Source organism: Cucumis melo, chromosome 1 (assembly GCF_025177605.1).
Source record: "Cucumis melo cultivar AY chromosome 1, USDA_Cmelo_AY_1.0, whole genome shotgun sequence".
Taxonomy (NCBI): domain Eukaryota; kingdom Viridiplantae; phylum Streptophyta; class Magnoliopsida; order Cucurbitales; family Cucurbitaceae; genus Cucumis; species Cucumis melo.
In genome coordinates, this window is record NC_066857.1 from 24,961,468 (window position 1) to 25,033,556 (window position 72,089).

A 72,089-nucleotide genomic window follows, 5' to 3' on the forward strand; every position below is an offset into this window, starting at 1 on the left:
TATCTTCTTCAGTATATCAGTTTTGTTGTGATGTATTGAGTTTTCTAAAACATGGTAGTTGTTTTTTGTTTAAGTTTGTTTTAAAGGATTTTTTTTTCTTTTAAAAACAAAATTGTAACGCATAGAAGATAACAGATTTTATTCATGAGATATTATATGTATCGTTCTATGATAATTCTTATTTTAATAGTGTGATAATGAAATGTTTATGAGACCAAATGGTTTTAAAACATACATTTATATTGTTATCAATAGCTCTACAAAAACCACTATTAAAAGTTAATGACTTTTTGCTACGACAACATTCATAAAATGCTACAAAAAATTGTTTATAGCATTTTTTCAATGTTATTAAAATATCTATTGAAACGTTTTGATAACGCTTTTCAAATGCAAAAAAAAAAAAAAAAAGCTATAAAATATCTTTTATAGTGTTTTCCCAATGTTATTGACAACACAATTGAAACATTTTATAGCGATTTTCTAATGCAATAAAAACGCTATCAAAATGTTTCGATAGCGTTTTTCCGCATGTTATAAAAAGCATTTAGAGCATCATATTTGTGCTATCCCTGGGGACATATTACAGCGTTTTGCCTAGCGGTGAAAAAATACTATTAAAAATTATGGACTTTCAATAACATCGAAAATGCTATCGAAAATCGACGAAAGTGTTTTTTTTATGCTACTGTAATTAATATTTCTTGTAGTGTTCACCAGAAGACCTATAAAGAGATGAATTTCTGATCATTTTTGGGTTGTTTTCACCCTAAGCTTCCTTAAAAGAAAAGTTAGAAGATTTTTTAGATGCTCACGGATCCAAAACACGACGACATGTGCCTAAGATTGCAAGAAAATACAAGGAAACTCCTGGATAAAGTACTAGGTGGATGAGATAGCTGATCGTGATTGCAAGTGGTTCCTCTTACCAAATGTTTCTGAAATATAAAAAGGGTTTCTAAAATGTGTTTAAATACTTTATATATATGTGTTTCTTTGAAGCCATAAACCATACGATTTTTTTATGACTTCCAACTCTTAAAACGCCATGACTATTATGAAAATAGAAGAAGTGTTTTTAGTAGAAGGAATATTTTGAAAGAATTTTCAGAGTCTCGTGTTGCATGTTGGGAACGTCATTATTAGAGTTATCATTAGAAATAATTATTTCTAAAGAATGTGTGAAATTACTACAGTAGAAATAAGATGATCCTTGTACCCTACGTAACATTACACCTTATCCTTGTTGTGTGGCCTTGGTTAAGATGCTTTATTCTTACTGTGTGATCTTGAATGAGATGCCTTATACTTGCTCTGTGATCTGGTATAGGATGTTGTTTGCTTGTTGTGTGATCTGACAATGGAAGATGCACTATGCATGTTGGAATTGATGGCACTTGCTGAATGCGTTGAGACTACTCCTCATAGCTGAAACTCAGCGAAAGATTGTGGTAAACATTTGAACTGAGCAAGGGTACAAAACTATATAGAATGATTTTGCGGGATGACGATACGATGATTTGATAAAACGTCTTCTATGAAAATATGAACTTCATGCATGATTCATGACTAATTTCTATGCAATTTATAAATGTAGATGAGATTTGGATTGTGTTTAGTTCCCTAACACATCGAAATGATTGGTTTTAGACTTACCGATTTACTATTAAAACTTATATGATTTGTATCGCATGATCTGACGAAATAACTTATAATACTAGGCAGAATTTGATATATATATTAAAGTGTTGATAAAAGATCTCACTTACTAGACGTTTTTCGTCTAACCTTTTAATTTTTTTTGTCTTATTCCTCGTCCCCCCGATAGAAAAGGACATCTAATGTTGACCAAAATGTGGCAACCTTTTAACTTCAGCACAACCATTGTGGCAAATGACCAAAATGTTCTCAACCTTAGGCATATACCAAAGTTCTAAAAATTTAAGAAATAAATGCATACATATGGCTAATTAAAGATTATAAAGATTAAATCAAACTGTAAGAAAAATGGAAACTTACTTAGGCCCTGATTGCATACCACCATGCAATGAAGGCCCTACGGTAAGGATAATGCGCGTAAAGACTTCTGTTGATAAGACACGTTCTGAAAAAGGAGTGTACGATGAAAAGTCTCTCCGCAAAAAAAGTTACGCGGCGAATAACAAAATAGTTTGAACTACATCACAAAGAAACAGTGGTGTGACCTTGATGTCAGTAGGTCGGCGATTGATTGGACCTTGTCGCCCAATCAAAGTCGTTTAGGATAAGGGTTGATTAGAGACACATGGCATTTTGAAGTTGGGTCACTTCTCGCTGCCGATAAGGTCAATTTGAAGTTGCTTGTGCCCTGAGTTCGTTTAAGAAAGGATTGGGGAAGTCTCCGAGATTCTAAAGATGCAGAATGAGCTTATTTCCAACAAGGATTTCAAGGGGTGCAACGAGACTCTTGGCCAAGGAAGCTAGGAGGAAGAGCAAGTCAATTGTGGCAGTAAGTGGTTCTTCTTATAAAATGTTTCCAAAATGAAAAAAAAATTCTAAAATGTGTTTAAATCCTTAAATCCATTCCTATCTAGTCCCTGATCTGTATGATTTTCCTTATGCTTTCGAGTGCATATATAACTTATAAATGAAGTGGACTTGTTGTTGAAATGATGTATTCAAAAGAGTATATGAAGTTTGATAAAGTTTAAAATGAAATGATCTTTTGTACCCTTATGCGATGAGAATGCCTCATACTTTCTGTGTGATTTGGTATGGGATGCCTTATCCTTGCTATGTGATCTGTGATAAGATGTTCCATTCATCCTATGTAATCTTGAATAGAATGCTTTATTCATGTTGTGTGATCTTGAATAGGATGCCTCATACTTGCTGTTTGATCTAGTATGAGATGCCCTTTTGCTTGCTATGTGATCTAGCACTGGAAGACGCGTTACGCGTAGCGGAATTGATGGAGCTCGCTAAATGCATTGAGATTACTCCACATAGCTACATCTTAGAAAAAGAGTGTGGTAAACACTTGAGCAGAGGAAAGGGGTACAAAGATGTAATTAACTATATTCTACGTTATGACAAAATGATGAGTTGATAAATTGTGTTCAATGTGATATGAACTTTTGTGCATGATTTTTAAGGACATGATTTACAAGAAAATGATTTTCATGCGATTTACGAATATTTGATGGTGTGATTTGACTTGTGTTAAATTGCCTAAAGCATTAAAATGATTGATTTTAAACTCAATATTTTACCATTGATACTTTTAGTATTTGTATTGCATGATTTGGTGAAATGAGCGAGTTAATGCGGAATTTCATATATTAAAGGCGATGACCAAAGACCTAACTCACTAGACGTTTTGTATAACCTTTCAAATATTTTGTTTTACCCTCCCCCCCCTCTAAATGTAGCAAAGGACATGAAACATTGAAATTGCAGCCTTGATCGTCTATCATGTCTTCTGATCGTATCATTTTGGTAGTGACCACTATTTAGCGTGCATAGCATGTAGAAGCTAGGTCAGACAAGTCTAAATATTGTTAAGTTGTGTTTTGTTCTCTCTAGAGAAACGTTGTATTAAGTACAAACTGTACTCACTTACTTTAAAAAATCAATGAAGTCATCTCTCATTCAATTCATGTTTGCTTCCCGCGTTCAAAATTATTGATTGCATTTATTTTCGCTTACTAGACGTTCAATGTTTTATCTTATGGAAGTAAATGCATTGAATATCTAGACGGCACGCTTCCATTTGGTAGCATAAAGCGATATTTGGGGTGGGGTGTGACACTTAGAATGTTGACTACAAATTCAAAGGTTGCATTAGTTTTTGTCATCCACTTTGTACAAGAAGAAAATTGCAAATACTTGAAATCAATTCTTTGCTTGCCTAAAGACCGACAAAAAAAACTATTCAACTCTAACTTAAATAATGCAAAGATATAATTTGAACAATATTTCGTACCTCTCATGCAACACTACGAACCATGAAAGCTTCTTCAGATTGAACCATTTGAAATTCAAATTCCAACACTTCTCTAACATTGTAGTGCTTAAGTTCCTCAGAAAAATCAGTTGCCTTCTTAAATTTTTAAGTATCGTTACTTACCTAGAATTGAAACAAATGTATGACCCACCCCTAATACCAACTTTCCACATGAATAATAAATGGGTATTGATATTTATTCAATGAAGAAATTCTGATGTTCAATAGTTCGTAAAAAACAAGGAAAAAAGAAACAAATATTAATCAATTACATTCAAATAGCTTTGGCCCATCACAACAACAATTGTCTAGACTTGCATCAAGAGCCAAATAGTTTGGTACATAATGTAGCTCAATGTATACAAATATCACTTACCAATCAGTTCAAATTGGGAAGAAAACTAACCTAGCTTTGTTTTCTTAGTAGTTGAAGGATCTCATGCATTTTGAGTTGGCCTAGAGAAAAACAACTAATAGTTTGATAGAGAAGAAACACAAATAAATAGGAAAAATCCAGTGAGGATAATTCAATTGATTGAAATAAAAAGCCATGAATCCCCATTCTATAGATTAGGTTATATGTTCACTACGTTAATCTACAAGAAATTTAATTCATCTATTTATCTCATAAACATGTCTGAATATGACATCCAAAATCACTTGAGAAAATAGAGCATAACATTTGAAGGTTACTATGAAAAAAGAAAGAAAAACCATGATCACTGAAACAAGAAAATGTATCATTGATGTATGTCTATCCTACTTGCTTTAGTTTCTACCAAACTTTACATACTTAATAGGCTAAAGTTCTCAGGAAAATCCATTATTGTAAACCTTTTCAGCCCAGAGAACATAGTATACCCTAATTTATCTTGAGTATGCACAAAAATTTGGAATGGTCGATCTTAATTTTGAGATAAATAGAAATCCTCAATATGATCTTGAGATAAAATTGGATTTATGGCTCCAAACTAAATTTGAGATAAAAATGGAGGTAATATATGCAAGTTAATTTGACTTGGATTTTGAACTTTTGATGAAATTTGGAATAAAATTTGTGGTACGACCAAACTTTAATTTAAAATTGGGGATAAAATCTAAACTTTGAACAGGCTTAGTGATTTTAATTATCTCAAATTTGAAATTTGACATTCATCCTCAAATAAAATCTTTTAAAATAACATAAGATAATTGGATTTTCTTTTCTATTTGATTATTAAAAAAGATTTGATATTATTTCAAATCTTATTAGGATTTGGATTTGTTGGCCCTATAAATAGACCCACACTTTGATCATTCTTTTCTTGTCAAACAGAAGAAAGGTATGAAAAAAATTCTCTTCTCTCGTTTTTTTTTCTAACTATTTTTTCTATCTATTTCTCTCTTTTTCTCTCTCTCTCTCTCTACTTTCTTTTATCCATTTTTATCTTTTTTTTGCTTCCGGACTTACTTTTAAAAGGTGGGCCTTTTTTTTGTTTGCTATCGCTTGCAGAGGTAACTTCAGCTGTGAATTATCTTCTCTTTCTACAAGAGAAATTTATGCATGCATAGCTTTTGAGATATTATCATTCTTCAAATAAAACTTTGCATCTACAAAGTGAGACTCCGCCTCTAAGAACGGGTTAGAGTCGGCTTCAACCTTCTTTACGCCATCTTGATAAAATTTGAAGCATTAATGTAGTCTCAAAGTTACTAGTCCATTTCCATGAATCCAAGGACGACCTAGTAACAACTTGTAAGTGGTCCTTTGGGTCTATGACATGAAACAATGCATTGGTCTTTAGGTAACCTATATTGAGTGTTCTAAGTGTATCATGCCTATTGCTCTTTGGCTACCCTAGTTGAAACCTTGGATTACCAACTTGCTATTTAAAAGTTCATCCATCAAGATGCTAATTGCCACATAGTTGACTTCGGCATTATGTTGACAGTTGATCCATTATCGATGAGAATCCGATCAACTCTCTATTCTCGGACGTATCCAGAAATGTACAAGGGCCTATTATAAAGTTTGGTTCCCAATAGCAAATCCTCATCTGAGAAGCCTATAGACATACAATAAGGAGCACTCTTATGTGTCACAGATGTTGGAGCACTCGAAGTTGATGCTTCTAAATTTAACAATGCATCAATAAGGATGGTTTTGGTTTCTTGAGGAAGTGATAACAAATCATCCACATTGAACCTCGATAGGTCTTTTGACGCTCCCTCCTCTTTAATGATTTTTTAAGGATGCTTTTGTTGGGTTTTATGTCCTAAAACTTGTAGATAGTAAATATAATCCATTGACTGTTATTAATAAAGTGTTTTATTATTATAATTTCAATAGGTGTTATTGATTGTATTATTAATTTTGTATTATTAACCTAAATCCAATAAACTAATATCCTAAGTTGTTTGATGAGTCTTGAACAGTATGTAGAGACATATAGGAATCAATGTTCAAGATCAGCTTAAAGGGTCTATAGTATAGGGTTAAGGTTGGGTACCTTTTCCTGGTAACACTATATGGATACGACTCACTTTGTATTTGATACAAACACATTGATCCAATGCACTCATGCATGCGACATGCGAGTGAGGGTATCCTATGTAATGAGTTTGTATAAGACCGGACCACGAAATAGTAATCACTAGATATAACTCCGTTGACTAGTTGGGTTTCTATTTTATTAGGATGACCTAGGTAACTTAGTCTTAATCCTGAGTGTATTATGAACTCCTTTGATTTGTACGGGTGAGAGTGGTCAGATTGCCAACTCAATATGCTTATCATTTTGGGCACAAGATCGAGTGGGGAGCAGGAAACATAATCACACAAGATCGAATTCACTCCTTCCTCACTTTAGGGTAAGTAGATAAGTGTTTCCTTAAATGGTGTCTTTGGGACTTGAACAAAAGGTCCTACCCTCTCTATGGCACGAGAGGGGTTTCTGTTTAGTGGTTGGACCATAAACAGGTTGTTCATTAGAGGAGTGCTGGTATTTAAGGACTAGAAGTAACCTAGGGGTAAGACGGTAATTTAACCTAGCTGATGTTACGAACACTTGTGAAGGACTAACTTATTGGTAATTGGTCTATATCTGTGGACACAGAAATATATCTACAGTGAGAAGAGTTCAGCTGTGAGTCTTTAGTGGAGTGTACACATAGTTAAGAATATTGATTAATGTAGTTAATGAGTTTAGCCAATTAATCTTATGTCGTTGTAGCTTCTGATCTGTAGGTTCATTATGTCCCCTTCTTAGCTCGTAAAGGATAATGAGATTTATTTACATTGGTTGTAATTTGAAATGTTCAAATTTACTTTTGAAATTAATATAATGTATGGTGATACATTATAATATAAAGTTTATATTTTAATTAAACTTTAATATATAAATTTAAGGTTGGATATGATTCAAAATTAATTTATGAGAGAATAAAATATTTGAATAAGTTCAAATATTAATTTAATGTAAATTAGATTCATACTAAAACTATAGGTTAAAATTTAATGTGTATATTATACATATTAAAACTATAAGTTACGAGAGAAAATCATATTTGAATATGATTTAAATTTGAATTAAATTAGATATAAGATATTTAGCTTAGAAATTAATTAAATTAAAACCATAGGTTATGTAAGAGATATTCATTTAAATATGATTTAAATGAAATATTAATTAAATATGATTTAATTAATTAATTAAATTATTTATTTATTTTAATATTAATATTAATTTAATATTTATTTATTAATTAATAGAGAACGTGGGTGGTTTTTCCACGTTCCCACTTTTCTCTCAACTTCCCTCTTCTTTACTGGTACAATACACAGAAGAGTTCTGTGAATTTTTTTACGTACGTCACATTCTCTCTAAAATATTTTTTTTCTCTAGAAAAATTCCCTCCTTCCAATTTGGTTCGCACAAACCATCTCAATCTAGAGAATAAGAAATTTTCCAAGTGGTGGTGCCCCAAATTGGAGTTTGGTAGATTCAGAGTCGTCAACGTGCGTAAGTTCTTCTTCTCTATAATTTTTCTTGAAAGCATGCTTAGCCAGAGAAATTAGTTTTGTAATTTCTTTGCCAATGTATTAGTATTTTTTAGGGTTTCAATTAACTTGAGTTATGGTCTCTTTTAATTCTTCCACTATGTAAAGGGCTTTCATCCCTTCGGCTTTATTCCTTCATTATATCAATATCATGACACACAACGACTTCTAGGACTTCATCTTGATGATAAAAAAAGAAGTTTTTTGGAAGGAAGTTTTTTAAGGTTACTGAGAGTTGAGGTCGAGAGAAATCCTTGTTTTTCTTCTGCACGAGCTTAGGCTTTTGAGTCTTCTTCTTCTTATTATTCTTTTGGATCCTATTCCTTTTTCTACAATTTTGGTGGGAACGAGATACTTTTTAGGTCGGAGTTAACTGCCTTTTCTTTCGGCAGGTCACAGCTATCCACCCTTCATCTTCTTCTTTGATCGATGTTTCTTTTTCTTGAGGATCCTTTGGTACGACTTCCTAGTGGAATTGGAAACCTATAGGCTCAAAAGTCCTGAATTAGATCAAGTTGTCTCTTTGCTAAAAAATTTGATGTTGATGAAGGAGCATCCAACATTATCGTCACTGCTACATGATTTGTTTGAGCTACTTTCCCAAGTCTATCTTGATCTTTTTCTCACATGCAAACCTTAGAACTAGCTCCTTTAGAAAAAAAACATTTCTCTATTGGGTGATTGATGACTCGATGATACTTGTAGTTGTGATCATCTACCTTTCCTAGTTGCTCAGATCGCTTACATTCCGACAGTTAGATCAACTGCTTGTCCAGTAGTTGCTCTAGCATGCTAAGATATCTGAGTTAGAAAATGGATAAACTTTTTCTTGTCTTTCCTTTAAAGTTAGACGATGTCTCTTGCTTCCATCATCCTTCTCTTCAACTCTTACTTTCTTCCTTTTGGAGAACTTCAGTGGGATCATGTTTACGACCATAAACTCCTTCACGATGCTTTTCACTATCTTTTTATCACCCTTCGTCTCTTTTTTGTTTTTCTTTACTTTAAGAACAGGAAAATCCTTAGTTCCCCTGCTGGCGATGCTCAACTCCATATCATGAGCATGAGTTGCCAACTCTTCAAATGCGCGAGGCTCTATTCCCTACAGAATGTAGAGAAGTCCCCAGTGCATGCCTTGGGTACACATTGCTATAACCGATAGTTCGGTAAGTCGATCCTTGCAGTCAAGACTCAAAGCCCTCCATCGGTTGATGTCGTAGTTGATGACTGGCTCTCCCTTTCATTGTTTTGTGTTTGTAAGCTCCATCATGCTTATAATGCGTCTGATGCTGTAGAAGCAGTTTAGAAACTCTTTTTCTAGTTGTTCCTAGCTATTAATGACTTTTTGCTTCAGATCTGTATAGCACTCAAAAGCATTTCTTTTCGAGCTTCAAACGAACTGACTGATTAGTTAGTCTCCCTTGATCCTACATTCTTGAATGTTTCTACAAAATGGTCAATGTGCTACTTCGGATTGTCCTTTCTATCGAATTGTTGTAATGTTAGAGGCTGGTACCCAAGTGACATTCTCAAGTTGGCGATTCTTTTGGTGTATGTGGCTTAAAGTACATGAAGGATGTATGGGACGATCCTCCATATTGAGCTATGATGAAGTTTGCTATCATATCTTGTAGTTGCTAAATTGAGAACGAAGCCACAGAAGTTGATTGTTGTTTTGGTTGGTTTTTTTACACCACATTCTTTCCTTTGTCACCAGCTTTGACAACCGAAGTTTATCTCAACTCAGCAGTTTCACGAGTCTGCATATGCTCTCTTAAAACTGTGATTTCATGGTCTCATCCTCAACAGCCTGCATCAAGAGATTAATTATCTATCTCTGTCATGGCAGTCTCAGCCATTACATCAACCATAATGACAGATATCACGTCAAGGTGGGCTTCCCTCTTTGACTCGCTAACACTACTAGAAAAATGGGTTTTAATGACACTAATAAACAAGACATTGTGTCGTTAAAAATAAAAAAAGAGGTGGGGTAAGGTAAATTGTGTCATTGAAAATAAATATACAAGTTTTTTCTTCAATTTCACGCTAGCAAGCTCCAGATCACGGTTTCGAACCTCTCTGACAGTTATTTTGATTTCTTTTCTGTAAATACGTATCTTTTCCCTAATTTCTCATCAATTCATCAATTCAACTCCAATTTCACCAAAATTCTCTCTAAATTTCATTTTGACACAACTCTTCTCCATTTTTCTTCCAAAAACTCTAGCAATATTTTTTAATCTTCCCTCTCCATTCTGCCATTTTTCTCCCAAAACCTCCAACAATTTTTTTTTATCCAATGGAAGGTAATCTTCAGGTAAGAGGGCAATGAGTATACAATTTGTTTGAGAGTTTTTTCTCTTTATTTCTACTTTTTGTTTGTGAATTAAATTTGCATCTAAAAAACAACTCGTTTTGATTCTTGATACAAATTCTCTTGATATTCCCTACATATTCTCTTATGTTTTCTTTTTTGTACTAACCACTTTCCTTTCAAAATTCAGTAGAAGAAATTTGGCCTTTAATGTCGGTTTAAAACCGACATCTTTGCTAGTGTTATCAAAGGCCTTTGATGTCGGGGGCTTTAATATCGGTTTGAAAGTGACATTAAAGGCTTCTTTAATGTCAGTTTTCAATCGACATCTTTGATAGTGTTATTGAAGCCTCTTAATGTCGATTGGCCTTTGATGTCGGTTTAACACCGATATTAAAGAGGCCAACAATTTCGATTTATAACCGGCATTATAGATCCCCAATAATGTCAGTTTAAAAGCGACATTTTTAAAGCCTTGTTTTTGGATCCATTTTGACAAATTTATTTTTATTCAATTGTTGCATTATTGTCCGTGTAAATAAATGTTTTTTCTCACACCAACAAATCAATAAAATTAATATTATTTTAGAAACTTTAATATTTGTGTTTTACATTTACATACACAAAATGAAATCTTAATATTGTGTTTATATATACATTCTACAATAGTACATAAAAAAAGATCCCGATACAAGACTTAAATAAGAAATCCTAAACGTCTTCTCAGTCTTCAACCTTCAATGGTCGCCTGGCTATCTACACAGTCGCTTAGCTTTCAACCCGATATGACTTCAATCATTCTACAAATAACATCAAAGTAAACCATTTAATCTTTAGAATTCTAACAAAAACTACAAGAAATATATTAACTTTAGAAAATACCATTACCTCCGTCTCTCTTCATTAGCAGATTCCCTAAACTCAATGTCAAGCTGCCTCTACTAAAGCAAAAAATATATACAAATATACAATTGCAATTCCTCGCAACCAAAACCTATATAATTCAGTACACATATCACAAACAAAACAAAAATGTAAAAAACAGAATCCAGCTTATTTGAAAAAAAAAAGTTCAAAGCAAACCACATATCACAAAAATTTTTTTAAAAAATCTTAAAAAGAAAAAAACACCACACCAGATTCCGCAGTATTTTCTCCTATTGCTACCATAACCTGACTGAAAAATGTGGCAACAGACTACGAAAAACAAATGTCGCTAAGGTTATAAAAATTGTAGTTATAGTTGTTTGTTTTTTGACTGGTATAGTTGATTAATAAATGTGTATGTGTCTTGTCGTATTTGTATCTATGCTTCTAATATCATTATCATATAATGCAAGCAACATACCTCCTTAGGCCTTTTGAAACTTATCATAAGTTGAAAATGCATGGCTTTCAACACATTTAGGAAAATGATCTACACTAATCAAATATCAATACACAACATCATTAAAAGTTAAATGCAAAAAACTTGAAGATGTTAAAGACAAAGTAGAAAGGTGTTAAAAAGTAACTAGCAACTGAGTGTATTACATCAAAACTTATGTGCCAAACTTACATGTCATTCTTGGGCTAATCATGTACATAAATACTGTCAAGAAGTAATAAGCAACAATGATATGCTACTGAGAAAATAATCGAACCACCGATCATTACCCCCAATTCCTGCACTCGAATTAGAAATAGAGACATTTTGTCTACTAACTAAATGTCTAGATGAATGGACAAGCTTAAACAGTTCATAGAGATGGTTTGGAAGGATAATATATGATAGAAAACTCAATGAGACTAAAAGAAGAAAAAGATCACATTTGACAAAGTAAACATTGTTGCATCAACTATGAGTTCAGATAGTATGTCCAATCGCAAAAATGAACCTTCTCGATTTCATCTTGAAGAGCGGGATTATCTTTTAAGTACTGCAGAGCTTTGTTTCTTCCCTATCCCAACTTGTAGCTAACAAGGAAATAATAATAATGTTTAAAACAAGAGCATAACAAATAATCTTCACTCTCTACCAAGCCCTAGTTGCTATGAATCATCTTCCCGAGCAAGAAATCTTAAATTGGGAAGGGGATAAAAAGTCCTGACCAGTTTCATTATTTTATATTTGCAAATGAATATGATAGAACCTGCTATCTCTACAAAGTGAACGAGAAATCATAAGAAAGAAAAAGGTTCATATAAATTGACAGTTTTACCTTGCTCTTTTGGACTCTAACACGAACTCGAATCCCAATTTCTTCATCTCCTTTAGCCTTAAGAAAGAAGAAATTAAAGCACAAGAAATAAGGTTCTAAGTCAATTGGATGTTATGACATTAATGCAAGTTTAATTGCTTCTGTACTTGGTTCAATCTATCTTTAAAAGAAAGGGAATAACTATTAATTGGTCCAAGTAAACAAAAGAACAGAGAGCATTCTTACGGACTTTAGCTTCCTAATAGGATATATTTTAAGTCACTTCAAGATACTACATAGATTTAACAATAAACAATAAAAAAATGTTTTAATTAAGCATATAGCACTAGAAGGGAGATTATGTCCATTCATTTGTTCTAATTGTCAAATTTTCCATATAGCAAGCTATTATAGAGTCAATCACAATAAAGGAGAAATCTAAAAGAATAGAGTTACTAGATACAATCCTTCCATTGGAGCATGAACTGCACCTTTGAGTAATTTGACCAACAAGCAGAATGCATCCTCTTCACTCATATAAAGAAGCAACAAATCAGCTAAAAATCTCATCCTCTGCACGCTTCAAAGTATTACATACCATTCACCACCAAATACAATTGTTAACAAATATATGATTGATGAAAAAATAAGATTCAGACCTGAACATATCCAACATTCCTCTCAAAAATTGAATATGCCTTGAAGACATTGTAGAGTGATATTTGACCAAGTCCAAAAGAAAACCGTAAAATTAATCACATATTGACTTTGTTGAATAAGATATGTGTATAGGTTTCTATACTCTACTGATGACTAACGAAATGAAAGGTTACCATTGTATGCATTCTCATACAGAATCACAGAAACACACTCAATAGCAGCTACGTAGCTGGGCAACATAATCGTTAAACACACTCACTCTCACCCTGAAATATGGTTATCCAAAAATTTTATTCATACCATGCTCTAAAGATTTAAACCAATCAAATAAACTTACATTTGGAACAGTTGACTTCAATGAACGGAAACTTCTCATAAATTTCCTCTTCATAAACTTGTCTTGCGGCCATAAAATAATGGAAATCAACAAGCCATCAGATGCAAAAGGTGTGTACTAGAAATGAAAGATGCTTAACATATTTAACCTATTCAAAAATAAAAATAAAATATTATTTTGCTAAAACTTTAACCTAGATGTCCCCTGCCGTGAACCCTGTACCACTATACTAGTCGTCAAAGCTCTTCTTTGCCAGGGAGCTCGTTGGCGACAACGTCATCTGTATTTCTCTCTATTCATCCGAGCGTAGCAGACCTCTGATCTATCACTCTTGTCTTCGTCCCGATCCCATCTAGATCTATCTCTCTATTCGTTTGTGAGTTGTAAACCACAAATCATGTTTAGATCCGTCTGTTCGTCTACCCGTTCGTACGTCTACTCCGATCATTCATCTCTCAATTCGTTTAGCACAACCTCACGTCGTAAACCACTAATCCCATTTGTTTGTTTGCTCTGACCACACATCTTTCTGTTCGCCTCTTCGTTCATTTAGCTTTACCCATGTTCTGGAGAAGACAAGTCAATGGTTACAACCATGTTCAAATGGGGACATCAAGATGCATAACTGGGGAAATAGATAAAACAACTAGGAAATGAACATAATTGGGAAAATAGAGAAAAACAAAGAAGGAGAGGAAAGGAGAGAAAATGACCTAATGTCATGAAAAAATTAAGAGGATGAGAAGGAGTGGGTTTTTGCAAAGCTTTAAAGTGATGCCCAAAAAGAGGGGAGAAAATGACCCTAAAATTTTGGCACTCAATTGAATTTTTTTTTCTTAATTATCCTACTCTTTTATATTTTATAGCCTACTTTCTAAAATGTCATATTGGATAGCTATAAAAGAGCCTATTTGTTGTCATGAAACATATGAGGGGTGTGGATTTAGTAGAAGAAAAAGCTAAGCGTGCTTTATGTTTTGCAACCGTAACTTAACTATTTTGCAACCGTAACTTAACTATTTTGTTTTAAGAATCATGTTGACATGTACTTAGGAATGTTGCTTTGATTATCCTATAGTGGTAGCCATTGAAAAGCTATTTTGTGCAATCCACTTAAACATATGTTTTAGGAATCGTGTTGACATGTACTTAGGAACTTGATACTTTGTTACGTTGACTATCCTGCAGTTATGGTAGTCATTGAAAAGTTATTTTGTTCGATCCGCTAAGACATATGTTATAGGAATCATGTTGTTTGTAATGGCTTTGAGGGAGGGAGGCCTAAGGGTAAATTTATACTAAGTTTCAACTTGATGCAAACTAGAACATTGCTTGGAATCTAAAGATTGAATTGAAACTTACATTTGAAACATTTATGTACTATGCTTATGTAGTCGGTGTTTTTTTTCTTATATTTTCCGTTCTTATGGGTCTTTTATTAAAAACCTTGGTTGTATGAACTTTGGGCGCTTATTTTGAAAAGTTTATTAGTCTGCTTATTACGAAGGTGATTTCTGTTTAGCATGTACTTAATGTTTATGCTTATGCTTATGCATTTTTTCCGTAATGAATGTTGGCTAAGGTTCATATTTTCTTCAAATTTACAGGTAGTTGAAGAATCCATGGACTATGTGGTATCAATCAAGTTCATTTATGCGTCAATTTGATTAGATTAGGTCACACGTACATGTAACATTACAGTTAATTTATCTTTTAGATTATTGTAAAAACTTTACCGATAATGTAATTTATATTTTTTGTTATCACTATAAATATCTTTCCAAACATATATAGGTAATGTTGAAATATAGTATTAAATTTTTTTGAAAGAAAAAATATATGACAGAAAAATATGTGTTGTGAAAATGAAGAATAAGGACACCAAACCTGTGTTGACATATAAGTCTTCATTAAATAGAAACAGTATCGTTAAAACATATTTCTTGACAACAATCGTGTAACGAAACATTTACAATGACAGTATATTAGTGTCGAGTTATATTGAAAGGTGACATACTTAAAGCATCGTTATAAGAGTATTAATAACAATATATTTGTGTCGAGTGATAGATAACGGCGACACATTTAAATTGTCAATGTAACAATATTAATGACAATATATTTGTGTCGTGTGATAGATTGCGGTGACAAATTTAAAGTGTAAATGTAAGGGTATTAATGAAAATTTATTTGTGTCAAGGTATTAATAACGATTACACATTTAAAGCGTTAATATAAGGTTTTTAATGGCAATAAATTCGTGTCGAGTAATAGATAACAGTGACACATTTAAAGCGTCAATCTAAGAGTATTAATGACAATATATTAGTTTCAAGGTATAGATAACAGTGACATATGATTTGCGTCAATATAAGGGTATTGATGACAATATATTGGTGTCGAGTTATAGATAACAGTGACATATTTATTGCGACAAGGTAAAGGTATTAATGACACAATTTTGGTGTCATTTAAGCATATTTAATGACATGTTTTCCAAAGTGTCGTTAAATAGCCTTTCTTGGCAATGGCTTCAATGACGCAAAAGTTGTGTCGTTGAAAGTCTTAATGATACAAAACTTGCGTCATTAAAACCCAAATTTGTAGTAATGTAGAGGTAGAATCAAAGTTATCATAGAAGCGATTTTCCTTGATGACAATCCCAGCTTTAGAAAACTTTCATCAATTGTTTAAGGTTGCTCTACGCGATGACAGAATCTTGATCCTGCTCTTGGATGATCCCCTTTGAACGATTGTGGGTGACAGGTCTCGTGCAAGGATCGCTTGCAATAGAAGATTTGGATGCAGCTTTATTTGGCAACATTGGTTTGCTTGTAGATTCAGATGACGAGAGAGATGAGACGTAAAGATGTCCTACTAGGCGTGCCAATTTATTCACACGAGATTTACACAGAAATTTAATTCGTGGAGTTAAACTTGTATTGATGATATGTTTATGTTGATTTGATGCGATGTGGTTCAATCTCTATTATTTGATCATCTGACTCTCTCTCGATTGAATGCCTACGCTTGATTTGAAGAAGCTGAGCACGCACTACAAGAAATCGAGGTTCTCCTAATGCCGAGAAAGACGCCGACAGAAAAATCATTGGGCATAGCTCGCTCTTCCGATGCCAAGCATATGACGTTGGGAGAAAAACTTTTCCCAACACATTATGCTTGGCATCAGGACAAGCATCAGAAATAAGGAGCATTCGTGACCCTATTATGGTGCGTCGATAAAGCCCTATCGTAAATTAGGGTGAATTAATTATGACGGACATGTATCCCCAACGCTATGCTTTATACGTTTGGAATAAGGACCATTCCCGATGCTATTATATGCATCGGGAAAGGGTGTGAATTCCCAACGCTATAAGTGAAATCTCTCGATATTTTCGTGATGCGTCGGAAGATCTCCTATAAATTTATTTTAGTTATGTGAATTAAGAACCGAAACGAAAGAGTAAGCAAGGGAGAAAAACGAAAGACGAACCGCTTCGCCGCCGTGCCCCGTTGTCGTGCCCCATCACCGTTGCCCTGGTCGGCGTCCGTCCTTGCCGTCGTTTATCGCCATACATTAAGGTAAGTTTAAAATCCTTAATTTTTAGGTGTAGGGTTGATAGTTTAGCGTTTTTTTGTAAAAAAAATTAGTTTAGGTATTTTTTTATTTTTGTATTTTTGTATTGAATGTGTGTTGAATTAAAAGTTTCAATTAATGTTGTTGAATTAAAATTTGAATGGGGGGTTTATGGTTGAATTGAAATTTGAAGGAGGGGTTATGGTTGAATTGAAATTTGAAGGGGAGGTTTAGTTTAAATTTTGAAAGGGGACTTTATGGTTGAATTGAAAATTTGAAGGGGGGTGAATTTAAATTTTGAAGGGAGGGTTTAGGGTTGGAATTTAAATTTTAAAGTGTGGGGAGGGGGGGTTTAGTTGAAATTTTGAATGGCTTGAGGGATGAATTGAACATTTTAAGTGAGGGAGGGTTGTATAGAAATTTTGAAGGGGGTGGGGGGTTTGAATTGAAAATATAATATGTGTTAAGATTTGTTTTGGCTATCCTATAGTTATGGTAGCCTGTTTGTGTTGAATAACTTTGTTGTTGATTTGGGATGGCTATCATGTAGTTATGGTAGCCTTTTTTGTTTTGAATTTGTTTCTGTTTGAGATTGTTTCAAGGAGTGGTAGTAAGATACCTTGTAAGGTAGCATTGTTGGAAGGGGTGGGTAGGATACGAAGATACAATATTTTGTTATTAATAATTAGGTTGTGTTTACTATTTTTCAGTTATGGTAGCCTCTATAGTTTGAAGTTAATTTTAGTGAAAATTTTGAAAGATTGTATATTACTGAAAAATAGTAAAAGTTCAGGGGAGTAAGTTATGAATGTGAGAAAGGGAGAGAAATATATTTCTAATCAAACCTTTTTATGTTTTACGGACTTAAACGATGGACAAGAGTTGGATGAAAATTAGAAATAAGTTCTCCCTTGAGTATAGACAGGGAGTGACCTAATTTTTAGAATTTGCCAAGTTTCACGTTGATGCCTAAGGACGATTAAGGTGTCCATGCAAGAGATGTTTGAATTTAAATTGGAGCTCATTAGAGGGTGTGGAACGACATCTACTGATTGTTGGAATATCCCTCTACTACACAGAATGAGTGTATATGGGGAGTCATTAAGCTTTAGAGGTACAGAAAACTTTGAGGAAGGAACTAGTAGTAATCCTTTTGATGAAGGAACTAGTAGTTGGCAATTTAATGAAGAAGATGATATGTTTGGTATGGTAAATGATTTACAAGCCCCAATTGAACAGGAAGAGGAAACAGAGGAACGTCGTTTGGAAGATGAAATGCCGATGAATGTTGGTGTAGATATAGATAAAGATAGAACCAACATATTTCATGACTTATTGAATGAAGCACGTAATGAGTTGTACCCCGGTTATTCTGAATTTTCGTCGTTGAATTTTTTGGTTAAGTTGATGCATGTGAAGGTTCTAAATGGTTGGAGTAACAAGTCGTTCGACATGTTGTTAGAACTCTTAAGAGCATCGTTTCCAATGTGTAGTACTACTGTCCCTAGTTTACTTTATGAAGCAAAACGAAAATTTCGTGACATGGGCTTGGGATACGAGACTATTCACGCGTGCAAGTATGACTGTGTATTATATTGGAAAGAGTTTACTGATTTGCAACATTGTCCTACATGTGGCGAGGATAGGTACAAGGTTAATCATAATAGAGGAAAAAAAATCTGCATAAGGTATTGTGCCCCTTTCCTTTTGTATTGAGATTACAGCGCTTGTTTGTATCGCAGGAAGGGTCTACTGACATGAGATGACATAGGGATAAACGTGTTGAAACGGATGATGTATTGAGATATCTAGCTGATGCAGAGGGGTGGAAGCACTTTGATTCTGAATATCCTGATTTTGCTTCTGATCCACGGAACGTGCATTTGGGTTTGATTGAGTTTAACCCATTTGGTCAAATGAGTTTAATCCATTGGGCTTGCAGACTCGTGCAAGTATGTGGCCTGTTGTGTTACTTTCTTACAATTTGCCACCATGGAAATGCATGAAAGAGACAAATTTCTTCATGTCATTGCTCATACCCGGTCCTAGATCTCATAGTACGAAAATTGATGTGTATCTCCAACCATTAATTGAGGAATCGAAAGAGTTATGGACTTTTGGAGTGTGTGCGTATGACGCTCTTACATATCAATTCTTTCAACCTATGGTGACCTATCATGGTGGAGTACAAAGGGGTATCAGGCATGTCCTATATGCATGGGTGATAGATCGTCCTTCGAAATACGAGATAGAATATCTTTCATGAGACACAGGCGCTATCTTTCAGAGAACCACGTGTGACATAGAAGTAGGCTACAAGATGGAAAGGTAGAGCGTAGGGCTCCTCTAGTGGTGATGAATTGGCATGAAATATTAGAACAATTAGATCAGTTGGAGTTTCCAGTTATGAGTAAACATCCTTCAATACAGAATAAGAAAATAAAGAAAGCTCTTAATTAGACGAATAGAAGTATTTTTTTCAAACTTCCTTACTGGTCGAGACTATTGTTACGTCACAAACTTGACGTAATGCACATTGAGAAGAATGTTTGTGACAATTTGGTTGGTAAGTTGTTGAACATGGAAGGGAAAACCAAGGATACCACGAATGCTCGGTTTGACCTACAAGATCTAAAGATAAAAAAGAATTTACACCTTGTAGAAGTTGGTAACTGATTGGTGAAGCCACACATGAGCTACACGTTGACTAGCAGTGAACGAGTTGAGTTTTGCAAGTTATTGAAATCAGTTAAGTTTCCCGATGGATTTGTTTCCAATATGTTGAGATGTGTGCATGAAAGAGGGGAAAATATCAGGACTCAAAACACATGATTGTCATGTTTTATTACATCGACTGCTACTCATTGGTATTCGAGCATTCTTACCGAAAAACGTGTACACTACTATTACCGAATTATGTAATTTCTTTCATGACTTGTGCACTAGAACGATAAGAGTAAATGATTTGGATAGATTGGAAGAAAATATCATAATCATACTTTGGATTTGGATAGATTGGAAGCAAATATCATAATCATACTCTGAAAGTAGGAAAGAATATTTCCACCGCCTTCTTTAGCATTAGGGTACACCTAGCTGTTCACTTACCATATGAAACGAAGCTTATTGGTCCGGTTTCTTACAGTTGGATGTATTTGATTGAAAGAAGTATACGCACATTAATACAGTATGTTAAAAACAAAGCACGTTCTGAGGGGTTAATTGCAAAAGCATATGTCATGAATGAATCAAGCACCTTTTGTTAGCGTTACCTAACTGGTATAGAAACTCGATTCACAAGAGATGAGCGAAATGATGATACCATTGTAGAGGACGAGGTAATTGGTGACTTTGAAATTTTCAAGCAGAAAGTACGACCCTTAGGTGCGTCAAATGTTCGTGCTATATCACAGAAAGAGAAACGGCTCTTCCATTGGTACATACTGAATAATGTAGACGAAATATCAGAGTATCGCAAGTAAGCATTCCTCATCTTTGTAATTCTTAAATATTTGTTATACATTTTTCTTACAGAAATTAAACTCATCCTCATCCCCGTTAGGAAACATTTAAGGCTAATATGTTGACATGCTCAAAATGCTATATATTTGTATAAAATACATGAACGGGCATTCCCTGAATGGTTTCGAGCATAGGTATAAAGCAAGTTTTAGTGTGACATATAAGCACTAACGTATTTAAGCTTGTGAGATGTCTATAATCGTTGTGACATTAATTTCAGTTGTTATAACTGCATGAGTCTGCAAATCTATCTGACGATTTCTTCTCACTTGCGATGGGACCAGCATTTGACATTCGTTGTTACAATGGATGCATTGTGAGTGGTCTGAGATTTCACACGTCTGAACTTGATTCTCGACGTACTACTCAAAACAGTAGAGTAATGGTCATCGGTGAAAGCGTTGCAAGTGGAAATGACGACAATAATTTCTACGGTGTTCTGAACAAAGTGTTGCACGTACAATATCCTTTGAAAAAAAATGTATGGCTATTTAAGTGTCGGTTGTATGACACCGACCTAAAAAAAGTCAAAGAACACATGTTGAACTAGGGTACAAATCTCTCAACACGTTCTGTTGTTTGTATGTGGAGGAACCTGTAATGTTTGCAACTCAAGCATATCAAGTTTTTTACATAGATGACCCAAAAAATGGTATCAATTGGAAAGTTGTGCACATCGTCCAAAATAAGCGTATATGGGATGTGCAAGAAGTGGATGATGGTAAGAACGACCACATTAATGTACTAGAAATCGTTGTAAGCCACCGAGTGGATGACCACATTGAGGATGACACTTTGTGCAGGACTGACGTTTATCTCACAATCGTTGAAAGACCAGTTGTGCGTCATGTCATTGACAACTTCATCGACGATGTGGATGAACACTTGTCACATACAAGTGACGACGACGAATTATAGTGACAAACCACATACTCATATATTTATGTATTTTATATATTTGATTCTAGCTATGTGTTTGTATTTGCTTGTTGAATGTTTGTTTCTATGTCCCCAGGCATTATGTCATACCAACGTAATAATTTTCTGGAGACGGACGCTATGTTCCTCGAGTTTGAGGACTATTTAGATAACCGTATGGGAGGGTCGTCGTCCGTGAGCGACAATGTGGGTGAGTCTAAGAATTTTCTTCATTATAACTTACGATTATTTCATGTTTTTTCCTCTAACATTATATGTTATTATAATTTATTGAGCAAGGTCGTCTTCTCAACCACTTACGACTCCGACTCCTAGGAGACGTACGCAATCTCGACTTTTAGAGTTGGAGCGCCACGTTGCAATTAATGGGCGCATTCCAATGACGATCACCCTTGGAACGAAGAAGCCTATTTCCTTACACGTCATTCGCTTCACTCAGGCGATAGGCGTCTGCGTGCGAAAGACATTTTCTGTTCGCTGCCTTAAGTGGGCGAACGTTGGTAGAGAATATATTAAGGTCGTCAAGGGCGACTTCCAGGTAATTAAGTCCAGTACACATTTATGATTTCATTTGAAACATATATAAGTTAACCAATCTAATGTGTTATTTTTAAAATGTGTAGCAGTTTTTTGTGCTTGATTTCAATGATCAAGTAATGAATAGGTTTGTTGAGCATTAGATGTTCATCACCTTTAAAAAAATTTGGGTCGATTGTCACAGACACTTCAAATTTGTTGCAGAATTTTTGGATTACTTAACTTAGTTTTTAAATTTGTTGCAGAATCAAATGCTGGAACTCCAGTCCCAGCCTACCCTAGAGGGTAGTCAGCCACTCTCTGGGGATATGAGATATGCGATCGGGTGTTGGGTAGACGACCAGGTTACTTAAAAGGCCTTGGTTGGGGACCCAAGCGGAAGGCTCGCAAGATGACGAGTGCGAGCAGTTCCACAACATCATGTTCTCAATTGGCCACAGAAAGAGAGATTTAAATACAAGCTAAACTTGATAAAGTTTTGGAACAGATTGAATTGCAAGATAGAAATTACCAAGCATTAGCTTCAGAAATGGAACAAATGTGAAAGCTGATACAGGACATGACTCAGGCATAGCAAGGACCACCATATGATCCTTACCTTTGCGGTACGTATATATGTTTCCATTATTCTTAAGTTTTTGCAATGATAGTATATAGTGATACTATGGATATATGTACTAAACTTAGCTACTTTTGGATGTAAACGACGGAACATAACGTCGGGAATAGGATGTAAACGACACGTCGGAAATAGTTCTTCTGACACATGTCCGACGTTGGCTAAGGAAACGTTGGGACATGTAATTCCTGACGCAATGGCATGCGTCAGCATAAGAGACATCATGAGAGGTATTCCCGATGCCTTGTTGGTCATGCGTTGGGAATTCTTCTCCCGACGTGTGTCCTAACGTAGTAAACGACGTCGGAATATCGTTTTCCAACGTTTTTTTGCTTCTTTCGACATCGTTGTGCATCGAAAGTCCCCCGTCTCTTGTAGTGATGTGACATTCTTGAAGTTGGAGTATTGGAAGAAAGCTTGTATCTTCAAACGAACTTTAATCTTTGAGGGCGGTCATCTTCAAGAGTCTGTGAGTCTTCTAACTCTTAGGAGAATTCTCTCTAGATCTTCTGGAGTAAAAATATTTTGTGCCCCACCAATGAAGAGAATTTCTTTATTTATAGAGTTCTATGGTGGATTTTATAGACTTGGGCTTGGTTGGTTCATAGACCAAACTCATGGGTTCAATCACATGTATTTGAGTCATATTTAACATTTGAGTTAAATTAAGTTGAACTTTAGCTCAAGTTAATAATATTTAATTCGATCAAAATAATTAAATTGATCCAACAGTCATAATGAAAAAATGTGACATCATCATAATTGACCAATTTATATCTTCAATTTTAATTTGGGACATATGACAACTTTTAATTAGTCCCAAATTCAATTGTTTGTATTTTTTATGGTAAGTAATGTGTGCAATTTGTAATTGATCTAAAATTTCTTATTCAACAAATATATTATATTTTTAATTATGATAGTGGATTTTTTATTTAAAAATTATGGATATGGATATTAATAATCTCTAATTATGAATCTTAATATGAATATGAATACAAAAAGTAAGGGAAGATTAAAAGAAATAAAGTTAATCATTTAGGTAAATCAAATAGTGGGTTGTATTTCAAATGATCCTTCATATACATTGTTAGCTATAGGAAAAGTTATTGAAATTCACTTTCCTTTGTTGCAAAGATATTGCTTTATGTTCTCTTTTCTTTTTCTTTTTTTTTTTTTCTTTTAGTTCTTTTTTTTTTCACTTTTAGTATGAAATGAGAAGTAAAGTCTACTAATGAGGAACTCCAAAAATATTATCATTGCTGCTTTGGATGATTCATGAAGCAAAATCTATATTGCCCTTTCAATAATTAATTCAATTTTGTACAATATATATTGTTTAATTAATTTGTCTTAAAAAATATAGAGTATTAGTTACTTTACCTAAACTTTAGTCACACACCATGATTTAAAACAGAATAGGGTTTTGTTTTATATTTTAAATATTTAACAATCATACTTAAACTTTAAAATTAGAATTGAAGTAAAAAGATGAGAAATTACATCATTTTCAAACAACATTTGTTATTGTTATTTTTTGTATTAGCATTTTTACGAAAACATATTTATATATCATATTTTCTTACAATAAAATTATTATTATAATTTAGTCATTTTTTTATAAAATTTAATTTTAAGAAACGATAATCTGTATTAATAATAATTCTACTTTTTTTGCAGCTCATGTACTGAAATTGAAAAATTGAACCTCTAACGTATTTTGTATGATGTATTATATGTGGTTAATATTCTATTAAGCTTTCTATTAGTAGGTTGTTAATGGGTTATTATAGATACTCTTTTCTAATGTAATCTTCATTGATTAATGAAAATATCCTTTTATAATTTATCTGTTAAGTATTTCAGTTTTGGAGCAGTTTTAACCTTCGTTTGCTGAATATTTTTTCCATCGATGGCTTTCGCTGAATGTTCATCGGAAAATTTTCATTCTTTGATCTTCCTTCTCACCAATATTTGTAGTCTCATATATATCAATCTGACTGGATTCTACAAACTATGTACTTTGGAAGTTTCAATTTATGCATCTATCTTGAAGGCACACAAATTATATATGGAGGATTCATTTTGATAGCTCAACATCAACACCTTCAAAATTGATTGATCCATCTTCATGTTTGGACTACTTTGGAGAAACACTATTATATTCTTCAAATTCTCAGTCAAATATTATGAATCTAAATACTAATCTTCAATCGATGCAAAGATAAGACTAATTAATGAATCTATCAATTCATATATAAGAAGCGAATGAAAGAAGATATAGTTAATATACATTGTGCTAATCTTTTCTATTAATTGATTGTAAATGAGTTTAAATTTACGGACTATTATATGAATATACCTTTCTTATTACGTAATCTCAACTGGTTCATAAGAGTATCATTTATAATTTATATGGAACGTTATTATTAAAATTTGAGAATGGATGATACAAAATTTATAGTTAAATTGAGCGATACTTATTTTGATATTTTGTATATCACTAGTAATATTTCAATTCTTTGAGAGAGGCAAAACCATATCGAATTCAACTAATATAATATGGGAGAGTGATGGCTTAGCTTATTCATTTATTAATTTAATTAGTTTAGCTTATTCATTTATTAATTTAATTAGTTTAGCTTATTCATTTATTAATTTAATTAGTTTAAGGAGTGGTGGGGGATTTGATGAATATATAAAACTTTTACAATAAGGGACAATAATTGACTTTACAATTAGTTAAGTAGTTAAGGAAGAGAACATTCAAAAAGTAACCTACTACCCCATTCCATATTTTGAAAAGGTAATTAAATATCTTAATTGTGTTGTTAGAAATTATATAATTAAGCTCATCGACACTTACTAATTTTATTTTGCTATCTATTTCTTCTGCGTGTTTGTAAAATTCATACCAAGCTTTATTCAAAATGTTTGGCAGATAGGAGAATCGTGAAAAATAGTACATTTGATAAAATATTTATAACATATAATAAAATTTTAAATTTTATAAATATTGGTAGACACTAATATGCTTTTGTTAGTAGTATTGATAGACAATAATAAAATACTATCAATTTTTATCATTGGTAGAATCAAAAATTTTAGCATAGTACCTAAATATTTTAATTTATTTTATCGTATTTAAAAATTTTGATTTTGAAAGACTTGAAAACGGAATAACAATATCAAAATATTACTCATCAGCCATCTGCCTACAAAAAACCCACATGAATATATATAATTGATATGCAATCATAGTTGTAGTAAAATATAAAAACATAAATGGAAATTATCTTCTAACTTTGCTTTTGGGTTTGGTTTCCTCTTTTGAGCTTTGCTTGTCAACAACTTATCCACCATTCGTTGGTTGTTATTAATTATAACACTAACAACATTATTATTCCACACTTTAATCATCATGCCTCATCATTTCCATTTCTTAACTTTTTTCTTTTTGTCACTCTCCTTTATATTTTTTCATTACCTATTATTTTATTTGCTTCTTCATCACTTCAACTACCTTACACTGCTAAAAGAGAAATCAACTTTTTCTTTTTCTTCTTTTTTTTTTTTAATCTAATCAAACTTTTTCTTTTTCTTTTCTTCACTCCTGTTATTTGCTTATAACAACTCATCTTTCATTCTCCTGTTTTTCTTAGAGAGAGAGAAATTAAAAGAAGAAAAAAATTTTAGTATAGTGGGGAAGCTTGGGACTTCAGTACTCTTGCATACTCCAAAATTGTTAACGTGTCATTGATGGGATTTCATCTCTTGTGGGTTGGCTTCTTCCTTTGCTGTGAGTTTTGGGTTCTTTCCTTGAGTGATGATCAAGATGGTATGATTTTATGCTTCATTTTAGATTTTTTGTTCCTGTTGTTTCTTGAGAAAATGGTTTCTATTAACACTCTAGTTAGTAATAAGGTTTGAAAAGTTGTTATAAAGTTCTAAGGATTTAGCTTTGTTTATGTTGTAAGTTTGGAGAAATTGTTTAAATTTATTCTTAACATTTCAAACAAAAATAACCCTTTTAACAAGTATGAAAGTAGTGGTTTCTTCCTAAAAGAAAAGGAGTGGTTTTGATTTCTCTTAGGGTGGCAATTAGTGTCTTGATCAAGTAAACGAACATTAATCAATTCATCATTTCATTTCTAACGAGACTTGGCTATCCATGGGCCATATCAATAGTTAAGAATGAAATGATCTTAATTTATCTTAACAACATATATTGAATTTCTTCAGATTTAAACTTGTGACTTTATGGTTGAAATTTGGGTCTAAATTAATTATTTTTTTTTAAAAAAAAGGATACGATAGGTCAGTTGGGTGCATCCGGGCATCTCCACTGGGTAGACACCCCTTAGCACCCTCATCACTCCCGCTTCATTAATAAATATAAACATTCAGTACAAGAAGCAAGGAGAATGGCTAGAGTTAAGCCCTTTTAAACAAAAGCAGAGATATTTTATTAGTTATGCCCACATCCCCAACTAGATGGAGTCTTTTTATATGTTTCTATGGAATAAAATCGTTGTTAATTAAATTTATATTTGTTAAGGGTTTTAATAGTTAAAAAAATATATATATTTTCAACTATAGCATATGGCAAAACTATTTTTCTATATTTGTGCATAAGTTAACTTATTTTATTACATTTGAAAGCAATCCTTGTTTTAATGTATATTAGTAAAATGAATACTTGCATCTTTTAAGTTGTAATTTTCTTTTTATAGCCTCGCCAAAATACTCAATCATAAGTTTTCTTTGTAATTGAAAGAGATGCATGAAGATGGAGTAGTACTCATAAAAAAATAATATAAAATCAATCAATTAAAAGAGTGTCCCATCATATTTTTGGTTAGTATAAAAGTTCAAACCTAGGGCTTTCTTATTATTATTTCACTTTTAAGGCCTGACTTAAAATAATTTGCAGAACCTCGCAAATGATAAAAAGAAAAAAAAAAAAAAAAAAAAAAAAGTATTTATTAACCATCTATAAACAAGAATATAACACATAAAAGACAGAGAAATCAACACTGTTTTCTTTAACAAATTCAATTAATTCTCATTTAAACAAATATATATATATATATATATATATATATATATATATATATATATATATATACTGAATCAGGATTCCTAAGCTTATCCTGTGGAGCAACTACCACCTTCACTGACTCCTCCAACATTTTATGGATTCCGGACGTCGATTACATCAGCTCTGGTAACACCTCAATCATCGAAAATGGCAAAGGCGGATCCTTTTCCAGTGACCATGTTCGGTTCTTCCCCGACCCCCAAGCTCGAAATTGTTACAAGCTACCACTTAAGAATAGCTCCTCATCAGTTCTCATTAGAGCTAAGTTTGTGTACAAAAACTATGACAAGGTTGAGAAGCCCCCTGCATTCTTTGTTTCTCTTGGGACAGCCATAACTAGCATTGTGAACCTTACTTTTCATGACCCTTGGACCGAGGAGTTTGTTTGGCCAGTTAACAAGGAAACTGCCTCCTTTTGTTTACACTCCATTCCTCAGGGTGGTAGCCCTTTGATATCTTCCATTGAACTTCGGCCCCTACCGCAAGGAGCTTACGAAGATGATGGCTTACTTCAGAGTCAGGCTCTAAGAAAGTCGTATCGAATCAATTGCGGTTACACCAGTGGATCTCTCAGGTATGCATTCTTAAGTAATTTGTTCTGTTATGCCAAAAATGAACCTCTAGCTAGTTTGATCAGGTTAATAATACAATAGCACTTTGCTAATTAAGCTAGACTTATTTTGTTTTTGTGAAATTTGTTCCAGTACATTACTTAAATATATAAGTCGCCAATAAATGAACAAAAGTTTATAATCTGTAAATGAACACAACAGTGAAAATTTTTTCCTACTGTGATGTTTAATTTTGATATTTGTACTTTTGGTTCGGTTCTGTTTTATCTCTTCTTAAAAACTCAATTATATAAATTTAGTTTGTTTAGTCCCAGTTATCCATATCTAGTTCAATATACTTTCACAACAACACAATAACTTTCCATGCACAAAGGTCAGAAAGTTTAAGGGTAGAGAAAAAAGTGTCATAATAGCCTAAAGATATATTTTTGTAATTTTCATAAATTATGACAGTTTTTTCAGTGTCACGAATCAACGACTATAGTTAAGTTTCACTAAACATCAGTAATTAATTTATAAATAGTTTTAATAAATCTTAAATTTAGTTTTTTACGTACACTCGAAGATTTGATGATATATATACAAATATGCTTGTCTAAAATACAGGTACCCGATTGATCCATACGACCGAATATGGGGCGCGGACCGGAACTTCAAGCCATTTCATGTGTCATCGGGGTTCAAAGTTGAGGCCAACTTCGATGTGATAGAAGTGAAGGAAGCTCCACCAGCTGCAGTTGTTGAAACAGCAAGAGTTTTGACAAGAAGAAAAGAGCTAAGCTACAACCTTCCACTTGGAAAGGAAGAAGGAGATTACTATGTGATTCTTTACTTTGGTGGGATTCTTGCTGTTCATCCTTCATTTGATGTGTTGATCAATGGGAGAGTTATTGAATCAAATTACACTTTTGAAAAGGGAGAAATTAGGGCTTTGTATATCATTCAACACCAAATCAAGAACTTGATTATCACTCTCAAGAGTGTTAAATTCTATTCTCAAATCAATGCTATTGAGGTCTATCAGATTGTTCATCTTCCTTTGGAAGCTTCATCAACCACAGGTTTGTTCTATTTATGTTTTTTTTTTCCATTTTATGCGGTATTTAGGGTATCACGTTGAAATCAGATTCAAAATTACTCTAAAACATGTTCTCTCTCCACCTTTTAAAATCAATTTAATGACTTGGCTTTAATTATACCTTTTCTTTTTACCCACCAAATTAATTCTCCATTATTTTTTAATTCATCTTGCAATATATTTGCTTAAACCCCAGTTCAAGTTTTGAATTAAAGATTACGGGTTCGAAATTCGAAGTAAAACTTTCAAAACTTTCTTGCAGTTTCAGCCCTTGAGGTGATTAATCAATCTATTGGTTTGAATTTGGAATGGGAAGATGATCCATGTTCTCCAAAAACATGGGATCATGTTGGATGTGAAGGAAATCTTGTTACATCTCTGTATGTACTTCAATTTTACCAATATAATATAGATTGTCTAATTCTGTTTTACCACTTTTTTCATCTCAACCGTTCAAATGATGCTTCTTTTTCTCCCTTTCTATCTTTTTCATTCACTATTAGAGACCTTTCCAACATCAACTTGAGGACGATCAGCCCGACGTTTGGCGACATTCTCGATCTCAAAATATTGTAAACTCTTCGTAATTATTTACTTTCTCATTATTCTATACACCATTTTATATCATCATATCAAATTCTGTTATGTGACATATTGGAGAATGAAGGCACGTACGATATAAATACCTTTTTGTTCGTGACAAATCTTGGTTCTTTTCTTTAAAAACAAATTCAAATTTTGAACCTTTTTTTATCCTTTTTGCATTAATTTGCAATATTGTGATTTTACTCATCTCTCTTCAGGGATTTGCACAACACTTCCCTTTCGGGAGAAATACAAAATTTGGGCAGTCTGACTCATCTTGAGAATTTGTATTTTCTCATCTATCTCCCTTTTCTTGTGATTGATATAAATTTTATTAGATTTTAAATAATTAATTACTCCATCTTTTTTTTTTCCTGATCTTTTGATAAAGGAATTTGAGTTTCAACAAGCTAACTTCATTTGGGTCAGATTTGAAGAACCTTAGCAACCTCAAATTTCTGTAAGTAAATGAAAAAAAAATGTTAATTATTTTTCCAACAATCATTTATTTATTTTAAGCTTGAAAATTGAGATTGTATGGTTTTTAAGGTTAAGAATTATATTGAAGTTAAAATTCATAAAATGACGATAAGTCATATATTGATAAAGATATTAATTGCAATATGAAGGGACTTGCAGAACAACAGTCTCCAGGGAATTGTTCCAGATGGCTTGGGAGAACTTGAAGATCTTCAATTATTGTAAGTCAGGTTTTTTTTTCTTTATTCTTTTCTAGATTTCACATGGTTTTTTAAAATAGATAATTATAAAATATTTAGAAACTTGTGGACTTAATAGCTTGATTTTTAAAAGTTACACGGTAAGTAAATATGGCCCTTGGTTTTCTCAAATTTTCAATGAAATTTGGTTTCTTTAATTATGAGAGTAGAAATTTTAAGTGAAATTAATATTTTTTTCAACGAAGGAAAGTAAATAATGTAAAGTACTCATCCAAAATTAACATATTTTTAATTTCTGAACTCTAATTAAGAAAATTTTAATAATAATCTTAAGGAATTTGGAGAACAATAGGCTGGAAGGCACCCTCCCATTGTCTTTGAACAAAGGAAGTCTTGAAATTAGGTATGGATTATTTTCTTCTAACTTCTTTTTCATGTAAATATTTTTAGTAATCGTGTCAATTATTACATATTTTACCACTTATAGTTTGCAGATTTTTTAACGTACATAAAATAAAAAATATTGATTTACATGTCACATATCATATCATATTGTGTAAAACTCATGAAAACGTGGACATATATTTCAAAACACATGGAACCATCCAAGACTCGTTTAGAAAGAAGAAAAAAAAGACTTACTTAGTTAGGTTAATTAAAAAAGTTTATTCTGTGGTTGGCAGAACAATAGGAAACCCTTGTTTGTCATTCTCCACAATGACATGCAATGATGTGTCATCAAATAATAATAATCCAGCCATTGAAACACCACAAGTCACAATTGTTCCTGAGAAGAAGAAGAAGAAGGAGGAGGAGATGAGCAGTGATCATAATAATAATTATCATTTGCCTATCATTATTATTATTGTTTCTGCACTTGCTGCTGCTTTATTAGTTCTCATCACTCTCTCCCTTTCACTTTTACTCTACTTGAGGAATATCCACTCTCAACAACACACAACATCTCAACGACTCACATACTCAACAAGTAAGATTAAACCTTCCACACAACCCTACGATTCTTTTACCTTTCCTCTTTTTTTTTTTTTTTTTTTTTTGTTACTTTTCTATTTCTTACTTAAGTCTTTTTTTGTTAGCTATTTAATCTGTTTGTGCCAATAATTAAACACTTTAATTTGTTTGAAATTTAACCCATTGTGTAATCAATACATAATACTGGTTGAATCTGAATTACTCCATCGTACAAGGGAAGACATTTCATGTCAATTAAAATATTGAATTGACATTACACTAGTAGAGTTAGCTACATCAAAAATTGAGATGTCCTACATTTTAGGAGTTTGACTATCGATATAGTATTACTAAAATAGTAGGACTAGAGGGACAAAAACTCGGTAAGATACAATACTAAGGGACATACTTAAACTTATAAAACATTAACTTTTTACTTAAAAATAAAAAACTAAAACATTCAAATCATAGGTAGAAAAGTTTATAAGTCAAAAAATATAGAACAATTGTCATTTAAAAAAAAAAAATCTATTTATAGAAAACAAAATATTATTTTTGTAGTGTTTCTTAATTAAACATATGAGAACATAGAAAACATGGAGATGTTAACCTTAAACATAAGTTTTCAAAATAAAACATGAAACGTAACAAAAAGCGTTACATAATGACCTCTAATGGGATAGGACACATAAGAGCTGTGGGAAAGGGGAGAAAGAAAGAGCAACTACCAAAAAAGAATGTTAGGAATTTTTTTTTGATATTGCACCTCCAAATGCCAATATAATTGGCGTCGAGAGATAGGACGTCAAGACCTATTTCGACTGTACTAATGTATATGGCGTCGAAACAAAGGGCACTTAAAACATGATGGTGATGGGTTGGTTATACCATAAAAAATAATCTTAGTTTGCTCTAGTGTTGGTAGAGTTAAATTTTCTTGCAGTATCGGGGTTTTTGGTCTCCATTCTGGAAATTCTTACACGGGGTGCATCGGATACTTTGTTATTTGTTTGTAGAAGCAGCAATGGAGCTAAGGAATTGGAACAGTGCAAAAGTATTCTCCTACAAGGAGGTAAAGTCGGCTACAAATAACTTCAAGGAAGTGATTGGAAGAGGAAGCTTTGGATCTGTTTATCTTGGAAAGCTTCCCGACGGTAAACTTGTGGCTGTCAAAGTAAGGTTTGACAAAACCCAACTTGGGACTGAGTCCTTTATCAATGAGGTACGTACATAGGTGTTTATCTCAAAAACATGTTGAAAATATCTCTCAAAATATTAATTTGATCGTTTTAATTTCTCAAGCTTTCATTCATACTTCAAAGGTTGTAACATGAGAATTTTCCGAGTGATCACCCAATTTACTCCTGTCCAACCATCCTGCAAAGTTTTTATTCATACTTAAACATCATATAGAGGTTTGGCATTTCTTTTTTCTTTTAGAGAAGTAATGCTTTATTGCATAGTGAGAAACATGTAAAAGAGTATAGTCAAATTTAAAAGCAATATATTTAGAGAGTAATCAACAATAATTTGGATATAGAGTAGACCATAAGAGGGAATGGATCTCTACCTTTTGTTTATTAATTAACAGCAGACATGTTATTTTTTGAGTTTATAAATAAAGAGTGTTAAAAATAGAAAAATATTTGGATGCATCTCCAAGTTGCGTTTACCTTATAATATATAAAATTTAGTCAAAAACATCTTTTTACCCTACTTGTTTTAGTCTAGAATTTAGGTAAGTATAGCATCAATAAATAAAGGTATAAACTTCATAAATCTATTTTCATCTCTTTCATATTACCTATATTCGTCTATCGCATTGATAGCATTATAATAGTCAAGAGAGGGTTTAGGAAAGAATAAAAGATTGAATTTTCTCATAGTATTAGAGGAAAAAATATATTAATTATGAAATTTAGAGTTCATATTAAAAAGTTATTTGTTATTAATTAATGTTGCAAAGATGAAGCTTTTTAATATACGTGCTAAAGAGAAAAGAGAAAATTTCTTTGATCAAATGTGCAAACATTAATAGAAAAAAATAACAAGTTTATGAGATTGAATTAGATAACAGTCGTTTATGAAGTCGATGGGTTAACACAATCTATCGAGGATTGAAACTCACTTGTCATATACAAAGGTTGTCATTACAATCATTTCTGTTAACTCTAAAATTTATACAAAATATGACTTTAATCATTGAAACTTCATTTGAAGTTTAATTTTACATTTTTAAGCATGGCCTTTTTTCCTTTTCTTTTCTTTTGTTTGTTTTTTTTTTCTTTTCTTTTGTTTTGTTTTTTAGTTAATTTAACTATTTTAAAATAATTTTCAAATATGCTCAAAATTCCTATTTACCAAATGTTGATATAATGATATAGGTTCACCTCTTGTCTCAAATTCGTCATCAAAATCTAGTTTGTTTGGAAGGATTTTGTAATGAATCGAAACGACAAATACTTGTTTATGAGTATTTACCTGGTGGATCTTTGGCTGATCACATTTATGGTAAATCTATATATTCAACTCATGTAGCGCAAATGTTAATTTGTTGTCAAATAATAATCTTTAATTTCTTCTTTGGATGCATATATGGTTAATTATTTGGTTAATGTTGCAATTCTTTTTTTCAGGCAAGAACAGAAAAAATGTTTCACTTAGTTGGATTAGAAGACTCAAAGTTGCTGTTGATGCAGCAAAAGGTTCCTTTACATATACACTTTCTATATAATACTCTCTCTCAATGCTTTAAATACATAGAAATTAGAGAGAAATTATCGATTTTAGTTTCCAGACTAAACTTCAAATTATACTAATTTAGTCTCATTGTAAGAATAAGTTTAAAAGGTTTCTGAGAATTTTCTTTTGTTACTAATAATAATTAAATTGTAGAAGAAGCTAAGGGAGAAGGCTGCACAGTGAAAGGGTGGGATACACAAAGTATAGTTTTTTAATTTAGAATATGATATGAACTTTTTAAATAAATTTGAAAATTATTCATCTACCTTTAATTTTAATTTTAAAGGATAAAGCTTTGAAACACTATCTATTTTCTAAAACTCAAGAATTAAAGGAATAATTTTTGTTTACAAATATGGGAGAATGAATCAGGATAGATATAAATAGAATTCTATTATATAAATATTAATAGAATGAATCTATCGGTGTCTATAATTAAATTAACAGATTATAAAATTAATTAAGTTATAATTTATAAATATTTTCAGTGTTTTGAATTAATTCCTCTATACAAATTTATAAATTTATAAATGGTCGTTTTTCATAGACAATTTTTGCTAAATTTTGTTTTTAACTATAGTTTCAATTTAGTCATTTAATTAAAGGTTTGATAGTCCTTTTCAAGCTTATTTTCAATATATTTTGTAAATACACTAAATATCTCACTTAATTGACATATTTCATAGTATACCTTGATCGTGTCGTAAATGTGTTTTAGGCATAGCTAGCATCTTCTTCTTCATCTATTATTGTTATATGAATTGATTAATTAATTATGGTAATTAATTAATTATGTTATAGGGTTGGACTATTTACACAATGGAAGTGAGCCAAGAATAATCCATAGAGATGTGAAGTGTAGTAACATTCTTTTGGATATGGAAATGAATGCAAAAGTTTGTGATTTTGGGCTTTCCAAGCAAATTTCACATCCTGATGCAACTCATGTCACCACTGTTGTCAAAGGCACTGCTGGCTATTTGGATCCCGAGTATGTTTTCCAACTATTTTTTATGGAAAACAAAACATCTTAAATTGTGATATAATTAAATTTACCTTCTTCGGTTGATTAGGTACTATTCCACACAACAATTAACCGAAAAGAGTGACGTGTATAGTTTTGGAGTTGTATTGTTAGAGTTGATTTGTGGAAGAGAGCCCTTAAGTCGCACAGGAACTCCAGATTCATTCAATTTGGTGCTATGGGTAAGATTTGATATGCCTTTTTTTTTTTTCAATTATGTTATAATTTCGCTAAATATTTTGTTTTTTTTATTATTTTTATTTTATTCTTAAGAAAAACTCCTACTTTATTTTCTACCTACTTTGTAATATAATCCGCTCTTAAAAAGAAAACTTATTGAAAATGATAATTTGTTTGTTGTTTTTCAATTCCTATTTTCCAACAATTAAAAATTAAAATTAATGTTTTTGCTTTTGCTTTTGTTTCTTACTCATGTTTTTTGTTGACAACGATCTTTAACAAAATATATATATATATATATATATATATATATATATATATATTGAATAGAGAAAATAATAGAATAACAAGAGAAATAAGCTTTTTTTGCCTTCTCTCTTTTTCTTTCTAATCATGGCATGACATAGACATGATTAGTCGTCTATGATCATCAATAATAAATTTTGGTTATATTTATAAATATGTATTAGTTAATTTTATTATTTTCGAAAACAATTTTTTTTCTATCTTTTCTTTGAAATCTTCGGATTTTTAAATGAAATGTCATGTGAAAATTATTTTAAAAAAAATTAAAAAGAGATTATTATGTTACGTATAATTTTCATGTTTGTTATGTATTTACGGGTTAGAAAAAAAATTATGCTTATTTGATTTTTAATATTCTCACACACGTAGCTCCTATGTTGTAACAATTTGTTTTTAGTTTTTAGATTTTGAAAATAAAAAACAAGTATTAAAAATTAATTTTTTTAGTTTTTAAATTTTGACTTGTTTTTAGAAAATCATGGACAAATAGTAAATATTAAAGCAAGAGTTATTCATAGGCTTAATTTTCTATTTGCACCCTCTGGCGCTTGTGTATATTTCAAAATAATAATACATTTGGATTATTCAGGCAAAGCCCTACTTACAAGCAGGTGCATTTGAGATAGTAGATGAAAATTTGAGAGGAAGTTTTGATGTTGAAAGCATGAAAAAGGCAGCTCTTGTTGCTATAAGATGTGTGGATAGAGATGCTTCTCAAAGGCCTAATATTGGACAAGTTTTGGCTGACCTAAAACAAGCTTATGATGCTCAATTTGCATATCTCTCTACTTTTGACCATTGACATAATTTATTTTAATTACAGCCAAAATACTGAGGAATATATATATATATATATATATATATATATATCTATAATCTATTTCTATCTATTCATATTTATATCATAACTTTATACAAGATAATTTTTCTCTTCTCTCACACACATGTATAATAAGATATAGTTGGTATTATGAGAGAGGGTTCATTGTTATGATTGAGGGACAAAATTAAAGTTATATGTTAAAGTTCTTCCATGGATTCGTTTGTGAAGGGAAATTTTGATTGGGGTACTCTCCTTTTTTTCAAAATTATATGTAAATATGCATTTTTATGAGAATATGATTGATGTAATATTTTAATTTTTTTTTCTTGTTGTTATGGAATTTTAGTTGACGTAACCATTAATTGGTGAGTCACTGCACATTAACATCGTCTACGGTGTCGGGTAATGTTAGTGATGTTGGAAGAATGTGTTTCGATTTCCTAGTTTATGTATATTAAACTCTAACTTAATCTTTTAGCTATTTTAGAGATCATTGTTCCAATTTTATTTATGGGGCATTCACTTGTGATGCAAATGAAGTAAATTAAACTAAGTAAGCCATAAAAATGATCAAAATTATGAAGAATTTAAACAATCACTAGAAGAATTTTGGCCTTTAATGTCGGTTTAAAACCAACATTAAAGGCCTTTAATGTCACTTAGCAACCGACATCTTTGTGAGGGTTATTAAAGGCCTTTAATGTCGGTTAGGCTTTAATGTCGGTTTAAAAACAACATTAAAGGCCTCTTTAATGTCGGGTTAAAAACGACATTAAAGGCCTTTAATGTCAGTTTTCAACCGACATCTTTGATGGTGTTATTGAAGCCCTTTAATGTCGGTTGGGCTTTAATGTCGGTTTAAAAACGACATTAAAGGCCTTTTTAATGTCGGTTTGTCAGCTTTCAACCGACATCTTTGATAGTGTTATTGAAGCCCTTTAATGTCGGTTGAACTTTGATGTCGGTTTAAAACTGACATTAAAGCCTAGTTTTTGGATTCATTTTTAAAAATTTATTTTTATTTAATTGTTACATTATTGTCCTATATACTGACATTGGATCAATGTAGATAAATATGTTTTTCACACGCCAACAAATCAATGAAATTCATATTATGTTAGAAACTATAATATTTGTCTTTTACATTTGAATACACAAAATAAAATCTTAATATTATGTTTAACATTCTACAATAGTACATGAAAAAAGATTCTAATACATGAATTAAATAATTAAAAATCCTAAATGCCTTCTCAGTCTTCAATTTTCAACGGTCGCTTGGCAATCTCTACACAATCGCTTAGCTTTCAACCCGATATGACTTCAATTATCTACAAACAATATCCAAATAAACCATTTATTTAGAATAACAAAGCTGTTTGAAGTACTAAAATTGCAGAGAAGGATGAAAAGTTTTTAAGATTTTATATCCACACCCAAATCCACATAACTCTCTTTAGTCTACCTCATCCATCAGGCTTTCCTAAATCTCTTCAATCTATTATTAGAAATATTCCATATATGCAATCATATACAATCCTTTTCCCAAATAAAAAAAAAACATTTTATGTGGCAACCTATGAACTCTTGTAATTGATTTGCTCATAATATTGCCCGCCATATGAATAATCAACATTTTTTTACATAACATTATTATGAAAACCAATATCAATCTATAAAGAAATAAGCAACATCAACACAATAAGTTGAAAAGTAAAGCAATCATATTTTTATACCTTGGGTGTGGAGAACCTTTGATTGGCTTTTGGCCATATTTCCTCCATGAATAATCATCATATCTGCTAGCTTGTTACTAATCGTTGGCACCTTAATCGACCGCTTCACTCTATGCTTCACTCTAGTGTTATTAAAGGCCTTCCCCTTTCCTACCATTGCATTTCATAACAAAAATATCAACACAAAATACACAATCAACAACCAACAATCCATTCTAAGATTCTTGTAATTATGAATAAAATCATCCTTACTCTTGGACTTATCAAGATTAAGAAAGTGAATAAAAATGATTGCTTTACTTTTCAACTTATTGCTCAATTATCATAATCGGCACGTCAAGTAGACTCTCATTTATTAGATGCTCAGTTATAGTAACTTCATTATCTGCTAATACTTTAAGATGAATAAAAATGGAAACAAAAACCTTATGATTCAAGAGAATGAGGAGGAAAGCTTTACATACCTTTAGCTCTTCTTTTTACATTTCTAATGATAAAAAAGCTGCTCGAAGCCAAGAAGATTAATACTGATATGATTGGCACAACTACTAGAACTATTATACTCTTGCTTTCACTTTGTTCTACAATCACAAAAACATTAAAAAAAAGACATAGATTTTCATACTGTAAAATATCTCAAAACTACTTTACACAGCCTAAGTCCTAATTCGGAACCTTCAAGTGGTAAAGCAAAGTATGGACTTTTATTTGCTTTCAAAGAACCAAATTGATTAACATTATATTGGACTAATGGTAAATTTTCAGGCTGTAATGAATTGATGACAAAATTGAAAAATAAAATCTAAAATGTTTGACTCATTTGAACTGTGCAGTGAAGAACCAATGCTGAAGTTGGATAATATGATATTGAAAGAAGATTCTGACCCAATACAACAGGTTCAAGATCAAGAACATAAAGGTGCAATAGACACTTTATTTACCTTCCCATCTTGTGATACTTATCTTCAGCACAACCCTTTCTCCTTCATCACTTTAGTTTTCTTTGATTAATTAGTCCATAAATCCCTTAGGGGAAGAAAAGGTGAGTCATTTATAAAAGATAATGAGGTAAGATATGAATAATTTACACCCTTCTCCCACATTCATTCCATATACTTAGATATATCAATATACCAATTCATTAACTTGTCATACTTCACAGGAATTAAATATTTGTTTATTTATCTTGTCTTGTGATTTCCATTAAAGTTCAAAGTATCTCCTTTGCTTGAGGTTGATGACTCAAACTTAAAGAAAAACTAGAGCTCAAAAAGTGAATACATAAAGTGTTTTGAACATAGAATTGCTTTGAATTATGGAAAAAAGTAAAAGACCATAAATGACCATTACGGCTAATCCAAACTACTTTTCATAACTGCTTCTTATCTTACAAAAAAAGTGAAGGAAACTCACTAGAATTTTTCACAACCCAAAGAATTGTGTAGATGAACCAACACAGACCCATTGTCTTAGTTTTTGTTTGCTTCTTTCCTTGAAGTTGGAGATTCAAACCACTATATTCCACTTTTGTAATATGCTCTAGAGCACAAAAGGTGAATATTCAAAGTAATTATGTAAAGATAACATACTGAATTGGCATTAATTACGACAAACTGATCTAATCTCATTCTCATTGCTGCTTGATGTCTTACAAGAAAGTGGGAAAAAACTCACATGAATGGTTCATAAAACAAAGGATTCTGTAGATGAACATTGGTTCATCCAGAACCATCATCCCCTTGAGTACAGTTCCTGTGTAAGTTAACCAATTAATCACATCATATTGTTCTTTTGAAAAGTCTCATACCTGAAAAGACAATGTTGACATTGCTTCCACATGAATTATGTCCTATCTTCCAAAGATCCCAATGAAGAAAAACCTAATTGGTATAGTCCCTGCTAAGTCTGCCCATGATTTAAATAGATTACAGTTTAATGTTTTATTTGTTACTTTTTATTTTTTGATCTTCGACAGTAAAAAGAATCCCCAGCTGGAACAATATCAAGAACAGCATTCCAACTTAACATGAAGATCAATGGAATTAAAAGAAATATGAGTTTATTTTTCATTTAAAAAATGGAAAAAAGAAATGAACCTTGCCGAACATGTTCTGCAGATATATATAGATGTTGATTTAAGGCGAGCTTGTATCAGGTGAAATATCAAGTCCTAGAAGACAGAGATCCTTTAATAGTAAATCTGCACTTTTGAAATGGAGGCCATTGATGCCAACTTCTTTTGCAGCTTCTACATTCTTCTTTCTGCAAGTAAACTTGTAATTGGAAAGAGTGGGGGACCATTTCATAAAGGCTAAGAATTCATGCTTATTTACTAATCTTTTTCTTTGTTGCTAGTATGATTTAATAAAAGGTTTTGAAATCCTAACCAAACTTTGACAGTTAAAAGAAAGAAAAAAAGGTTCAAATTTTTGCTTTGGCTTTTACAGTTGGATTAAGATTTCAATTTGTTTAGTAAAAACAATTTTAAGAAACTAAGGAAATCTAGCTGTGGGTAATTTTATAACCTTTTTTTTCCTATAAAGCACAGAAGAAAGAGATGAAGTTCTTATATCCCTTTTTTACTCAATCCAACGACTTGATGGGATGTTATTCAATTGCTTCTTCATTTTCATTAAAACATTCCTCAAGATAAGTGACTAAATCCTGGCAACAGGCATTCTTCTATGCAAGAAGGAAACTTCGACGCAACAAAGAAATTTATATTAGGAAGAGTATGCTAAAGCATTTACTTTGCTATGTGCCATAGAATAAAAAGAAATTTGTATCATAGTAAATTTTGCGTTGGAAATAGGTTTACTGAGGAGATAGCTAAAGTCTTCAGTTGGCATTTTCAGTTGAAAAAGTAATGAAGTATAAGGATTTCCAAAAGCGTACCAATCCTTGTGCTCGCACTGGGTCGTTGCCCCAAAACGACCGGCTCTGTAGAAAGCAGAAAACCAGCAAACAACGTTTAAGATTCAGTTTCTAAAACAATTGACAATCGGCAAATACTCGCATCGATATATTTTCTTTTGAAGGAAAAGAAATGGATATGATATATTCGTCAAAAGAGCCAAAAAGAAAACAACCCAAGAGCAGAGCTAAGAATCATGAATATATCAAGAGAAGTCCCATCAAAGATGGTTTATTCCATTGGCAGATGAACTTCTCTTCTACCATTGTGAATTCACAATTGGTATCAAAGTGCTCTCAACTACATGAAAGACAACAAATGAAGCTCGAGTTATAGTTTAGTGCATTGCATCAGCAGAACATACATCTAAATCAATTTTTTTATGCTGCCTTTGCATCATATCAAAAGCAGTTACCTCTCTACGACCCAGAAAATTTTGCATGATGACTGTCATAGAAATTTGAATGAAGAAACTGAGCCATACACACTTTGCATACCTTTGAGGACGATGCTTGGAATAGATGATGCGCCAAGTAAAATGCTGACCCACCAATTGCTCCAGCAGATACAATTTCAACAAAAACTCAGAACCAAATACACTACCGATCTGTTAAAGGCAAAACAGATAAGATCAAGTATCAATGCTAAAAAGGCTGGGGAAAAGGTCAGTTTTAACACTAATGGGGTATTATCATATTCTGGAAAAACCGAGGCTAAACAGTAAAGCTAACGTTATAAGTAACATATAAACTCACGAGACAAACAGAATGGATTGGATTATAGTTCACAAGTAGACTAAGTATGAGCTTGGGACGAGCAATTCCTTGGTGAAAATGAGAGTTTTTTTAAAATACTTTTGACTATTTAACCACTTAGCACACTATATCCACAACATATCGAAATTTTGAGGGAAAAAATCTTTTAACAGGTTTAAGCACATTTCACACATCCAAAAGCCATCTCAAGCTCACCTTATCAAAACCAGAATCAAAATGTATTACTCCAAATCCAGTATGAACTCTAAATTAGCATCCAAGAAACTCATAATGTTCGTTTATCAATATGTATTGAAGCAAAGCAAGTTCTTTCAAAAGTTTTTTTTAAAAGTCTTTCAACCAAAAAGCAACCACATTCCAAATATCCTGAGAATCTATTTTCTGTTAATCTTGTACAATATTATTGAATAATAACTTGAATAATCAGAATAGAGAGTTCCAAAATTATATACTCCCAATAATACAAACAAGGAAAATAACAGAAAAGGAAAATACTAGAAATGAAAATATTGATTTGATCATAAACCCTAATTATTTTAACAGCCTCCCTCTTCGCATTACAATCGAAACAGATCTGAAAAAACAAAAAACAAACATAATTAATCTAGTGCAATTTTCGATCTAAATCTGAAGATGAATTAGTCACACTTACCTAGTTCTCCGACTTGGCCTTTAGCCTCTTGAAAACTACGTTCTTGTCGATGAAGCTATCAGACGCCATTGAAAAGATTAATGTGAAAGAAATATATTATTTGACCTTGTTTTAGTGTGAAAGAGATCAAATCAGTGCGGGAACGTACGTGGTGGAGCGAAGTTGGGGCGGCCATTCATGGGGATCTACTGCGCGAAAGTCTGTTATGGACATCAGAGGAGGGAACGTCATCTGTGGTGGCGCCGACAAGTCGATTGATATCCCTGTGGTGGCGCGGCCAAAGCTTGTACGTGAAACGTCGTCTGTGATGGTCGAATGTCGTCTGTGCGTGAACGTCTGGTGGTGTAACGTCAGCCGAAGCTTGTGCGTAACATCATCTGTGCGTGAAATTGGCGATCGACGAGCTTAGGTGGAGGAAGGACATGAAGAAGAATGGGAAAAAGAAAAGAAAGAACGTATGGGAGGGAAAGACGACCCTAGGGTTTTTGCTGAATTAAATTGGGGAAAAAAAGAGGGAGAAACCATTGACTTTTTACAATATTAAAAAAAATAAAAAATGAGCTTTAATGTCACTTTTAAAAAAGGGAGAATGTTTAATGTCAGTTTTAAACCGACATTAAAGCTTCTGCTTTAATGTCGGTTTTAAACCGACATTAAACATCCGCTTTTTGAAAAGTGACATTAAAGTTCATTTTTCATTTTTTCCACCTGACATTAAAGCCCAGATTTCTTCTAGTGAATATTATTTTGTTTCCCTTAGTTACTCTAGTTACTAATTGTTTCCAAACTAAATAATTGAATAACACATAAACACTCTTCAACAATAATCTCTATCATTATTTGACTACTCTAGCATGTTCAAATGATAGTTTAACATGCATGATCTAATCTAAAATTCTCTTGTTTAAAGTGTTTTTATATGCATGATCTTTTACCAACAAAATTAAATACAATGTTACTAAACACACTTTCTTTCTTCTTTCTTCTTCTTTTTTTTTTTCTTTCAGTTAGATAGACTTTAAATCATGAAATCATTGGAATGTTGATCAAACGCATTCAAAAGCATTAAGAACGGTCATGCTATAAATTTATGTCAATTGAATTCAAGATCCACATAAGGTTTAGCAATACTCCATTAAATCCACCTAACCCTAAAACAATGAGAAATTAGCCTAATATAGCTTCTATTGACAGAACTCCCTTATTATTAGAATGAAAAATATAGAAAATTAATATTCCAAGATATAAAGTGGAATGTAAACCCTAGACTTTCTATCTCTTCATTTTAGCAAGAATATTAAAGTTTTCTTGTTTAATTATGTTGTATATTATTTGTTAGGCAAAGATGATATGTTTTAAGGAAAAGACCGTAAAAGTGAGTTGATTGAAGGTACAAAGAAATAGCCTAAGTGTTTGAGGAATTATGGTACTAAGTGGATGGTCAACCAAGTGTGTGTCACTGTTTCTCGAAGTGTTATGTGTTAGGCAACCAAGAGAGAAATGTTGAAAAATAGTCAAGTGATAAAATAAGGGAAGCGTCAACAACGATAAATCAAATGAACGTTCAATTAATATATAGAGGATACGCCTACTCGATCAGATAAAAGAAGTTAACATAATAAACACGCAAGATTGTTAACCCAGTTTGATGACACAACATCTACGTCTGGGGTCCTTGACCCAAAGCTAGTGCTTATATTAATTTGATTTAGATCATAACAACTCCTATGATCTTTAGTACAGAGTTTACACAGTCGTTTTAATAATTTATACTATAAATGATCCTATTAACAATTTAACATAGATCACTTAGAATAAATCAAATAAGATATAGTTTTCCTATTTCAAGTATTTCTTCTAGCTTGATGATTTAGAGGGTATTTGGAAAATCTCCCCCTTAATTAATCATCTCGTAATGATTCACGAACACAGTGAGAACATCGTACACAGTTGTTTCTTTAGTCAGGATCCACAAAACAACTAACTATATCTCTAGGCAAACTTACACAGTTCTTTTCTTTTCTCAGAAGTTTGCTGTAAACAATAATGTTGAGATGCTTGAGTGTTGTCCTGCCTAGCTTCAGATCGGATGTATATATAGAAGAGTACGTCACACATAATTTGGAAGAATAAAATCTTTGCGATATAAAATCTTTCCTAAACAAGATTATTTTTGTCAAATAAAATAATCTTTTTATAAGAGAAACTCATAAGGAAAACTTTCTTCATTTGACAAAACAATATTTTTCTGAACAAATAAACATCTTTGTATGAAAGAGGTCCCACCAAATATCCAACAAACTCCCCCTTGAGACCTGCTTTCATTATTAGTTCAGTCATGCACAAAAGACAGTAGTTGGTCCCATGATCATAATCATTCATATATAATATTGTTTTAAACAGAAAATAACTTAAACAGTTAACTGCCAACTGAATAATTGCTGCAACATAGACAGATAATGTGCAGCTAAAAAATAGTGACATAAAAAAATCTGTAGAACTTCCTCCCCCCTGCATGTAGACAAATAATTAGGAAGCGGGAGCAGACTTAGAAGACTCGAAAGATTCAAGCAGAATCTGAACAACATGAATAACTATATCAACAGCCACACGTCTGCTAGTAAGACCACCAATCAATTCATCGAGATCCAAAATCGCCACACTAAGAGACCGCAATTCATCAGACAGAAGCTAGAATAGTCAAGAGGCGAGCTCAAAAGGAAGATGAAGATCAGATGCGGGAATGTTCAAATGTGCAGCATTCCAAGAACCAGCTCGAGGAGGACGAAACACTAGGGAGATCTGGTACATGCGATCCCTGAAACAATTTATAACTGAGAGAAATGGTGCGAGGAGTAGGGCATTGGATATCCTCATAAGTGAGTACCTTTGGATGTTGAGACAATAAAAATGCACAGAGTAATTGAGGAAAAAAACTGGGGACATTGACCCCAAAAGTATCAACATGTCTTAACACATGCTTAAAGATAAAGTCTCCAACATCTATTTTAGATCCAGTACCAATTAAAAACAAAGAATTAACCAAAGTAGTAGAAACTATAGACAAATGAGTAGTAGGATGCCAGTTGGTAATGCCTATCTTGTGTAAAATAGCGTATTTTATACTTGCTTTCACTATAGGAAAATATCCATCACATGGCCATTGACGAACTGAACCACTAGAAAGCTCCAAAGTAAGTTGCTCAGGAAGTGGTAGTGTGACAGAATAATCAGTAGGTAACGAATGCTTCAAGAATCGATTTATAAGTGTAGGAGAAATTTCAAAGCACTTACCACGAACATGTACCTTTTGATATTCAGGAGAGCCATGGTCATTGAGATCAGCAGGCAAATTAACTATAAACTCTCGAATAAACTTTGGATAAAAATGCCCAACAGCTGTGATTGTGGGCAATAGACCAACAGTAGTAATAAGATCAAAAATGGCTTACAGGAGCGATGTTGATTAGAGATGACAGCTTCGTCAGCAATGCGCAGCTTGACAACAAAATTCCACTTATGTACACAGTCTTTCGAATGAAAAGAAATCTCATCAATGGGAACTGAAGGAACATTCGGAGGTACCTTGCGTTAACTAGCCCTAGTCTTCACTACTTTTTGATTGCTAGAAGGGGATCAATACAACTTAGGAGGCAGATTATCAGGAAGAACTACAACGAAACCAGATGAAGGAGCATGAGTGGTCACATCAGGGACATCAGTGGGATGAGATGAGGCAGGTGTGAAAAATGGAGGCTCCTGTGCAGCAGTGGTTTGCGAAAGTGTAGAGCCAGAAAACGAATCAACAGTAGGAGGTGCATATGAGGATTCTTCTCCATGGGGAATAGAGACATGTTGAAACTCATCAAACAAATCATCAATAGGTTCATCAGATGAGCGAGGAACTTGTAAGGATGAGGGAAATTTTCTAGAGGGAGAAAATCCTGGACTTGATGAAGGAGAACCAAATAGTTCATCATACGGTTCTTTCGCATTTTTTGATCTAGAGGTTTTGAACTCTTGACTGAAATGGCCTTTTGTTTAAGTACATCGACGACAACTACACCATATTCATCGAAAGACACAGGTGCAGTTTCAACATCGTCTTCGGATTCTGAATCGGAGATGATTACCCTAGGTTTTCGTTAAGTATCAGGTTTACTCAAGACAGTAGGAGATACCTGAGGGACATCCGCTGTGGTACATTTTGATGGTGTTTTGAGATGTCGTGGGACAGGTGTACTGGTAGATTAAGCATGTAAAACCTCAGTGGATTTTAAGGAAGAAGAAGTGGGTGGAAGGTTACTGGCACGGCGCAAACGTCGAAAAGGATGACGGGTCGGAATCATCTTGAACCATTTTGGTTTGGTAGTAGGGTTTGTAGAATCGGATGGTGCCATCATAGGAGGGACAGTATGGTTGATAAAAGAATTTTATGGTGGTTACCATGATGAAAACCTTTCGATAAAACAGCAGTCGGGAAGCAGAACGAAGCGACTACTTAACCGAAAAGCCAGGAGAAGATGAAGCGTTAAGGAGACCTAGCAATTTAAATTTAAACCAAGTTCTTGCGAGCCAGGTAATGGTAAAGAGGCCCAAATGAAAACAGATAAAGGCCCAATCTAACCATAAATGAGTTTCTATTTATTAAAGGCACGCACACCAAGCCCAACCCAAAGTTTTTCAAAAAGATTAACTTCCAGAGATTTGGTTAGTATATCGACAAGCTGGATAGAGCTACGAACATGTTCAAGAGATATTTCTTTATTTTCAACAAGTTCTCTTATAAAGTGATAGCAAATATCGATATGCTTTGTTTGACCGTGTTGCACAGGATTTTTGGATATATTTATAGCACTTATGTTGTCATATAGTACCATAGTATCTTGAGGAATATTGTATTTTGACAACATCTGTTTCATCCATAGTAATTGCGTACAACTACTTCCAGCTGCTATGTATTCGGCTTCTGCAGTGGATAGGGAGATGTTATTCTGTTTCTTACTGAACCAGGCTATTAAATTATTGTCTAGAAAGAAGCACCCTCCAAAGGTACTTTTACGATCTTCAGCACATCCTGTCCAATCAACATCACATTATCCTACTAAAACAGAAGTGTCAAATGAGTACCATAGATCGAAGTCGAAAGTTCTAGCAATATATTTTAGAATACATTTGACACGGTTGAGATAAGACATCCTTTGATCAGCTTGTTATGTGGTACAAACACCAACAAAAATATCATGCCTGCTAGTAGTAAGATATAGGAGACTGCCTATAATGCTACGGTAAAGGCTTGCATAAACTTTTTCTCTTGAGCTGTCTTTAGAGACTGTAAATTGAGTGGCAGCTGGAGTATGTTTTACTTTAGAATTTTCAAGACCAAACTTCTTTACGAAATTTCGAGCATATTTTTCTTATGAGATGAAAATCCCTGTATCACATTAAAGAATTTAAAATCCCAGAAAGAAGGACAATTCACCTACCATACTCATTTCAAATTCAGTCTTCATTTGATCCACAAATGAATTTATAAGAGACTGAGGTTGGCCTTCAAATATGATGTCGTCAACATATACTTGAGCGACAATGAACTCATTACCATATTTTTTTTTATAAACACAGTCTTGTCAATTCCTCCTCGAATAAAGCATTCAGAAGATAGAAAGATGGATAGACGGCCATACCATGCACGTGGAGCTTGTTTGAGTCCATAAAGAGCCTTATGTAGTTTGTACACATGATTAGGATGTACGGGATCAATGAAGCCTTTGGGTTGTGCAATATATACTTCCTCGGATAAATAGCCATTTAGAAATGCACTTTTTACATCCATTTGAAACAGTTTAATTTTCCGAACACATGCCAGGCCTAACAGAAGCCTAATTGCCTCAAATCGGGCAACTGGTGCAAAGGTCTCTCAAAAGTCAATTCCTTCTATTTGAGCGTAGCCTTGGGCTACAAGACGAGCCTTGTTTCTTGTAACGTTTCCTTTTTCATCAGTTTTATTTGTAAAGAATCATTTTTTATCCGTATTACATTAGCATTTGATGGGTGGGTCGGAGTGAGTTCCCAGACTCGGTTACGTTCAAATTGGAGTAGCCCTCCTGCATAGCTTTTACCCATTGTTCATCTTTCAATGCTTCACTAACATTTGTGGGTTCTATGTTGGATGTGAAACAAACATCTACAATCATTTTGGCATAGGCAAGTATGTTTTTCTTTCTTGTAGTGACTCCACTGTTTAAACCACCAATGATGTTATTGGAAGGATGATTCTTAAGGACATGAGCAGAGGGATATGACTGAAGCTTGAGAGGATCATATTTTGTAGACTCTACTTCTTTTTATGGTGTTTGACAAACAGATGAAGATGCATCTGAGGAGTCACGGGTGTAACTCTGTTGACTATCTGCATTATTGGGAACATCAAAATTTTGAAGTAGTTCAATATCTTCATCTTGTACTTTTATCAAATCATTAGTGTCATTGGCAATCACATTTATGGATTCAACCACAGTTCTAATGCGTTTGTTATATATCTGTATGCTCTACTATTGATAGAGTACCCTAGAAAGATTCCTTCATCTGACTTAGAGTCCTACTTCTAGAGGTACTCTCTGTCTTTGAGTATATGACATGTACTGCCAAAAATGTGAAAGTATTTGACATTTGGTTTTCTTCATTTCCAAAGTTGATATTTTGTAAATTCAGTAGTGGGGCGTAGAAAGATTCTATTATGAATGTGACAAGCGGTATTGACTGCTTTAGCCCAGAAATGCAGTGGTAGCGACTTGACATGAATCATTGCATGTGTCATTTCCTAGAGAGTTCTATTTTTTCTTTCTACAACTTCATTTTCCTGAGGAGTCAATTGAGTAGAGAATTCATGAAAATTGTCTTCAGATTGACAAATTTCAGAGAACATTGAGTTTTCAAATCCACGTCCGTGATCACTTTTGATTCTTTATACTCTCTTGTCTTGCTCACATTGAAGTTGTAAACGTAGGGAACGAAATATCTTAAATGAGTCAGATTTTTCACTAAGAAATCTAACCCAAGTATATTTAGAGAAATCATCAACTACTACTAGTACATATTTTTTACCTCCCAGACTCTACTTGCATAGGATCCATTAGATCCATATGTAGTAGTTCCAGAACCTGACTAGTTTTGCTATGTTCACTACTTTTGTGCGAATTTTTAATTTGCTTTCCTATTGGGCATTGAAAGAAAAATCTTAAGAAATTTTGTTTTAGTATCGGTATTCCTTGAATAGCTTCTGCTCTCAAAGTTTTACAGATTTTTTATATGCTAATATGTTTGAGACGTTTGTGCCATAGCATAGTTTCATATGATTACAGGCAAGATTTTCGGGTTTATTGTTCCAGTGATAGCAATTGTCTGAAAGACGTGTACATGTCATGATAATGTTCTATTTAGAATCAAGTACTTCACATTTTTCTTTTGAAAATCGAACCTGCAGTCCTTGATCGCACAATTGACTAATACTTATGAGATTTACAGATAGATCGTCTACTAGTCTAACTTCTTTGAGTGAAGGTGCTCCTAGATGATCAATCTATCCTTTTCCAATTATTTTACTTGTTGTACCATCTCCAAATGTGACTTGTCCAGTTCGACTTTCTGTCAGTTCTAAAAAGAGAAGGGAGTTTCCTGTCATGTGCCTTGAGCATCCACTGTCGAAGTACCAATCCTCAGCATTTGATGTATAGGCAGTAGTAAAAGCGATGTGACAGCTGGAATGGATCTCTCTTCTTTTTTCTTTCTATACTTTCTTAGCATAGGTGTGAGTAGTTGAAATCACTCTTTTTCTTCCGAGAAGTCTATAACAAAAAGGTCTGATATGTCTAGGTTTACCGTATTAATGATAGATCTAGTTTTTTGAATTTGTGCTTGTTTCTTTTGAATTATTTTTTGTATTTTTTAAACTATTGATATTTATTTTTTCTGAGGCACAGATAAACACAGTGGCTTTTGTCTTTGAGGATTCTCCTTTTGAGTAGCCAAGACCCTTTTTATCATTCTTCACCTTTTCTTTACTTAGAATTTTGTCAAGAGCACTAGTACAAGAAGACAACATTGCACAGATTTGTTAAGAGTATCATATTTTTTTTTTTAGCATTTTTTAGTTCTTCTTTTAATTCTGTGATTTGCTCCATCAGTTGAAGGTTGTCTTGGGTAAGAGTCATAATTCATTCATGTTGCCAATTTAAGACTTTTTGGTCTTCTTCCCACATGGACAACACTTCTTCTGGATCTGGATGCATGGTCTTCGGTGCATTTATTTTAGTAATTTTAGTGGGTTCCTCTGTGGGATTTTCTGACAACTGCTTACAAGAGCTCTTTTGAAAATTTCACAATCACTGTCTGATGAGGATTCATCATCTGAAAGAGTAATAGCAAGAGCCTTTTTCTTACGTTTTAGATAGGTGGCACATTCAGCTTAAACGTGTCTAAAACCTTCACATTCATAACGTTTTATACTTCTATCAATTTGCCAGAATTTTGATCATTATCTCTTCATCTCGAGGAATTGAATGAGTTTAAGAATCCTACAACCGAGTTATTATTAGTAAGTTCTTTAAGTTGAGGGGTTAAACCTCCAATTCTTTTGTAGAATTTTTTTTTTAATTTTGAAAAGCATTTAGATAAAAGAGCCACAGTTTTAGCCAGGTTTTCATCTTAACTAGATTTTGGGGAACCATTTGTAGTATCTTCATTTATTCCCTGAAACGCATCACTATTTTTCTTTTTAAATGTAGAACTAATTTAAGAGCACTGTAGGCAAAGGTGTCAAAAGTAGAACTAATTTAAGAGCACTTAAGTAAAGAATAAGACTGACCTTTAAACTTTAAAGCATGAATTTCAAGTGTTTCAAGCAAGTTATTAAGCCACTTTAAGCATAAGGACTTGTTTTGAGTACAAGCATAAGTTCTAGTAAAATATCTAAGAAAAACTGGGGATTTGTACGACATGAGTTTAGTCAAAACATTCAAATTAAGAAAAAAGTATTGCTAAAGGATTAAGTAAGGTATGTTTTATTATCAAGGTATATTTAACATGTCTCATCAAAAGACAAGTGAGGGATATTGTAAAGATTAAGCATGAGATATTACTAAGCATAAGGTAATACAAACATGTGATGTGTCAAGTATGATGTAATTGAGCAAGTTAAGAACAAATCATGAGTTTACTAAAGTTAAGAGTATGTCTAAAGCCAGGTAAGTTTGCAAGTAGTTCACCATTAGCTTCTCACATGTTTACAAGCATGTTTTGTATTATCTTTCAACTCTAGATAGATAGACAGAAATTAAGTTTAAGTCTTCGAGGGAGACTGACAGTGGGATAAGCTTGAGTATCCAAAGATACCATAGTTTTCATGTGCATAGAGAAAATGGCTTACCATTGTGAGGGCAACCTTCTATTTCACGTGCTTAGTTCCACTTCAGTAATGATAAGAGAATATGGTCCTTACTAGTCAGTTAAGCGTTGTCATTTCCAGCAAAGCAGTCTTTGTCTGTATCGATTAAATTCTACCACAATGAGTTCAGATGAGTTGTAAAGTAAAACAAGCAAAAGTATAAAAAGAGACTTATTTCAAAAATTGAAGAATAAGAATATTTTAGAAAACTGGAAAATAAAGTTTAAGCTAAGTTTGTTTATGTTTTATTAAAACCAGTCACTCGTTGAGCCTTCCAGCTCACTCTTTCAAATGTTTTTTTTTTCACAAGTAATGATTGTCATCTCAAAGCTACCTTTACCAATTGCCTAGTTCGTCTAGCAGGTTTCAATTTGTCATAGCCTGCAATGGACTTATTTACCAAGTGTCATAATAAAATATAGATTTTAAGTAAGAGTTTGGTACAGTTGAGCTTATTAAAATAGTTTTATTACAATATGTTTTCATAATAAAATATAGTCAAATTTAAACGATTTTTTTTCAAGATTCTCTGTACATTATCGTTTAATTTGGTTACACGATCGTTTAGATTTGGCTATTGTTTGGTACACGATCATTTAGATTTGATCGTTTAAATTTGGGTAGCTAAATCTAAACGATTTTTTTCAAAAAATTTTGTACATGATTGTTTAGATTTGACCACACAATCGTTTAGATTTGGCTAAACTATTTTTTTCAAGATTCTTTAGGTACACGATCGTTTAGATTTGCTTACACGATTTTCTTTTTTTTACACAATCCTTTAGACTTGTCTTTTGAAATTTCAATAATTTTTTAAAGATTCTTTTGTACACGATCGTTTAACTTTGGCTATTATTTTGTACACGATCATTTAGATTTGGTTACACAAATCTAAACGATTTTGTTAAGATTCTTTGGTATACAATCAACAAAATCGTTTAGATTTAGCTATTTTTTGTACACGATCGTTTAGATTTGACTATTTTTTGTACACGATCGTTTAGATTTGACTACCCAACTATAAACGAAGTTTTTTTTAAGATCTTTTATATTAAGTATACGATCTTGAACAACCAAATAACAGTTTGAAAAAAAAATTAATAAAATAGACCTTTTATATTTATACATGATCTTGAACCAAATAATAGTTTTAAAAAAAATACTTTTATAAAAAAATTCCAACTTCATTGGCTTTTTTATTTTGTTACACGAGCGATAAATATTTTATCGGTTTGTTATATTTATGAAAATTTTCCTAATAATAATATAAACAAAATTTCACCATATTTCAAATAAAATTTTTGTTTCCAAAATAAATTCCAAACAAAATGAATGCATTATATGAATAAGTTTGTCATATTCATTAATGACAAAAAGAAATTACCATAACGATAATATAGTTTGTATTATCTGAAATGGTCATTAATATCCTCAAAGATGTCTCAACTCTGTCTTACCAAAACCATTCTATACAAAACAAAAACAAAATAGGGGTAAATTTTTTTACATGTAATCTTAAATTAATTAATTAATATTTTGATAATAAGAAACTTATTTTTGTTTCCTATAAATTTGAGTATTTTGAAAGTATAGTTTGAAATAAAGAATGTTACACAATTTAAATCATCTAGAACAAAATTCAAATGAAGAAACTATAACCAAAATAACTTCAAAAAATATGAGGACCATAACCTGGCAACTAAATCACGAAAGTGAACCCAACTCAGTTTTTGAAGAAAAACATTTGTGAGCTTTTGGTTTTTAAAAAGCCAATGTTTTATTATTTTTTTAAAGAAAAGTATGTATATGTCTTTTAAATGATATTAAGATCCATTTTTTACATACTAATCGTATATACATATGTATATAAATTAAGGTAGATACATTCTCATATTATTTAAAATGGACTCATATATATTTGAAATTAAAAACGAAAGATAGAAATAAACATCATATATAATATGTATTATATATCATCATGTTAGATTTTAAGAATAAATCATCAGTAGAAAAAGTCACTTAAGACGTGTGTAAATTATTATTCTTTTCCCATCTTTGTCTTCTCGTACATTAATTATTTATTTATTGTTTTCAAAATGTCTAAATTTTGTGGAAGTGATATAGGCATTTGAGCCTAATATTTCATCTCATTAAGTTATTCATGAAAAATTATGGAGTTTATCATATTTTGTAATTTAGCCTATTTAATTAGACTATATGTATAGAAAACTCAAATATTTATCATTGATTTGAATGGAATTTAGATCTAAATTTTACCAATATTCAACGCCTCAAATTAACTCTTACTTTTACTTACTTTTTCTGCTTTGTTTTAAGGAGAAATTATCAAAAACGGCGAAATACACAAACTATTTTTACTTTTTTGAAAAATCAAAATGCAATGAATTTTTATGTTTTAAGTGATATTTTTTATGTAGCGTAAATAGTTTATTTTTTTTTAGTATTTTTTAAAAACCCACTTGTTTAAACTCATCTTCTTCTCCAAAAAAAATTCAACAACAATTTTTATTAGTTATATGATCATTTGATTCGCTAAAAATCACCAATTATTATTTTTTCTAAACTCTCAATTTTATTTCCATCTTATGCTTGCTTGAGAGGATATATCGTATTGTGAGTATTTCGTGGTTGGGTACTTAAATATACTCTTTCTATAACACCACAACTATAAGGAAATTTTAAATTTAATTATCTTAAGTTTGGTTTTAATTACGTTCGAGTTATGAGTTATTTTAGTACTATTTTGAGATATTTAGTGAGAATTGGTTGATTTTGTGAAAATTAAGATTTAATTAAATATTTATTTGAAAGTATAGTTCATTGATTATTGGAATTTAGAACGTTGGTGTTTTAAAGATTTGATTTAAGTGGTTAGGTTTTAGGTTGTTTAAATTGGGATAGATGTAACGGCGCAACTTCTTATACTAAGTCGAAGCCATTACTAAATGTAAATGACAGAAATAAAGTTATAAAGTTTGGCTAAAACGGACAAACCTCAAAATTTTATTTATTTAAACGCCAAATCAGGGTAATGTGCGAAATGTAAACAAATATTAAAATTCTACTCGGGCCCTATCTACTTTTAAAGAAACGAAATAATAAATAAAGAATAATAAAAATTCAAATACTAAAAGTTTAAACTGGGGTGTAAAGCAGAAGCAGAGATCCCTATAGCTCGCCACGGTCACTTCTGGTCGCTCGCCAGCTTGCCCTTGCCCTTACCTCTGCCTCTACCTGAAAAATATGAAATGGAAATAGTGAGTATAACATACTCAGTAAGGGACCCACTACTAGTCCCACTAGGTGCCTGTTAACTTCCTATTAGAGTCCTGAAAATGGTACCCAAGAACTGGCACGTTTCCGAACACGTGCAACATGTGATCCCGTAGGAACAAAATCTGGTCTTCGGTGATCCGAAGGAACACCTAGGACAATCTAGTCTGTAGCGTACCCGGAGGAAGTGCTAAGATAATCGGGCTGCGAGGGTCCCGTCGAATCGCTCGAATCATCTCTGTATCAATGCTAGACTAGCGGTCCCGTCGGACTACACAGACCTAAATAGGTGGTGATCCCGAAGGACACCCATGCAGGTACGACTCTAATAGGGTAAGCTAATATGTACCTTAACCACATCATACATATAGCATAACATCATCACGTAATCATATCACGATTAATCATCATATCACATCTCATCACAATGTCCAAACATAAAGTCATAACAAGCCACGTCATCACATTATACCATGCCATCATATCAAATCACATCATCAGTCACATCATACCCTCATTAATTGACATATCGTTATACAGTCTAGTCCTCAACGTGCATAACTAGGAATGCATGTGGTCTCATGATTCTAGTCGTAGAGCTAGTAGTAGAAATCTCTTACCTGGAGATTTGCTCAGTCGAATTCTAACAGTAAAATCACACCCTTCCCAAGTCGCAAGTCCTTAAATGGTTAGGAACAACAATTAATAACCTAACCTTCACGGAAACAAAGTCCAAGAATTATTCGAAGCAACTTACTCAAGATCAAGGTTACAATAATTTCCTTTAACTCGAGAAATCCCACGCTCCAAACTCCAATTGGTCTAACCAGCCCTTTCAGAAAGATAATTTAATTTAATCCAAAATTAAATTATTTAAAAAAACCAAAGTTACTCTTTGTTGGGTATGCCAAAAACCCAACCAACTTACCAAAAACTTACCAACGATAGGTGGGGAAAGGATTGAAAAAGGCTAGGTGGCTCAAAGGGCTTGGCGGCTCAGAGGGTTTGGCGGCTCAACTGGAAGGAAGGAGATGCGGCGCGGCTCGGCTCCACAGACGCGCGGCACGGCTCAGCTCGGCGCAGGCGCGGCTCGGCTAGCAGTGCAGGCGCTGCACGCGTGCGGCTCGGCTAGCTGTGCAAGCGCGGCGCGCGTGCGGCTCGACGCGGATGGATGCGGCTCGGGTCGTGGAGTAGGAGATGCAGTCAGGTCGGATTCATGCGTGAACAAGGCGCAGCGCACGGGTTTCCAGATTTGGGCGGCTGGAGGCGCGGGTCCGACGAACGATTCGCTCAGGACGATCGGCTGGATAGGCGACAGAGACAGCGGCGACCGGCGAAACTTTACGGGGCGGCGTTTGGCTGGGGCACGACGGATGACGAAAGAAATCGACTGGCGGCTGGAGAGATGCGGGTCGACTTTCGATCCACGAAGAGTGGCGGCTGGGATAGGTAGATTTCGGCTCGGGCTACCGGCTCAGGTTGATCTGCGACGATCGCTTGACGAAAGGCCTAGGCGGACGGCTGCGCTCGAGATAACGGCGCGGCGACCAGCGGCGAGGGAAAAGGGTGGCGACGGCGATTTAGAGCTAGGGTTTTTCTTTCCTTCTTGGTGAAGATGATGGTGGTGCATTAATTGCACATCCCAATGCCCAATTTAAATAAAATAAGTCCTTTTATTTTATTTTATTTGGCTTTATTTTATTACTTTATTCTCTTTCCCCAAAATCTTTACACCCTCTCTCTTTATTTAAAATCACCAAATCTCCCTTACCTTCAAACCAATAACTCTACCATATTCGTTTTCCAATTTGACTAATTACTATCCTCAACTTAATTAATTATGCAAATAAAAAATATCACTAGTGAAGTTTCCTTAAGTAAATTCAAAATTCGATAACTACACTAAGATAAAATTTAAAATTCCAAAATTTTGGGGTGTTATAGTAGATTTGAATGAATTAAGAATAATTATATATATATAGGAAAATTTTCATGAAAGTAACAAAACACCAAGTTATTTACGGCCCGTGTAACAAAACCCATAAAATTAGCTATTTTTTAAATATTCCAGGTTTGTCATTCTGTCTTTCTTCTTCTCATCATTGTGATTTCTTTCATCGTCTTCCTCCTCGGTGTGATTTCTTTCGTCGTATTTCTTCTTTTTATCTTCTTTTTTATCTGTTGAGATTTCTATCGTCTTTCTTCTTTTCTTCTTTTTTTCTTTGCAATTTCTTTCCATCTTCTTTCTCCTTTTCCTCTTCTTTTTATACATCGTATAAGCTTTCGATCGTCTTTCTTCTTTTCCTCTTCTTTTTTCCCTCTGTGATTTCTTTGCATCGTCTTTCTTCTTTTCTTCTTCTTCTTTTTTACGTCATTTAAATTTGGGTAACCAAATCTAAACTATCGTGTACAAAAAACAGCAGAATCTAAAAGATTGTGTATAAAAAATCTTGAAAAAAATCATTTAGATTGGAGTAACCAAATATAAATGATCATGTAAAAAAACAAACCATCGTGTAAATAAATCTAAACGATCACGTATCAAAATAATTATAAAATTTTTTTATCCAAATCTAAATGATCGTGTACTAAAAAATCTTGAAGAAATAAATGATCGTGTACTAAAAAATCTTGAAGAAATAAATGATCGTGTAGACAAATCTAAACGATCGTGTAAAAAAAAAGTAAACGATAGCATACAAAAAAAAATTAAATCGTGTACCAAAAGAAAAATGATCTGCATACCCAATTCTAAACGATCAAATCTAAACGATTGTGTAACCAATTTTAAACATAACCAAATTAAACAATAGAAGTAAAAAAAATAATTGTCAAATTAAATGACCAAATCTAAACGATCGTGTACCAAACAATAGCCAAATCTAAACGATCGTGAACCAAACAATAGCCAAATAAAAACGATCGTGTACTAAATATATTAAATATATTACGCATGTGTTGTTGATGAGACATTTTTTGTACTTTACACGCTGGGTCTGTGGCCTTTTTCCATTTTCGGAATTGTTCTATACAATGTAAATATTTTACCTCTTTATTCTATTTGTAAAAAGACCTCATATATATATATATATAATTAAATAAATTTTTTGAATGAAAATAATTATACTGTGATAATATAATTATTTAAAAAGAGTATTTTAGTATTTTGGAAAGAAGATGAAAAGATGGTTTGATAAGGTCATTAAATAAGAAAGAGAAAGTGACTTATTATTATTTTTTGGAAAAGAAAAAGTTGATTGGATTGGATTAAATGAGGAAAGAGAGAGATTTGATTAATTTTGGAAAATAATTTATTAAAAGAATTAAAAGGAATAGAAAAAGGAAAAGAGAAATAATAATATATTGTTATTATTATTTAATTAGGACCTTGATAGGGTACGACAATACTATTCATGATCTTCTTCCTCACAAAGAAACCTTAGCACTGCTGTCGTCCACTGTTCACCGTCAACACCTCTCTGTCACGCGTCAGCCCGTCCGTCGCTCGTCATCTCCATCTCTCTCTCCGTTCATCTATCACTTTGAAGCCACAGCGTCAAGTTGTCTCTCCGTTCGCAAGTCCCACCATCGTTCTCCTTCGCGCGTCTTCTTTATTCCTTGCTCGTCCGTGGAACTCCATTGTTGCCACCTTCCATCCGTTGTGCATTTGTCGGTTTCTGCCTCCTTCTCTCTTTTTCTTTCGTTTATCGAAGCTTTTGTCCCCCGCAAAAAGGTTTCTGGCGAACAAAGCAACACTTGAGCCCGATTCCTTTCCGAGTCATCTTCCATTCGTGAAGTTGTCACCAAGCCATCCGAGCTTTCGAGTTGATTTCCTTTACACTCCAAGCCACATACGCAAACACCAAGGCATCTGAGCTGCATGCGCAAGCTATCTAAGTCGGTCCTTCCTTTGCGAGTCGCGTGCAAGCCATGTCCCTTACTCAAGTCGTTTTTGAGCCGCTCCTTACTTAGGAGAGCCATGAATTTTCTTTTCTCTTCCTTAAGTGTAACGCCCTAAATTTAAGGTAATCTATTTTTAATTATCTTAAGTTTAAATTTTTGAATTTTTGGTGTTATTTAATTGTTGAATTTTATTGGAACTTATTAAATATTTTGAGAAAATATCTAATTGTTTGTATTTGAGAAAATTTGATTGTATAACTAATTAAATTTTTAAAGTTAAAATAATTATATTATGTAGATAATATAATTAGGTAAGTATAATTATTTTTTTAAAGATAAAGGTAATTGGATTGGAGAGAGAGGGAAATTTGAGTTTAAAGAGAAAATTTGATGGGTTTTAAATGAAGTGAGAGAAGATTTGGATGGCTATTTGAGGAAAGAAGGAAAAGAAATAGGATAAGTTAAAAAATAAAATAATAATAATGTCATCATTATTATTTTGTTTGAATGTGGCATGGGGAGTTGTGCCATCTTCTTTATTGGGAAGAAAAAGAGAGAGAGAGAAAAACCCTAACCCTCAAAACTCTTGCGCTGCCGCGTCGTCCGGTAAGTACCCGTCGCTTTTCGTCGTGCTCGGTCAGCTGTCGTTCGAAGCCAGCGCAAGTCAACCGCGCGCCATTCCCAACCATGCAACGCGTGAGAGCCGCATCCCCAGCGCGTCCGAGCCGCGCCTTCGCCGAGTCGTGCACACACCTTCGCCCCAGCTGTGCTAGCTATCCGCGTGAATTTGAGCCACTCCCCAGCCATCCGGGCAGTTTTCCCTGTCGAGTCAAGTCGCCTATTCAACTTCAATCGAGCTGAGTCGCCCGTTTTCTTGTAGCTAAGCCACCTAGCCAGTTTTTCCCCTAGCCAAGCCAAATTGAGCCACCAATCTTATTTTTGGCTTTTTACCTATTTTTGGTAAGTTTGAGTTGGGTTTTGGATAGTGCCCAACAAATATTGATTTTTGGACCCTAAATAATTTAATTATAGATTTAATTGAATTATTTTTATAATAGATCAGTTGGGAGTTGTGCTATAGAATTTTCCTAAACCAAGGATAATGTTTGGTTCAGCTTCAACTTTGGTAAGTGGAAATAATTGGAATTTGGTCCCTAGGCAACTGTTAATTAATTTATTAATTTTAGTTATTGGGTTCACTTGTGTTTAGGACTTGATTGTTGGGAAGCTTGACCGTGACTTTTAGAATAATTTTGGTTTTAGCTAATCTCCAGGTAAGAGATTCTACTACTAGACCCTCGAAATGAATTTAAGAGAACGCATGTATTTTATGGTTATGCGTTAATGTTAGTTAAGATGCATGATTTAATGTTATTGATAATGACTGTCATGACGTTGGGTGATTTATTAAGGGTAGTATATTGATGATGACGACTGTGTTATGTCTTTGATGACAATGTTTGATTAAAATGACATGATCGATACTCATGTCATGTTTATGATAATGTATGTATGCTACATGTTATGGTTAGGTTGTGTTGTTAGCTTTAGCTATTAGAGTCGTACCGACATGAGTGTCCTTTGGGATCACCACCTTTTATGACTTTGTAGCCTGACGGGATCACCATTCCAGTATGACTTAGACATAGACATGATTATGAGTAATTCGACGGGGTCATTCACAGCCCGAGTCTTAGTGTTTCCTTCAGGTAAACTAAAGATCAGTCGTCCTAAGTGTTCCTTTGGGTTCACCGAAGCCAGATATGTTCTTACTGGATCACAATTGCACGTGTTTGGGAACGTACTAGTTTAGGGGTACCACTTTACAGGACTCTAATAGGAAGTTAACAAGCACCTAGCGGGACTAGTAGTGGGTCCCTTACTGAGTATATTTTTATACTCACTCTTTCTTGTTTAATTTTTCAAGCAGAGGTAAAGGTAAGAGCAGAGGGAAGCTGGTGAATGACAAGGAGTAACTGTGGCGAGCCAATATAGATCTTTTTGCTTCGACTTTATGACATTGATCAGATGCACTTTTTACTTTATTTTATTTTATTTTATTTATTTATTTCCTTAAAACTAGATAGAACCCGAGTTAACATTTTATTTAATTTCATCTTTACGTATATTTGTTTATGATTTTTAATAAGTATTTGAGGTTTTGTTTTATTTTCTAATTTTAAATTTAAGAAATTTTACTTATCTTTTAAATAGTAATGACTTCGGCTTAGTATAAGGAGTTGGGTCGTTACATTAAGCCGTTTAAGATTTTGGTTAGTCTATTGTGAGTATTTGATGGGATTTTGGTTTACTCATCAAATATCAATTCTTTTGGTCTAAGTAAATTAATTTTGGATTAAGTTCAATTATTTTCTTAAGTTGGATTAATTTTCTTAAAAGTGTAATTGGCAAATTGTGGAACAATTATTTAGTGGAATATTTCCTCAATCAAGGTTAAATTGAAATTCAACCTCAACTTTGGATAAGTTGAATTAAAATGATTTTGAGTTCTTAAGCAACCGTTAAATTTATTATTTTTAGTTATTGGGTTTCCTTGCTGTTTAGGACATATTCTTTGAAAAGCTTGACTGTGACTGCTAAAAATAATTTTGGTTAAGCTAATCTCGAGGTAAGAGACTCTACTACTAAACCTTCGAACTATATTTAAGAGTTTGCATGTAATTTTCCATTATGCATTAATGTAGCTAAGATACATGATGTATTGACGTTGACGACTTATGTTGATGATTGATATTGATGACTAATATTATGTTGATGATGATGATACATGATATATTAATCACATGAGTATAAGGACGTTATAATTGATATTCATGTCATGTTTATGATGTTTATGATATACTACATACTATGGATGAGTGTTCTGTTAACTTTGTATATTAGGGTCATACTTATATAGGTGTCCCTCAAGATCACCATCTTTTTATGCCTGTGTGGTTCGACAAGACCACCAATCTGTCATGATATGTTGTATGAGTGACGGAATCACATACAGCTTGATTCTCTTAGTGTTCTTTCGGGTTCACTGAAGACCAATTTTTCTTAGGGGTTCCTTCAGGTTTACCGAAGACAAGATTCTCTTAGGTGTTCCTACAGGAATACTAGATTGCATGTGTTTGGGAGCATGATAGTCTTGGGATACTTTACGGGACCCTAATGTGAAGTTAACATACGCCTAGCGGGACTAGTAGTAGATCTTTAACTAAGTATATGTTTATACTCACTCTTTCTATGTTTAATTTTCCAGGAGAGATAGAAGTAGAGGTAAAGGAAAGCTAGCAAATGACAAGAAGTGACCATGACTTGCCATAGGGAAATTTTTTCTTGCTTCTGCTTTTACTTTTACCGTTTTAATTTTTAGTTTTTTTTATATATATATTATTGAATTTATTGAACTCATGAATTATTTTATGTTACTTTTCTTTAAAAATTAGATAGCACCCGAACTAGGATTTTATTTTCTAACTTTTATTTCTAAATACTTTTAGTTATGATTTATAAATGAATACTTGAGATTTTCATTAAAAATGTAGTGTTCTCTTCATTTTAAATGTGAAAGTCTTTAGTTATTTTAATAGTAATGACCTCAGCTTAGTATAAAAAGTTAGATCGTTATACTTTCATGGATCATTTGTTTTTTGGGAGCGTAGATATTGGAATATTTAGATGTTCAAAATCACAAATGTTTGAAATTATAGATGTTTGACATCCTTAAATAATCATGTTTGTTTGTACAAGTATTTTTTAATATATCTAAAAATATTTGGATAAATGTACTTATTTTGTATAGTTTTTATTCGAAAATGTCTAAATTTATATAATACCCTTACAACTGTTAGTTCATTTATAATTCATTTAATATAAGTTGAACTTGGTTATATAGTATATCTTTTAGGGGTCTTTTTAATAATATAACAAAGCATTGTTGCCACAGGTAGTTCTCTAAGATCTTTAAAAATTGAATTTTTACACTTTCTGCACAATTTGATGTCATCATTCTATACCTTCGTCTACGTGAATATGCCCGGGACCACTTCTCAATACCAACACTACTAAGATAATTTCTAATATTTGAACAAACAGACTCTATGCATCTCATGTGGTACTTAAATTCTTCAATAAAGTAGGCATAAGCACAACTAAAGAAATACTCATCAAGTAGTGGATTCTTAAAATGGAGTTTCAAGTTATGTTTTGTGCACACACAATACTCAACATCAAGAAACACTCTTAAAACTCTTTTGAGGATGCTAAGATGCCTATAAAAAAATAATGAATAAATTATCTTACTCTGAAAAACTACCTCGTATCTTCTCAAAAAACCATGTCCATGATACATCATTTTCAGAATCTACAATGGCACAAGCAAGAGGGAAGATTTAATTGTTACCATCTTATGATGAGACTGTTAATAGGATGCCACCAAACTTACACTTCAAAAATGTCCCATCAACAGAAATAATAGGTCTACAATATTTCCACCCCTCAATTGATGCACCAAAAGCCATAAAGCAAAACTTGAAATGACCGCTATCATCCATTTGTAAAGCAGTGCATGTACCTATAATAATTAAAAACACATTTCTATCAGCACAAACAAAAAAGAATAGAAAGAATATGAAAGATGTCAATATTGGTCTATCTAGATAGATTGTGATATTAGTCTATCCACATCTATCTGTAAATTAAATTTAAGTTTGATAAAAAACTTATCATACCTGGATTAGATTCAACCAATTTATCAAAGAATCTTGGAATCAATGCATACGATTCAACTGTGTCACCATGTAATATCTTTACCATATGTTCTTTTACCCTCCAAGCTTTTTGGTAACTTATATTAACTCCAAGATTTGTAAAAGCCCTATGCACAATCTCTTTAGGAATGGAACGATCAGTAGACATGAATCTAAAATCATCTGTCAAACAATTGCCAATTACTGTTGAAGAAGCTTGTATGCGAAAACTTTGGGTAGTACTCAATGAACAATCATGGTCAGAAGTGTATTTTTGTAACATCCACAAATCACTCTTCTTATACGAGATGCTCTTACATACCATTTGCAGCCTTCTTGCAGACATCTAAATCCTAGAGACCTCAAATTTGATACTGTAGTTTGAAATTGAAAGTTGTTCTTCACTGCTATTATGCAAAAACACTTTGAAAGCACTTCTTTACTTTTAAATAAACTTTTTTCCTTTAAATCAGAATAATAAGAGATGTCTCTTATAACTTCATCATTCGAAACAGAAGAAGAAAAACCTATATTCAGTGACATATCAACATTCTCTTGTATACTACTAGATAAAGAAGACGTTTCCAAACAATTAACACTTACATGGGCAGCTAATGAATGTCTACTAGTTGCATCTTTATCAAAAGCTAAATACCAAGCAACATCATTGTCCTTCTTTATCGGCACCACAGTTTGAACATTACTTTTACAAAAATCAAGTAAAACAGGTAATTCTACTGATTCATCCAATTCAAGTTGTTCACATGTCAAAGTAACCAAAAAATTAAAACTAACTCACATATCTACCAAAATTTCGGACACAGAGTAATTATTATAAACATTACAGCCATTCCATTGACCTCCTTAAAAGACAACAATAGATAATTCTACTGATTCATCCAATTCAAGTTGTTCACATGTCAAAGCAACCAAAGAATTAAAGCTAACTCGCATATCTACCAAAATTTCGAACATTAAGTAATTCTTATAAACATTGCAGCCCTTCCATTAACCTCCATAAAAAACAACAATTGGAATCATTCTAATCTAGAAAAGAAGAAAATATAATTAAGTATTTAGATGTAATAAGAGAATACTAAATGATCGCTTAACACCAATAGACGATTGTATATAATAAATTAAAGTTATCGTATAGAATATGTTATAGACGGTCGTTTAAAGACACTGATCGTTTAAACCATCGTATTCAATTTGATACACTATCGTTTAAAGATACTGATCATTTAAACAATCGTATTGAATTTGATACATGATCGTTTAAAGACGTTAATCGTTTAAACAATCGTATTTAATTTGATACATTATCGTTTAAACAATCGTTTAAACAATCGTATTGAATTTGATACACGATCGTTTAAAGACGTTGATCATACAAAATATTAAAAATGTTCGTGTTCATAAAGATGAACAATCATGTTCATATAACAAAACAATCATCTGTATATTGTTAAACAATCATGTTGATAGAGGTAAACGATCAAGTAATTAAATGAAAATTATCTTGAAAAACTTCAAACTATCGATATTCATAATGAAATAAACAATTCTTACAGTGATTCTTAAAACTTCAAAACGAAAAAAAAAAACCTTAAATTCTTACAAACAACAAAAAACTCAAACGACATTCATACTGAAGTATAAATTCTTAAATCAACGTAAACAGTAATCAAAACCTTCAACAATCTTCATAAGCAAATACAGGATGTCTTACAGTAATACCTACATATTCTAAACATTCTATCTTCACACTGAAATATATAATTTTGAACGAAATTTTAAATCAACTAAATAGTTCAAAGAAAAACAATATTTAGAATACTCACCGAAACCAAAATAACTGAGACGATATTAATAGAGCAATATACACGATCTTGATTGTACAAGATGACAAGAAGAGAAACAATGTTATCGAAGATGATGGAAATAAGAGCGAATGTTGTCGAAAATTACGAAAAAGTCAAAGAATGATCAAGATGAAAGATATATAAAAGACGAGATGAATAACTCAGAAACAACAATTGTGAAAAAATCGGGAAGAAGAAGAAAATCATATTTGAAAGATCGTTATAAAAGATTAAGAGCAAATAAGGAATTCTGAGAAAATAATTTTCCTTAATGGGCTTGTTATACGGGCCATAAATAGTTTACAGTTTTGTTACATTTATGTAAGTTTCCTATTTTTTTTAATTAATTTGAACTTTTACAATTAATATAGTTTTATTATTTTATTATTAATTATTTTCTCACCAAATTAATATATAAAATTTAATATATTTATAAAATAAATACTAATATAATTTTGAATTTATTCTTTCTAAAAATAAAAATGAAGGCAACCTATGTATTCATTTCATGAAAATTTTAGAATTCCTGCAAAACAAACAATCTGTTAGATAGTTTAAAAAGAGTGTTCTTTATTATTTTTTTCAAACTTTTGTAAAAGTTACTATTTATCCTTATAATAAGAGTGTTGTAACAATCTAATCACCAATAATCATGAAAAAAATGATCGGGTTTGTTTCGCTTCTAAAAACGAAAACGTTGTAGTATTTGACTCTTAAGTTATTGAAAATAATTCAAGTTTATAGTGACATCCTTCGGAGAACATGGAATGTGGAATTAGGTCGATGTGGTCAAACCACCATAAATTTTCAATATATATTTTCACTTTCTCTCTTCTTCTATATTGATTCAACAACTAATGTGTTATTGTGTTTATTACACTAAATTAATTACAATACCTTTTTCTTGAAATTAATGGTGTATTTGTTTATTTCGATTTGATAGTTCTTAAATTTATATATTAACTAAGACTAATGTAGGTAGTTAGAAGGGATTTTTTCAAAAATATATAAAAAATAATTTTAAAAATCGAAAAAGTCCAGAGGCCCACCGTGTAAAATACCAAAAATGATTTGGTACACGATCGTTTAGATTTCACTATTTTTTTTGTGCACGATTGTTTAGATTTGTTTTTTCAATTCTATCATTTAATTTGGTTACACGATCAATTAATTGGGTTATATGATCGTTTAGATTTGGCTACACGATTGTTTAGATTTGGCTGCCCTAAATCTAAGCTTTTTTTTTCAAAATTTGGTATACGATCGTTTAGATTTTGCTACACGATAGTTTAAACGATTTTTGTTTTCAAAATTTGGTATAAACAATTTTTTTTCAATATTCTTTATATACACAATCTTTTAGTTTTGGTTACCCTAATTTAAATGTCTAACCAATTTTTTCAAGATTCTTTATACATCATCCTTTAGATTTGGTTACCTAATCAAACAACGTAAAAAAAAAAGAGAAAAAGATGATAGGGCATGCAATGAATGAAAAGAAAAAAAAAGACATATATGCACGCACCTACAAAGAGAGAAAAACAATAAAGACAATAGAAAGAAATAAATTTGGTACCCAAACCTAAAAACAAAAAAAAAAAAAGAAAAAAAATGAAAGAAATCGCAGCTAAAAAAGAAGAGTACATGAGGAAGACGATAAAAAAATCGCAGAGATGAAAAAAAGATGGAAGAGCAAACTTGCACTACTAGAAAAAGGGTCTTTCTTGACGGTTGTAATTTTAATTACTTCATGTTTTATTGAAAAAAAAACGTCAAGAAAGGGGTGATTTTAAAGAAAAACTGTCAAGAATTTTTATGAAAAGGCGGAGGTAGGTCAATTTTCAGCTTTCTTGATGTTTTTTAAACGTTAAGTAATATACATTTTTCCTTGACATTTTAAAAACGTCAAGAATTTTTATAAATTCGACATTGTTGACGTTTTTAAACGCCAAATGATATGTACTTATCCTTGACGTTTTAAAAACATCAAGTAATATCGATTAAATTCTTGACGTTTTAAGACGTTAAGAATTTTAATGAAAAGGCGGAGGGTTGTCATTTTTCAAATTTCTTGATGTTTTTTAAATGTCAAGTAAGATACTTTTTCTTGACGGTTTTAAAACATCAAGATTTACTAAATAATTGAAAATAAATAAAATATTAAAATTTTCATTAATTAAAAAAATTAAAGAAACCCTAAATCTCTCGCATGAATGTCTACCCCGTCGACATGTTTCTCTTCGTCTTCCTTGTTGGTCGTCGACCTAAATCTCTCGCACGAACCTTCTCTTTGTCTTCCTTGTTCTCGGTCGCCCTAAATCTCTTGCACGAACCTTCTTTTCGTCTTCCTTGTTTGTCATCACCCTAAATCTCTCGCACGAACCTTCTCTTCGTCCTCCTTGTTCGCGAAAATCAAATCCTCTGTCGTGTTTCTGCTGAGCCTTCTCTCGCACGGAAGTCGCCTTCCTAGATTTCATTTTCCCCATCCACGAAAACTCAATCCTCTGTCATTTTCGTCGGTTCACACCCCACCGTTTCCATTGTTCGTCATTTGCATTTGTCTTCCACGTTTGCTAAAAGTGTGCCTTTGTCGTTTAAACATTGTTTTTCTTTCATTTTTATCAGGTTTATCAAGCTCTTTGTTGGGTTGTACTATCAGGTTCTTCAACAGCAACCTGACTATGTTTATTGGTTATATTCTCATGCCAGTACTATGATCCAGATTGATGGCAATATCAGAGAGTCCGCCCCTGCAATATTGGTATTTTTCTTTTACATGTTCTCCTTTCACAAAATTTCAAATTGAAATGTTACGAGAGAACAACTTCCACTTGGTGATATTTCCATAGTTCAAGTTATGTACTTTTTCTTGTGTATAAAAGTGAAGGTAGAAAACATGATTATTTAAAATGTTTTTTTTTTCAAATTAACACAATAGTTCATTACAGATTAAGTAGAATTTATTTTCTCATCATTGCCACATTCTATTAGTCAAGAATACCATGTTCTATATATTGCTATGTGGTAATATTTACTTAAGTTGTTAATGGTCATAAGTTGAATATAAAGTTTCATATTGATATATTTAAAAGAATGTACAGTGGTAAATGCATAGTTATGTTCTGTGTAACTTTAATATCAACTTCATTTTATTTTAATTTGGAATTGGAAGAAGAACTAGAAGGGTTTTGACATAGATGTGGAGAAGTTGGAACAATTGGATTATTTTGAGTTGGGACAAGGACTGAAACACACTTGAAGAAGAAGTTCGCCAGGATATTAAATAAGTCTATTTGTATGCTGCTCTACTGATTTTTTTTAAATAGTATTACATTTTGTAAAGTATATATTATGTTGGGTTTGATTAATACTATACCCATGTTTTATCCATCTTTTACTTTATTTTTCATGGCAAATAAAGGATGAAATACTAGTCATAAAAGATTTATTTTTAAAATTTAAAATTTTTTATTTAATTTTACGGAGAGAGAGGGCCTAGAAGGTGTTTGATAAAATGTGTGAATAGGAAAAAAGGTGAAAAATAGTGAAGAACAAGGCTTGGTTATTGTCGTTGTGCTCCACACTCTTCAATAGTATCAGATGGTACAGTTTACTTATTCACAGGAAATTATATTGAATAGTATCAGATGGACGCATGTTTGTACTTGACGTCCTTGTTCGTTGTTGCTCTTTCATATATTACTAGGACTCTTCTTTGTTTAATACTTGTTTTCTTTCAGTAGTTTCAAAGCTTAACTAACTTATTTTCTGCTTGAATCTATAGTGATGGACGTGTTTAACATAAAAATAGGTTGCCGATACTATTGAAACCAGTAGGAAGAGGTGTCCCTGTCTTGGAGCTATATCCTAAAGAAAATAAAGTATAAAAGTTGTAGAACAGATGTCAACACTCAACATACCTTAACTTGTGATAAAGTATTCTCGATCCAAAATAAGGTTGTTGATAATGTAAGTACTTATATTGTTTAATTTTTTTGTATTGCACTTTGTTATGATTATTGAATATATGTGGCCCTATCTTGATAAGGTTTATCTATTTCATCGGCAGTATCCATTCTTAAGTCATTCTATCAACTTTTTTGTTGGTTAACTATGTTAATTCCATCGGTCATGCTGCCACATATTTTATTTGCCATTTCCTTTACTTTTTGATTTTCCCCCTCTTTTTGTAGCTTCTCCATTTCTTATGCATCTATTCGTAATTTTTTTTTCTTGACACATACAATATGCAAAACAGCAAGAAATATTATCAAACCTATAATTGCAGAGCAAATTCCCAAATTTAAGATTGATTCTGTTGAATTTGAAGTAATCACACTGGAGTCCTAGCCGCCAACTTTTCAAGGTATTTATGTGATTCAACTCTTCTTAGTTCAATATAAGACATGGTTGTAGTATAGTAAACCTCTATAAGGCATATTGAAAACTGGAATCACTTTTTTGTTGTGTCCCCTTGAGATTATGTTGAAAATGAATAATTGAAAAACAAGCAATGTTGATATTAGTTAAATCCCATCTGAATACCATTGAAAATCTCTAGATTACTCTACAAAGCTTATTCACAGAGAGTATAGCCATTGATGTGATTTAAAGGAATTTTTTTCCTTTTGATCTTTTGATTATTATGAATTTCAACCTTTGATTCTTAATTATCTGTTTTGTATTTTCAGTTCCTTTGATGTTTATGCTCTGTTGCTTTGGATGTTTTTTTAGCTTGTTTTTCTTTTGATGTTTAATTTGAGCCTCAATAAATTAGTACGAACTATGTTGTAGAATTGTTCATTTACTTGAATTGGTGATTTTCTAATGCAGAATTACAAAAGAAATGCATATACAAAAGTAGACTTGCAATGCACGAATGCTATACAAAGTATGGAAAAGAGGTTGAGAGTTGCTTGCCTTCTGATGCAAATATCAATAATGTTGCAAAGGTATTTTAGATTTTATTTGTCTTTGTCTTGAATTAAGGACTATTTTTGTGGTTAGTTTCTGACGGGCACCGTTTGGTCTATTAAAAAACAATGTAAAGTATTAATGATCAGCTATGTTGATGATTCTGGTGGTCTGGAAGCAACTCTAGGCATTAAATTCATTATGGTTGTTGGAGAATAAAAACTGTGATTTTATTTGTGTAGTATAATCAGCTTACTCTTACTAGTTGTTGGTTGCACTAGAAGAAATATAGGCTTTAATGTCGGTTGAAAAAAATGAAAAATGAACATTAATGTTGGTTTTGAAAAGGCGGATGTTTAATGTCGGTTTTCCACCGACATTAAAGACTAAGCTTTAATGTCAGTTTTAAACCGACATTAAAGGTCTGCCATTTTGAAAACCGACATTAAAGGTACATTTAAATTTTAATTTTAATAATTTTATTTTCTAAAAAAGTAACACGCTTTAATGTCGGTTTTAAACCGACATTAAAGGTCCATTTATTTTTTTTTAATAATTTTATTTTGTGAAAAATTAATAGTCTCTCTCTTACTTTACTCTTTCGACCCTCTCCTACTCGCGCAATCCCTTTTCTTCTTCAAATGAATCCGTCCATTTCTTCTCCGATGCCCGTTCCGTCTCTGAATAACAATCGCTGCCACCATTGAGCTTGTTGCCACTATTCTCATTTGGCGTTGGTTTTGGAAACCTTCTTCAACCTCTCTCCTTCAAAAGTCAATCGGCATCCTTGGCGTTGGTTTGGCGGAGAGAAAATGATTGGGGAAGATCGCGGGCTTCTCATTGTTTTTCTCATCTTCTTTTCTTTTTCTGAATCCTTCTCAAATTCATCCAAATGCATGCTCATCCACTTTCTGTAGAGGTAAATTCGTATTTTACATTTTCCATTCTTCATCTTTGATTTTGATTTTCGATTTTTATTGGGTTTCCTTCCTCTGAGTTTCTGTTTCCCCGTTCCATTTAGTGGAATGCTTCGGGTGATTGATTTGTTTTTTTAT

General features: G+C 32.6%; 1 protein-coding gene and 1 long non-coding RNA gene across 2 annotated transcripts; one reads left to right on the forward strand and one right to left on the reverse strand.

Moving 5' to 3' along the window:
• Positions 1 to 26,344: 26,344 nt before the first annotated feature.
• On the forward strand, positions 26,345 to 37,097 carry LOC103497546 (probable LRR receptor-like serine/threonine-protein kinase At5g48740). Its single transcript, XM_017046728.2, has 16 exons — positions 26,345 to 26,553; positions 27,853 to 28,390; positions 28,995 to 29,449; positions 29,729 to 29,846; positions 29,970 to 30,038; positions 30,270 to 30,338; positions 30,443 to 30,511; positions 30,681 to 30,752; positions 31,066 to 31,134; positions 31,415 to 31,719; positions 32,720 to 32,925; positions 34,088 to 34,214; positions 34,340 to 34,408; positions 35,247 to 35,436; positions 35,519 to 35,651; positions 36,545 to 37,097. The coding sequence occupies exons 1-16, from the start codon at positions 26,475 to 26,477 to the stop codon at positions 36,755 to 36,757; spliced, it is 2,781 nt and encodes a 926-aa protein (XP_016902217.1). The 5' UTR covers positions 26,345 to 26,474; the 3' UTR covers positions 36,758 to 37,097.
• Positions 37,098 to 38,017: 920 nt separating this feature from the next.
• On the reverse strand, positions 38,018 to 39,393 carry LOC127150017 (uncharacterized). Its single transcript, XR_007821939.1, has 3 exons — positions 38,979 to 39,393; positions 38,515 to 38,664; positions 38,018 to 38,109 (listed from the first exon to the last, which is right to left on the reverse strand). It is a non-coding gene; the product is annotated as an uncharacterized LOC127150017 (long non-coding RNA).
• Between the last annotated feature and the right edge of the window lie 32,696 nt (positions 39,394 to 72,089).

Excerpts from the sequence above, each read along its gene's own strand:
- LOC103497546 (XM_017046728.2), top strand. The coding sequence starts at position 26,475 with ATGGGATTTCATCTCTTGTGGGTTGGCTTCTTCCTTTGCTGTGAGTTT. Across the intron at positions 31,720-32,719 it reads ACGACTCACATACTCAACAA|AAGCAGCAATGGAGCTAAGG; the intron begins GTAAGATTAAAC and ends ATTTGTTTGTAG. Across the intron at positions 34,215-34,339 it reads TTTGGCTGATCACATTTATG|GCAAGAACAGAAAAAATGTT; the intron begins GTAAATCTATAT and ends TCTTTTTTTCAG.